This window comes from Cibotium barometz, chromosome 44, assembly GCF_041138505.1.
Source record: "Cibotium barometz isolate CiBa-2024 chromosome 44, ASM4113850v1, whole genome shotgun sequence".
NCBI lineage: Eukaryota > Viridiplantae > Streptophyta > Polypodiopsida > Cyatheales > Cibotiaceae > Cibotium > Cibotium barometz.
This window is the reverse complement of record NC_141089.1, coordinates 19485588-19552564: the sequence shown is the minus strand read 5'-3', so window position 1 is coordinate 19552564 and position 66977 is coordinate 19485588. Positions and strand designations below refer to the sequence as shown.

The following is a 66977-nucleotide window of genomic DNA, read 5'->3' as shown; positions in this document are numbered from 1 at the left end:
TCATCCAGAGACTGATGGTCAGACTGAGAGGGTGCAAGAGCCAGGAAAGATAAAATCCATAGCCATAGAAGCACTAAAGATCTAGTAACGATTTGAGGAAATTGAACCTAGCAAAGGGAAAGAAACCAAAGAAAGCAAACAAATATTGGTCTAGAGAAAGAAACTATAAGTGCCACCTTGTCCCATTGATGAAAAGGCAGAGATAGTCTAGAAGGAACTTGAAGAACCAGAGCTACCAAAGATAGGTACCATCAATGACAAGGGTAAAGGTAAAGTGGAGGTGGGGAACCTACCATAATTCCCATCATAGATCCAACAAATAGTTTCATCCAGTGGTTGTGGAAGAGCAGATGCACAACTTAAAGAGGGAACTATAGAATCTCCAATAATAGCAAGATAGAAAGGGGATGCTATGAACTTGAAGATGAAGAGACACACTAGCTAAGAAAAAGTCAAGAAAAGGGTAGCAGATGAAAGACTCAAGTTGTTCACACCTAAGGAAGTTTCTCCAAAAAGGGACAAGAGTCATGTTGCCAAAGGTATTGCAAGGTGAGAGGAATCAATCTATGACCTCATGGGCATGATACAATGAAAAAGTTGATGTGAAAAACACTCGTGGCCATGAGTATCTTAAGGTTTTCCTGCCCAAAAAAGTTATTCCAATAAGTAAGAAATCCATACCCAACAAGTCAGAAATGTCGCATCATACACAAAATCACTTCAAAGGATTGAAAATTAAAAGTTTTTTTGAGATGAAAAACCAGTAGATACGATTGTGAGTATCTCGAGTTTTTCACGCCGAAAAAAGATGGTCCAAAGGCAGTGTTTCACATTGATCAAGGAATTCAAAAGCTCAGATTAAAGATTCTCAAAACATTTTTAGACGTGAAAAACCAATAGATATTCACGATCATTTATATCTCAAGTTTTTCACACCCAAAAAAGTGTAGAGCGTAAAAAGGTCATTTGAGGTAACAACACAGGTTCTAGAGGGTGTGGGGAGAGCCTACATCTTGTCTAAAGGTGGAAAAAATTGCAAAATCTTCACCACGAAAATTTTAAATTTTTATGTCATGGAAAACAAAGGTTTTTCATAGCCATGAAAAACGTTTTTCACAGGTGAAAAGGTATGGCCACTTATATGTTGACATGTTTCACCCAACCCTATTTATGAGAGTCTCCCATACTTGTCACTCATTTACGAGTATTAAAATGTGCATGTCCCTTCTTTAAAGATCTTAGGGAGTAGCTAGCATGTATTGATGAGGCCCGTCTAGATAATTCTTTGGTGTGTCTACTACTCTTACAGCTCTATTGTAGGGTTTTACATCTACACTTCAACTCATGATGAATGGTAACCCCAATGCTCTTACTTTTGATGAGTTGGTTTGTTGTGATTTTGCGAGAAGAGAAATCTCGGCAAAACCAAACTAGCATTTGTTTGGGAGATCAGGCTGTTGTTGCGAGTCAAAAAGGTAAAGGAAAAGCATTTTCTTAGGGAAACTATAAGCTAAAGGTAGACTCGGCCCAGTCTTTTGGAAAGGATGCCAAGAAGGGGGATGATAAGCCGAAGAAAAGAAAATGGAACTATTTTACGCAAGCCAAGCCATTACATCAATGAATGCAAAAGAGTCAGAGACATGGTTGTGACTGATGCACTAGCACCAGTCTTTTGGAAAGGATGCCAAGGGGGATGATAAGCCATTACATCAATGAATGCAAAAGAGTCAGAGGCATGGCTGTGGGCTGATGCATTAGCACCAAGTGTTGAAAAGAAGGAGTCAACAAACTATGCATAGGATGATTGGGCATTCATTGTGCACTACAATTATGATCCTTCTGTCTATGATGTATGCATGTTGGTGAGATCAGCATGTTTGGGACTTCAATATGGTGCTAGCAAGCACATTACTTCTCAGTGTGATTTATTTTCCTAACTTAAATCTAATTCTCATAAGGAGGGATAATCACATGTGCAAACAACTCCTCGTATCTAGTAAAAGAAGTTGGTAAGGTTGTTCTCACTGCTGCTGTTGCAAATGGTACGACAATAACTTTCTCAGAAGTCTTGTTTGTGCTAAGCATAAAAAATAACTTGTTATCAGTCTCTTCCATTGTTAGGGCAGGCCTAATGGTCATATTTGTTGATGTGACAGGTATACAGTTCATGACTAATTTACCAAAGCTTTAGGCCCCTATCAAACATGTATGTGAGGGGTGCATTTTATGCAAGATGCAACGGGCATCAATCCTAAAAGATGGATCAGTTAGGGCTATCCAAAAATTATATCTTATGCTCAGTGATGTATATGGTTCCATGAGGGCACCATCGATTGGGAGATATCTCTACTTTGTCACTTTTATTGATGTGACTACTCCAGGCACACTTGGTTATATCCGTTGAAGGCAAAGCCAAAGGTTTTTACATGCTTTAGACGCTTTGTTTCTATGGCTGAAAATATGTCTGCATGTAAAGTTGGCACACTTCATATACAGATCGAGGGGGGGAGTATATGTCAAAGGAGTCTCATGTATATATGGCTGAAAGAGGCATACACCTTAGCAAAATGGTGTTGTTGAGAGGAAGAACATATCTGTCATGGAGATGGCACGTTGCATGGTTTAAGGCCAAGATTTGTCTCATGTTTTTTGGTTAGAGGCAGTTATGTGCCACTTACGTGCTAAACAAATCACCCACCATCAAGGCCTTGCAAACAATTACTCTTATGAAGCTTAGAATGAAAGGAAGCCCTTAGTGACTTATTTGTGTGTTTTTGGTTGTCTTACATATGCTCTTGTGCTTAAGCAAAAACTCAATAAGTTGGATGATAAGGTGGTAAAATATATTTTTTGTGGGATACAGCTCAGAAAGCAAAGGGTATAGACTCTACCATTTGGCCACAGAAAGCAAAGGGTACAGACTTTACCATTTGGCCACAGAAAACAACGGGTACAAACTTTACCATTTGGCCACAAGTGGCTTTTGGTGAGTAGAAATGTTGTCTTTGTTGAGAACTTAGTTCAACCCATGCTTTTATAAAAAAAAATAACAAAATGTATGCTCACAAGGTATCTTTGATACACTACTATCTTTCTACAATGCCAGACAACCATATATGGAGTAAATGAATGTTCACAAAGGTGCTACAAATCAGCCCATAAAAATTACCTCAAATTCCAGCCCACAAATCAGCATCTTGATGAGGCAATTGTGGATGATGTAGTGGATGAGGAAAGGGTAGCCATATAGGTGAGAGTATCCCAAAATGGCTGGCGCAACATTGTAAGATAGCAAATTAGCTACTCATTTACCTAATAGGTTCTCATCATGCATCTTATTCTTTTGTGGATCATGATCTCATTTGCTAGTATATGCAAAGAAGAGGAATGTGTTTCCTTTGACGAAGTATGGGAAAATCATTGGTTGCAGGCCATGTAGAATAAGTATGACTCAACCCTAAAAAATGACACTGGTATTTAGTAGATTTGCCTTATAATAAAAAGGCTGTTGGTATGAAGTGGGTTTATAAGGCAAAGCATAAAGCTGATGGTAGCATTGACCACAAGGCAAGGCTTGTTGCTGCAAAGGGTTATGCTTAAGAGAAGGGCATAGATTATGATGAGACCTTTTCACCCACGTCTTGTATGACTACGATCAGGTGTATATTATCAACACATCATGGTTGGAATGTATATCAATTGGATATCAAGAGTTCCTTCTTAAATGGTGACTTACATGAGGAGGTTTATGTATCGTAGCCTCATGGTTTTGTTGAGAAGGGGCAGGAATCTAAAGTACAAATGTTAAGAAAAGCTTTATATATAGCCTTAAGAAGACTCCTATAGCATGGTATGAGAAGATAAATGTATAATTGGTTGCAAATGGTTTTTGCAATAGTCCAACTGAGCCTCTATGTAAAGAGGAGTAAAGATTATTTTTTGGACATCGTTTTATATGTTGATGACATGTTGCTCACAGTCTCTAATAAGGAGAATATTTTAGCTTTCAAGGCTAAATTACATATATCATTTGAGATGAAAGATTCGGGCTCATTGCATTATTATTTGAGTATATAATTTATACAGCGTGATGATGGTATTGTGATGTTACATTTAAAGGGCATACAAAGGCTTCTTACATAATTTAGTCTTGAAGACTATAAGCATGTTGCTACATCAGTTGAGACAGTTATAGGCTTAGTCTCTAAGATGTACGTGAACCATTTAATGCATCACTTTATCAATAGGATATTGGGTGCCTCATCTATTTATGTAATACGAGGCCAGATATTCAATTTGGGGTCTCTCAGTTGAGTAGGTTTATACACAATCCCAAAAGTAAGCATTAACAAGCTACCAAGCGAGTATTCAGATACTTACAGGGAACTCAATCTCTTGGCTTATTCTATGCTAAGGGGTGATTTGGATGGATGTTATGACACATGAGAGTCCACTAGTGGCTTTTTGCTTTTACCTTAGTGATTCATGTATCTCATGGCTCAACAAGATAGTGGCCACTTCAAGCTGTAAAGTTGAGTATAGGGAGCAGCTTTTATGACGGCGGAGTGTGTATGGCTTAGTAGACACCTTTTGGAAGATCTTGGTATTGACAGCAGTCCCCCACCTTTTGGAAGATCTTGGTATTGACAACAGTCCCCCACCTCCATCAGAGTGTATTAACGATTGTGCTCGCACAAAGCGCAAGAGAGATTAGCTTGGCTTTTGTCTCTACACATGATAATATGGAAGAATGTCTCATTTAGGGATGATCAGCTATATGATCCTCGTAGCCATTTATATGGTAGTGATGTGGACGTAGGCTAATAATGGGCCAAGGCACTTTTTTTCCTCTTTAGGAAGTTTTGACCCCCAAGCATATGCACTCTTATGAGTCCTTATAAGTGTAAGTGACCTTATCATGTCACTGTTGGTATCCCCATGATCACACGTGAAGCTATGGAGGATGAAATATCATCATCATGTCACTGTTGGTATCCCCATGATCACACATGAAGCTATGGAGGATGAAATATCATCATCATGTTGGAGAGAGAGAGAGAGAGAGAGAGAGAGAGAGAGAGAGAGAGATTGCATAACTTGAATGGTACTCATATTGTGAGAATGAAGGACCCAAGTACATGCTTTTATAGGCACCAAGGCCTTTGTCTTTTGACCCTTGACCTAAGTAAGGGGTGTTCAGACCTAGAGGGTGTTGACACCACAAAAGACACTAGACTACTAATTCCGAAATATCCAACAAAAACCCCTTCAGAGTGATGGTGGAGTTTCATGCATTACCTTCAATAGTCCCATACACCAACTCAAGAAAAGACAAGGTGTGTTCCTTGCTTTAGACTCAGAGGCCAGTAAGCGTGGCTCAGAGGCCAGTGAGCAACTATAGAGAGATTAAGATCCCCCTCGATGTCGGTGTAGATCCTTTTTTGACGTCATTTCCAAGATTCTGACACTTGATTATGAAGTGTGGAAAATGTACTGGCAAAGAACAAATATGTCATGAGGATGATGCTTGCAGTACTCATAGTTAAACTCATTTTTGGCATGATGGTCAAGGCAGAGAACTTGGAACAGCCCGATTTGACTGCAGATGAGAATCCCCAAATGTTTGTTGATGTACAAGTTCCAATATGATGTAGGAGGTTGAGATTTTTGAAAACCCCCAAATTCTTGATGATTTTGAAGCTTCAATTTGATGATCATTACCATATTTGAAAAAAAACCCCAAAACTTTGATGGTCACTGCTGAAAACGTCTAAACGTTGATCTACAAATACTGATGGTCTTGTTGTATGCCTCTATGCTACCATGTAGCAATTATGCTAGAAGATGGTGGCCACTGAGGTGGCATGGCTGACGGAGAGGCCAAAGAGGAGGTTGCAGTGGCATTTTCTAAGGCGGCAGATGGCGCCCAGTTTAGAAAACGCAAAGTCAATGTAGGAGGAGCTATTGGTGTGGCTGATCAGTAGAGAGGCGGCTATATGGGCTGCATTATGATGAAGAAAAAAAAATGCACGTGGGTATGAAAAAAATACACGGTTGTGAGGTTAGCAAGAAAATGGAGAGCTTCAAGTTTTCATGGTCATGATGGGAATCATGTAGATATGGGTACAGTGATGAAGAAGATCAAGATGGAGATGGTGGCTCTGATACCCATGTTGGCATTAGAGAATCACACATGAAGCTATGGAGGATGAAATATCATCATCATGGTGGAGTGTGTGAAGGAGAGAGAGAGAGAGAGAGTGAGAGAGAGATTGCACAACTTCAATGGTACTCATATTGTGAGAATGAAGAACCCAAGTACATGCTTTTATAGGCACCAAGGCCTTTGTCTTTTGACCCTAAACCTAAAAAAGGGGTGTTCACACCACAAAAGATGCTAGACTAGTAGACTCCAGACACTCCGAAATATCCAACAGTCACTTCACTTGTATTTTACTCCTTGAAGGCTTGTGCTTCCATCCATCTCTCCTTTCTTGCTACATCTGTGTGTGTTGCTACATTCATCTCCACTCCAACATGTAGTAGGCACAATTATCAATAGGGAGGTGCTGATACCTAAGGGGAAAGTCTCCTTCTAATATCACTCCTTTCTTGCTACATCTGTGTGTGTTGCTACATCCAACATGTAGTAGGCACAATTATCAATAGGGAGGTGCTGATACCTAAGGGGAAAGTCTCCTTCTAATATCACTCCCCAATCTTGTTTGACCATGCTCTGGGTGCTTGCTTTAAGACATACAAAGCTTTACATAACCTGTACATAAAATCTGGATGTGCATCACTGGCTACATCATGTAAACTTTTTCTTGTAAATCACCATGCAAGAATGCATTCTTTACATCCATCTGATGTAAAGACAAAACCTTTGCTGTAGCCATATCAATGATAACTCTCACAGTTGTTGCCATTCTCACTCATAGACCAGGCAAGATGTCTCCACATAGTCAATGCAATATGTATACGCATAACCTTGGCATACCAATATTGCCTTATACATGTTCATAGATCCATCCGAGTTATGCTTGACCTTGTACACCCACTTATATCCAATTGTCTTCTTATTCTTAGGCAAAGACACTAATTCCCATGTCGTATTTGTATCTAATCTGCCATCTCCTCATCCATTGTATCTTTCCATTTTTTATTTCTAAGTGCTTACTCAAAACAAGTGGGGTCTATCTCTTGTATTGCTTCAACCATATAGGCATAGTGATGGGTTGTATATTTATCATATCTTAAGTTTTCAACAAGGTATCTAACTTGAGTAGACCTATGTCCTCATCCATGGTATCTTCCCTCCTGCCTACTCAAAACAAGTGGGCTCTATCTCCTGTATTGTTTTAACCATATAGGCATAGTGATTGGTTGTATATCCATCATATCTCAACTTTTCAACAAGTGGGCTCTATCTCCTGTATTGTTTTGACCATATAGGCATAGTGATTGGTTGTATATCCATCATATCTCAACTTTTCAACAAGGTATCTAGCTTGAGTAGACCTATGTACACTTAGATCATTGTTGAGTGTCCTCAAAATAGCCTTGGTTCTCCATGCACTAGAAGTAACCACTAATGGAATGCCAAGCTCCTCATTAAGACTCTGGTTGGAGCCACTAGAGTCACCATCCACATAAGAGTGACCTCCTGTCGATCATGCACAAAAGGTTGATCTACCTTTTCCTTTCCTTTGCATGATATATGTGTACTAGCACTTGTAGTACCACGAGATGGTGCATCTACATTCCTTGCATCTATCCTCAACTTGCCAACTTGTTTGACCATGGACTAGCACTAAATCTCCAGGTCCTCTAGTAAGCACCTATGAGTACATGTGGGACATTATCATTACTTCTTACGTCTACATCTTCAGAGCTTCCTTCACTAGGCCTACTAGCTACTCATCTCATCAAAGATAACATCTTAGCTTACTCACATCTCACAAGATTGATAGGGTTATAGCATCAAAAACATCTTAGCTTACTCACACAAGTGGTAGGGTTATAACATCTATAAACCAATGAAGATGTATTTCACTACATCTTCATTATGTGTTACATCTACATCTTTAGTTACCTTCAGTAGTGCATACCAACCTACTCATCTCATCAAAGACAATACCTCTCCTTGCTTGCATCTCATGAGTGGTGCATACCAACCTACTCATCTCATCAAAGACGATACCTCTGCTTACTCGCATCTCATGAGTGGTAAGGTGATATCATTTGCTCTAAAGCATAACTAATGAAGATGCATTTCTCTACCTTTGGATCCAACTTGGTTCTCACTTCATCAAGAACGTGCACATATGCAATACATCCAAACACTTATAAACTTATGTTCAGGTGTCATGCCATGAAAAACTGCAGTGGGAGTCTTGGTCATAATGTGAACAATAATTGTTACTTCTTGAGCTAAAAAATAATCCAACATTTGGACATCAAGGGGCACGAGAAACTTCTACAATGTGTTGATTTTTCTTTGTGCAACACTATTTTGCAAAGATTTGCTATTTTGCTCACGTTGGCTAACATTACTCCGACTTTGCGTAACACTTTTTGAGCCATACTTTTTGTACCATGCAAAGCGCTTCATGTAAATGATTATAGGAAATTTTCAAGCTTAATCTCTTAGTTTACGACTTGTGTCATACCAAAAGATAGTTAAAATCAAGCTTATGACTTGTATAATGCTGGAAGATAGTCAAAACTGAGCTTATGGCTTGTGCAATGCAGGTAGTATATACTTAGACTAGGAAATTAGCCTAGACTAACTTTTGGGCCTCATGACATTACTTGAGAAATTGTACATTGTAAATATATGTAAGGTCCCCAACCAAAAAAGGGGAATCCTTAAGATTGTCTACTAAGTCTTTGAAAGAATTTCCTAGTCATTGACACCTTGATTGTGTAGAGATACGAGGATATGAATACTAGGTAAGACCTAGCTCGGTCTCGTAGGGGGGGCATGGTCTCCTAAATGGTTCTTAAAATTGAATCACCCATAAATGTTGGAATTAGGGTTGCAGGAAAGCACACAAAGCTTGGAGAAGAAGAAGCAAGAATGCACACAACACAAAGTGTATTAGATTGTGTCAATGTACAAAAGATAAGTTAGCCCTAGAGTGATGGGCGTATATACAAGCCGAGGGAAAAAACCTCCTAAAGAGGGAAAAAGTGCCCCGGCGGTCCTAAGTGTGTTCACACACATCACTGCCTATATATATGGCAACAAATCCCCCCTAGGAGTGATGGTGTGAACGAGAGCTGACACTCATGTATAGGGGAGTGCCATGCCCGAAGTAGATCAATCCACAAAGGGGAGCAAGCCCAAAGCTTTGCGGAAAGCTTCGAACTTCTCACGAGGAAGCGCCTTTGTGAAAAGATCGGCGAGGTTGTCTTGTGTTGGCACATAGGCCAAGCTGATCTCTCCTGCTGAGAGTCTCTCCCTGACATAGTGATAATGCACCTCAATGTGCTTTGTGCGAGCATGAAAAACTGGGTTTCTCGCAACTGCCAATGCGCTCTGACTGTCAGTGAAGATAGAGGTGGCAGACTCCTGTCCAACACCCAAGTCAGCCCCATAAGCCGTTTGAGCCACACACACTCAACCGTAGCTGTGAAAGTTGCCCTGTACTCAGCTTCACAACTAGAAGTGGCCACAGTAGGTTGCTTCTTGCTCAACCAAGATATGCATGAGCTACCGAGCATGAAACAAAAACCACTTGTGGACACTCTTGTGTCATAGCAACCAGCCCAATCTGAGTCCGAAAAAGCATGTAAATCTGGCAGCAACGATCCCCCCTTGGGATAAAACAATCCAAGATGTATGGTGCCACTCAAGTAGCGAAAGATGCGTTTAACTGCCTTCCAATGCTGAGACCCTGGGCTATGCATAAACCTGCTCACCTGTGAGACTGCAAACTGAATGTCCGGCCTCGTAATGCATACATAAATGAGGCAACCAACAACTGTCTGATAGAGTGTGACATCAAAGTGATCTCCAGCATCATGAAGACTCAACTTCAAACCTGTCTCCATTGGAGTAGCAATAGGCTTGTAGTCTTCAAGGCCAAATCTCCGCAACAATGTCTCAATATACTTTGTCTGACACAAAGCAATACCTCCATCACACTGCTTAAATTGTATCCCCAAATAATGATGCAAATGGCCCAAATTTGACATCTCAAAAGAGGCATTCAAATCAGCCTTAAAATCAGCAATATGACTCTCATTTGGTCCTGTGAGCAGCATGTCATCGACATAGAGAGCAATGATTAGATGTACACCATCCACACGTTTAACATACAAAGTGCTTTCTGTTGGACTATTCTGAAATCCATGTGCAGTCAAATATGCATGTATCTTTTCATACCAAGCTCGTGGAGCTTGCTTTAAACCATATAAAGCCTTTTTCAACCTGCACACTTTGTTTTCCTGCCCTTTTTGAACAAAACCACGAGGCTGCGATACATACATCTCCTCATGCAAATCTCCATTCAAGAACGCAGTCTTTATGTCCAGCTAATGTACATTCCAACCATTATGAGCTACCAATGCACAAATGCTACGAATGGTAGCCATACGACAAGTGGGAGCAAAGGTCTCATCAAAATCAATGCCCTTTTCTTGAGCATAACCCTTTGCAACAAGTCTAGCCTTATAGCGATCAACACTGCCATCTGGCTTTCATTTCAACTTAAAAACCCACTTACATCCAATGGCCTTTTTACCAATAGGCAAATCACACAAAGACCATGTACCATTCTTCATTATAGCATCATATTCACTTTGCATTGCAGCCAACCAATTTTCTGATTTTTGTGCCTCATCAAATGAAAGAGGCTCTTCCTCTTCACACATACTAGATACAGCCAAAGCATAACAATCTGATGCATAAGAGGCATGCTAAAAACGTGAACGAGTACGACTAGATATAGGTGCATCAATTTTACTATCACGCAAGGTTTGCACCTGCCATTTAGGCATACCTCTAGCCTGCTCATTTTCAGCCCTATCCTCATGAATTATATCCTGTAAATCTGCATCAGAAATAGGCTGATCTATGATGTCGTTTGAAATCTGCATAGGCTGAATATTTACCTCATTAGGACTTACATTTGAATTCCCACCTCTAAATAGAGGCAACAATGTATCAAATACATCCCGTGAGCTCACACCTGTCTCTTTGGTACATGATAACAAAGGCTGCACAGCATCTTCCACAAAAACAACATCTCGACTAATCAAGATACGCCTTGACTATGGATGATACAATCTGTAACCCTTGCTCTCAGCACTGTAACCAACAAAAATGCATTTGACAGCCTTATCATCCAATTTTCTGCATTGTTACATAGGCACTAAAGCATAGGCCAAGCAACCAAAGACACGCAAGTGACCAATAGAAGGTTTCTTGCCATGCCAAGCTTCATATGGAGTAATAGACTGCAAGGCCCTCTAGTGGGACACCTGTTGAGTACATATGCAGCACACATGACAGCCTCAAGCCAAAACGCATGTGGCAAAGCTTGGCTCTTGACCATACATCGTGCCATCTCCATAAGTGACCTGTTTTTCCTCTCAGCAACACCATTTTGCTGAGGGGTATACGGCACTGTACATTGGTGTTTTATCCCACGACTAGCGAGAAATGCATCAAACTCTTTAGACATGTACTCCCCCCCTCGATCAAAACGGAGGGTGCCCACATTACAATTGGATACATTTTCAACCATAAGCAAAAACTGTTTGAAGCACAAAAACACTTCAAACTTTGTCTTCAGTGGATATACCCATGCATGCCTTGAGTAATCATCAATGAAAGTCACGAAGTACAAGTGTTTACCAAATGACGGCGGAGTTTGCATAGGCCCACATACATCACTATGTACAAGTTGCAATTTGCGATTGGCCCGCACAGAACCATCCTTTGGAAATGCAGAACGCTGCATTTTGCCCAAAATACAACCTTCACAAACATGTTTCAATGGTGCCTCAAGAGGGGGCAATGAAGCAACCATATCAAATTTCTGCAAACGCAGCAAACTAGCAAAGTTCAGATTGCCAAAACGAGCATGCCATAGTTTTGCATCTGAAACTGCCTTTTCATCAGAAACTGCATTTGCTGAATCTTCCACACACTTGTCATAAGAATTGAGCCTATTCAACCCACGAAACAAGGTGCCAGATGCAATAATCGTATCACCAGAAGTCAAATCATGAACAGTACATCTGTCATCCACAAATTTGACTACAAATCCAAGTCTAGCAAGCGCAGAGACAGACAATAGATTCTTCTTTATGCCTGGCACATACAAAGCATCTGAAAGTGTGAAAGCGCTGGCATTTGCAGCAGTAAGCATAATTTTACCAATGCCCTTCACTGGGTAAGAAGCATTATTGGCACATGTGACAGTATTTCCATTAGAGACAGCCTCAAGACAAGTGAACATATCACGATGCGAGGTAATGTGCTTTGTAGCACCACTGTCAAAATACCATACATTAGAGTCAACAGAAACTGCCAAACATGCATCATGTACAGATGGGTCATACTGGCAATACACGCTAAACGCCCATTCTGTATCCTGCACATTTGCAGAATCTGCATTTGTAGAAGCATCCGCTATTGTGGCTGCATTTGACTCTTTCTTCTTTGCCTCTTTAGCCTTTAGCTTAGGGCAATTCTTAATGACATGATCATTTGCCTTACAATAGTTGCACCTGGTCTTTTTCTTGCCTTTATCAAGAGCCTTCTCAGACTTATTGTTGCTACCTGTGGAAGGAGAAGAAGTTGTAGACCTACTAATAGGAGAAGAAACAGTGGAAGGGGCTGCCTTACCACTTCTTCTCTGCTGCTGGTTGGGCAGCAATAAATGCTTGATCAACTGCACGCTGCCTGGCCCTGTTTTGCCTGGACTGCACTTCTTGCAAGAGCTTGTTGACTAAAGTATCATACTTGACAGCATCAGGTCTGTCCTCATTAAGAAGTCTCCACGTGGAAGCAAAAGTCTGATATGTCTCAGGTAAAGCATCAAGAACAGTCTGCACAAGAGAATGATCAGGAATAATCTCACCTGCAGAAATCAACTGTTCTTTGAGATCTTTAATCTCAGCAAGAAAAACATTCATGTCATCATCTTCTTGCATAATCTTCAATTCTAGCTCTTTACGCAGGTAAGCGATTTTTGCCTCGTTACGACCTGCATACAAACCAGCTAGAATATCCAAAGCCTGTTTTGCTGTTTTAGCTGAACAAATATGTGGGGTGATGTTACGTTTGACAGAAAGTGCAATCAAGGCATGAGCCTGAGCATCTTTACCATCCCAACGAGCTTGTTCAACAGTGGGTAAAACAGCAGCAACAGTAGAGCTGCTAGAACCTGCAACATCCTCAACAGATCCTACATCCACAGAACCTGGACGTACATCCATACCCTGCACAATGTTCCACACTCCTTTTGCAACCAAAACATGCTGCATCATGTATGCCCAAAGTGGGTAGTTGCTGTCTCCATCCAATTTGTCATCAGCAGATAACATGCGAAATACATCATTGCTGTTATCAGCCATGGCCACTGACTGAAACTGATGCAAAAGCTACTTGTAATGAAGCAAAGACTGAACAGAAGACAACTTGTGCTATGTAGCACGGTCCAATAGAACACGTATGCCTATTTTGCAGAAAACTGCACTGTCGAAATTTCTGCAGAAAATGACGAAAACACCTGTGCAGAACTTGAAATGCAAAAACGGAGCCCGAAACGACCTCAGATGCAAATTCTGAGAACGCAAAGCCCTATAGGCTTATTTGCGGAGTATAGGGACCTGCAAGCGCTCGTGAAAACTCACCTCAATCGGAGAACGTGAGTCGAAGGGTGCTGGCGGCGTAGCCTTGGGAGCCGATGCCTGCTCTGATACCAATTGTTGGAATTAGGGTTGCAGGAAAGCACACAAAGCTTGGAGAAGAAGAAGCAAGAATGCACACAACACAAAGTGTATTAGATTGTGTCAATGTACAAAAGATAAGTTAGCCCTAGAGTGATGGGCATATATACAAGCCGGGGAAAAAACCTCCTAAAGAGGGAAAAAGTGCCCCGGCGGTCCTAAGTGTGTTCACACACATCACTGCCTATATATATGGCAACAATAAAGTGATCGACCTATCTTGGGAAACCTCTATCCTTGATTCCTAGAAGAGCAACACCTTTTTCCCCATCTATACGAGGCACGGCCCGCTGAACTAGTCCTCTAGAATAGAATTGCCCAAGGACTAGGGACTTACTTACCTAGTGTAGTGTGATTGATTAGTTTTGTTAGAAAGCTACCTGACTAATCGGATCCACTCGTCGAGGATGGCACCGTTAGGGCACCCACCCTCCCACTTTCCGCCTAACTCACCCGTCATTTTTTGTTTTCTAATTAATTCTACCACACTGTGTGACATATATAGACAAGTTCATTAATTAGGGATCTTACACGTTGTTCATTAGAAAGCCACTTAACTTAAAACGATACAACAATACTAAAAAAAACAATGGACTTAATAAAAAATAATTTACAAAGGTTTGAATCCAACTATACCCAAATCCAGGCTCTCTTATTCCACGTTTTATTTCGTTGATAATCTAGAATTCGGCCGTCCACTCTCCATAGACTAGGCAATCCCTACGGGACCATACACCTCGTTGTTGGTAGCCGGCAAAGACTCAAGCCAACATGTCACCCTCTTTAGCTCCATCGCTTGATCCTCCTGCTCCTTGTTTGCAGGGATGTCTATGTGCTAGGGTGGGCTTATTCACCACGCTAGCCCGTAATCACGAACTTAATGATCTAGATAGCTCACAATTTGGAGTTCGTAAAACTCACCCGCCATGGAAACCACCTCTTAGGGTCTAGAGTGTGTTTGCTTAAGTCTCTTTATATGGGGGTGGGGCAAAAAGTAGAGTGTCCTTAAACTAAGAACAAGGCTGGCTCTTGGAACCAAGACTAGAGGGGGGAGAAGGAGGGTTCTCCCCTTAAGTCTATTCACACTCGGGGGGAGAGGGAGGGTTCTCCCCTTAAGTCTATTCACACTCGGGGGGGAGAGGTGTAGGAGGATAGGAGGACACCCCCTCCACAACACAAGGGGGCTAGCTTCTGTGAGAGCTTAATTGTGTAGAGGGCTATTGGGAGCTTGGTTGCAAAGGGCTACTCGGAGAGGGCATTGGGGCTGGGGAGTTTATACAGGGTCTAGTATGGGTATGGGTACGAGTAAGGAGAAAAGAAAAGGGGGGTGAAAAGGACAGTGTACGTGAAAGTATGCCGGTCTGTGGTTGCATGAGGAGCCTGACCTAAGGTTGCATGTGTGGGCAAGCTAATGTACGACTACATGAGCCTGTGGAAAGGGTGGTGCCTGTAAGTGGGCTAAAGGTGGGGTACGCATGGGCCTTCCAAGGTAGTAGTGGCCACATAGGTGTCCATGTGGCGGCCATGAAGACCTTACGTTAGGGCGATCAATCTTTGGTCCATCTAGGGCCATTTGTATGGGCACCCTGGTATGTATACGGTCCCGGGTAAGGTCCTTTGATGGACGCTTCCCAAGAAGGCATATTTTGGGATGGGGACTCCTTTTTTTGGGAGTAGACCTTGATATGCGTATCGACGCGTTTGACGAGACTGTTGATTTATTTTTTTGGTGAAATTTTTCGGGGTGTTTTCGAGTGCAATCCGTTTGTCAATCCGACACCCGGACATGTATTTATTAAGGTTTGAAGTTTACTGTGATTTAACTAAAAGTTTATGTATAAGCTTATTCCAGTGTCCATTTTGAGTGCTGTAAAGTCCTATACTAGAGTAAAATCACACGCAGATTTCAAATTTGGACCTAGAGTTTTAAGATTCCAAGTAGAAATAGCTCAATTATTAAAATGATGATTTTTATTATAAAAAGGACCATAATTTCATCTATTAAATGGACATATATTATTATTGAAGATGGGAATGTTACAATATGAGTCTTGTATAAGACATCTTGAGACTAATAAGAAAGCACATAATCCAATTCTCACAATTGAGTTTGAGTCTTTTTTACTCTTGTGATTGATGCGTACTTGTGTGCTCTCGTCTCTTTGATACATGCTTACTTGAGGATTGTGTGTGTGAGTGGTAATGGTGTGATGATGCTAGCTCTCCTCTCTCTCTCTCTCTCTCTCTCTCTCTCTCTCTCTCTCTCTCCCCCCTTTTCCCCCATGCTCTCACTCACCAAGGCATTGACGTAGAGGTTAAGCTTTCCATAGCTATCTCCCTCTTTTCTCCCCACCCATTTGCAAGGCTTCCTTGTGGTGACCCAACGAGGAAGTTAAGGTTGAAGACCCTAGCTCTTCACAAGAAAGAGGGTTTCTCTACTAAGAGTGGAGCCTCTCCACAAGAGAGAGTTTCTCTACCAAGAGTGGCTAGAGGTGCAAGCTAACAAGACCCTTGCATTTTTCATCTTCTTCTCTCCCTCTTGTAAGGCTCAACAAGTGTTCTCAAATTAGTGAACATCTTTGGCATTGCTGATGTCGAGACAGGGAAGCACCCTAGCTTAACACTCCTTTGCTATATTTTACAAAATTGGACTATTAATACATGCCGGTTGGAATGCAAATCCATCGATTGGTATTGCTTAGCTCATATTTTGTTATTTAATTTATTACCTTGGTGTAATGAAGCATGGAGCAACCCTTCAAGCTCAAGTTGCATGTGTGTAAGTAAGTATTCTCTTTAATTTCCTTTTATTCAAGGTCTTTCTTCTTCCATTTTCTATGTTTTTGAGTTTTGGTTCATTCTAGGTATTAATCTCACCATTAAACCTTGTAAAAACACCATTAAGCTGAATTGAGCATGTCATTAAGTAGATTAAGAGTCCATTAGTCATCTTATCAATCAAACACCCCAAAAATGCATCATTAAGTACGGATAAGAGGGGTTATACCCAAATTTTTTTGGCCAAAGCTGTGAAAATAGCTCATTGATTTACTTGTGCATGCTTGACAAAGTCCACAAATGCACGTTCCTATGTCTGATAAAGGAAATATGGAAAATATCCTCATTAAGGAAAGGTCAAAAAATATTCATTCCATAAATGGCCATAATGGTAAAAAATACTAAAATCTGAACCATCATATGGCCCAAAATCCCACTAGTGTAGTTGGAAGAGCTGTAAGACTGGCATACGTACGTACTCAACAAAAGATAGCCATGCATGTTCCATGACTTGTTGTGAACGCACATTCGAAGTCAAACAGGGACCTAGACACACATGTTCCCATCTCATGTGGCCATGCATGTTCACACATCACCATGCATGTTCCTTGACTTGTGAATGCACATTTGCAAGTCACACAGGGACTTGGATATGCATATTGCCATCTCACTTATGCATGCACATTGCAAGTTATGTATGCACGTTCCTAGCTATGCATGCACGTTTTGAGTTTTGCACACACATTCCTAGTTGCGCACACACGTTTCCTAGCTGCGCACACACATTTCCATGTTAATCTAAAGCTATGCATGCATGTTCCAAATTATGCACGTACATTCCTAACCATACATGCACGTTTCCATGTTAATCTAAAACTGCAAATGCACATTCCGAGCTACACATGCACGTTCCAAGTTGTGCATGCACATTCCTAGCTATGCACGCATGTTCCCATGTTAATCTAAAGCTACGCATCCACATTTGTGGATGTGCACATACCCACATTACATGCACGTTCAGAGTTGCGTATGCACATGCACCAACGTATGTAAATTCCTAAGAATGGCCTATGCATGTACATTTTGACCTATGTACATATGTTCTCACTCAAAAACTATATAAGTTGGGTCCCTCCTCTCATTTTTCACTATTCACTCTCCTACCACCTAAACTCTTACCAATTTTTGCCAATAATCACCCACACCTTCACAGTCCCCTTCAGTACTTTGTCAATTCCTCTCACCAGCAACCGCCATCATGGCAACAGGCAGAAGCACATTTGACACTGTTCTACTCATACCCACCAAGAAGAATAGGGCCACCAATGTCCATAAGCTTTCTCCCCACTTAGAGTGCTCAAAGAAGTTGGAGGGCATATGATACACAATTGAATCCAATCAGAGAAAAAGGTGGATCACAATCTCTCCACCTTCTCCCCACTTGGAGTGGAGCTACTGCTGCTCAAAGAAGTTGGTGGGCATATGATACACAACTGATGCCAATCAGAGAAAAAGGTGGAGCACAAGCTCTCCACCTTCTCCCCACTTGGAGTGGAGCTGCTCAAAGAAGTTGGTGGGCATATTGGAGAGATTAGGTCTCAACGAACTGGTTGCTATTCCCACATGGGGGCCAAACCTCAGCACTTGCTTCAGGTTCATATCCTCATACAACACCTATCTCTACACATGCATTGTCCGAGATGCCACAAGTGTCGACTTGACCATGACCCCCTCACTCTAGATGATGTCCAATAAGCCTTGCACTTCCCAAGAGCAATAGAGCCATATCAGAAGCTTAGTGGTGCACAAGAAACGATCAGGGGCAACATTGCAAAACAGAAGACCACCCTCCAAAGCTGATCAAATCATGCATGTTTGGTGGTGGTGGTATGCTCCCTGGAACCTTTGAATCAGCCCCATTTACATCCCTATCGATCGACTGTGGGCATGGTATCTCTTTGATAAAGAGCTGAATAACTTTATATTTGATAAAGTTACAATTCAACTTCCCATGGATACCTCCACCTCAACCACCCACTCACCCTCTCAACGAGATATGGATGCTTCACACCACGCAAAAAACTCATCCTAGATTACAACCATGGATCTCTTTGATAAAGGGCTAGAGAAGAACCCAAGTTACAATTCAACTTTCTATAGATATGGATGCTTCACACCATGCAAAAAACTCATCCTAGATTACAACCATGGATCTCTTTGATAAAGGGCTAGAGAAGAACCCAAGTTACAATTCAACTTTCTATAGATACCTCCACCTTAGCCACCCACCCTTCTCAATGAAGCATGGATGCTTCGCACCATGCAAAAATTCATTCAAGATTACAACCAAGTGCTTGACTTCGACATGATAATTACCATTCACTTCTTTCATCTCGTCCATCACCCTTCTAGTGGAATTTCGAGATTGAAATAGTTCTAATGAAGGAGTGCCTTGCCTTTGACATCAAAGGCCTAACACTTCGACAAGTACTCAATTACTACCATAGCAGCAAGTACAATGGATATAAGGCTAGCGGTTGTCCTCATCTTTGAAGATATGTTCAAGATAGTCTTCTAGAGCTCCCACAAAGTCTTCCATCGCACCACGTAGTACTCGAAGTCCCACTTCGACTTCTACTAGAACTATAATAGCTTTTACCACTGACTCCTCCCACTATGCTTCATTGCTAATTCTAAGGACAAAACTATGATTAGGAAGGGGATTATGTCAACCACATTGGTTAACATAACTCTAAATGTGTGGCAACACTTTTTGAGCCAAATTTTTTATACCATGCTAAGCTTCATGTAAATGATTATGGGAAATCTCTAAGTTTATGACTTGTTTAATGTTGGAAGATAGTCAAAACTGAGTTCTCCTCTCCCTGTCTCCCTCTCCTCTCCATACTTATACAAGGAAATTAGCCTAGACTAGCTTTTGGGCCCCAAGACATTAAATTAAGTTTAAGTCTTTCTTGCTCTTGTAGTTAATGCTTGCTTCTGTGGTCTCTTGTCTTTGATGCATGCTTGCTTGAGGATTATGTGTGTGAGTTATATTCGATAATGCTAGCTCTCCTCTCCCTCTCTCCCTCTCTCCCCTCTCTCCCTCTCTCCCCTTCTCCCCCATGCTCTCACTCACTAAGGCATTCAGGTAGAGGGTGAGCTTTAGCTCTCTCCCTCTTATATGTGGGGGATGCCCTACAACATTCAGGGAGTGAAATCTCGCCTATATCCAACACTGGTGTTCATCTTTGAGCACATGTTTGGCTTTGCTACCATACAAATCATGAGTCGCCCGTGTGAGAGGTATAGCTCGATCGCACACGGAGTCCACATGCTGGAGCGTGTGTGGCGAGTGTGTCCAGGGTTTAGGGGTGAGGCACTCGGGTCGGAGAAGGATTGAGTTGTGATGTAGCGTGGCGTCAGGGAGCGGGCTATAGCAAGGTGATGATAATTCTAAGGTCTTCCTTCTTTTATTCATAATCATAATCTTTAGACAAGGCATGTAACCAATGCTAGGAGTTGTAAGAGTGTTACACATGTCATTTCACCTTAATTAAAATGCTCTTTGAATCTTTAGATAAGGTCTTCCATCTTCTATTCATAAATTATTAAAATGTACTTAGTGATTTCTTCATAAATATTTTTTGTAGTATTATTTAAAATAAAAATTATTAATGTGATATTTTAGCTATTTTTATCACTAAACAATAAAACATAAACTCTTGTCAACACTTATTCACAATGCATAACATGTGACATATTTGACTCATGACACAAATCCCACGTGACATGTGGACAAGCTTAAAAATTACACAATATGCATGACTTACAACACACGACAAGATAACAAATACATGGCTTAATATGCACAAAGGGAATTCAAATTTTTATATTCTTTGAGCTAAAGTACACCATCTCTCATTCAAACTTTTATGTGGTTATTTTGAAATAACTTTAAAAACAAGAACACATCACTTACCTTTTAGATGTAACCATGGAATGAATTGAACAAAGAATGTCTTCCACGGACCTCATTTCAAGATTTGCCATACAATGCATTCATTTCTATGTGTGTGTGTGTGTGTGTATACGTACACACACACACACGCTATAATATATATATATATATATATATATATATATATATATATATATATATATATATATATATATATGTATGTATGTATGTATGTATGTATGTATGTATGTATGTATGTATGTATGTACACATAGATGTATAGATGTATGTATGTACACACACACACACACACACACACACACACACTTATATATATGTATATATGTATGCATATACACACACACATATGTATAAGCTTTCTAAGTACGAAAGAAACTTGTCAATGGAATAGAATACATATTTATATATTGAAATGCAACCACATTAATGTCCTTTTAAGTGTAATCTATTGTTTTAATCTTTCTTTGTAGGAATTATTTGACGCTAGGGAGTATTCTATCATCGAGACAAAGCCACTCTCATTATTTTGAGCTTTGAAGGCATAGAAAAGTCACATTATTGAAAAATAAATATACTTACATGAAGCACTAGGCATATGGTGGTGGAAATACACAAAGTGGATGCCCTATACGAGTTATTAAGTGGTTTATAAGAGGTGCTTTTTGAAGACATGGAGTGAGTATCTTTGATTGAAGAGTAAGAAGACTAAAGGGATAAAGAAATGTTAAGGGATCAATGATGAAGATCAATTTGTGACAACTTGACTTAAAGAAAATGAGTAGGGAGGCATTGATTTTGAGGCTTATGCATAATAGTTCTTATTAAATCTAGTGTCTTGATGGCTCAACATTTATTGGTTTAATTCTCCTTATTCTTTTTAATATTTTGGTGATGATAAGATAACATCTACAACTTGAGATATCTTGGCATTGATAGGTAGGCAATGATTGAGTGGCTCAAAGTTTGCTTGCACTTGGAGCATGACAAATACCTTAATGTGGGGCCTTGTTTTCTTTTTGCATAGCCTTGAAGTTGTATTTCTTGGAGGGGGAAACATTGTAGAGATCAAACAACCTTGCATGTCGAGCTCATAAGAGCTTGGTGATCTAGTGAGATAAATCAAGCTTGAATGCCTAGACGATTCCATGTTGAATACCATTACTTAAGGATAAATGACGTGCACATGCATGAAAACTAGGTGCATAAAGTTTAAAAACCTAAATTTGTGCATGATAAAAACCATTCCCAAGGCTTTACGTTTAATTCTAATGTAAGCCTTATAGGATGGTTGATTTGCGTGCTACATTGTGTAGTCCAAATTTTAATTAGGCTGTGTTAGGAATGTGTAAGCCTTATAGGATGGTTGATTTGCGTGCTACATTGTGTAGTCCAAATTTTAATTAGGCTGTGTTAGGAATGCTTTGATGAAACATAATGTATCAACCTCAAGATAGAACATGTTGGGATTGCACATTAGAGAATCAGCATGCCCATTAAAAGTATCGAATTAGGACACGCATAGGTGTTCTGACCTTAGCGAAAGTTTGGATGAATATCTCACATGAGCTCAATCAAAGGACATTGGTTGGTGAGTTTATCCATCTAGACATTGTTGTTTTAACTTCTATTGTCCCAAGTTCTTGAAGGGCAAGCATAGACTTATTTGGAATAAGGGCCATGTGAGATTAATGTTCAAGTATCCAGGTACTTACACTTGGGAGTGTCTTCATTTTTGAGTAAGAGGAGAAACTAATCAAGAAAGGTGAAGTCCCATGCAAGAGGTGCTGGGTTCAAAACCTGCTAGCTGTTGACGGTGGCAGTAAAAGCACACACGCACACGAGCACAAAAGACCGCCCCAAAAAAAAAGAAAGTTGACAAGAAATTAAGCAAAAATTTCGCGGATATTTTTATATGTTGAAAAGCTCACAAGCAAGCTTGATTTTTGCAGGCAGTGTTCACCTGTGTTAGAACCATTTTCAATATTTTTAAATGCAAGTATATAGAAAAATTCTATTTTTGAGGGCCCTCAAAAATTAAGTGAGGAGAGGGCACAAGCCTTGGGATCAAATGGGTGGGTGCGTCTTTATTTTTATGAAGACAAAAGGTCAGTGGGAGCCTAGTCATGATGGATCATGGGTAGGTAACAAGCTTAGGGCCACCATCCAATGTGGAGAACCGTTAAACATGACGGCGACATCGCGGCGGCGTCACAGCACACCGTGTCGTACATATGTTTTCGACCCTCGAGGTTTGCTTGTAACCCTTCTGCAGATCTACATTGGCCAGGCAAAAGAAGAGGAAAAGATCAGCTTCCGTGTTTTGCAGAGAAAGGTTCTTCCTGTCTTTCCCCTTTGGAATTCTGAGTTTCGCCAGCACATTATGTTGATCAAGAGCACATAATAGGCCTCCATTGAGCTCAAAATTAGGATTTTAAGTAATGGGTTTCTGGCTAGCAGCAGAGGTCATTGCATGGTGATCTGTTGCACTCATAATGGATTGAGAAATTAGGGTTTCAAGCTAGCGTTTGGAATAAGGGTTTTCACCCAAAGAACTAGTCGGCGAGATTTCTTCAAAATTAGGGTTTCCAAGATAGGGTTTGCAGCAAGGGTTACTTGTTGGGCGCTGTTTCCTTCACGCGACAGCATTGGCTAAGTCATTGGCCAACATCTCTCCGGTGCTTTTAATCTAAAGTTATGCTGTGTATAGTTTTGCCTCTGGATGAGCTCTACTTCTGGGCAACCATACCCTGCATTTGATTCTGAGCCTCTCAGCTTACACTTTTAGATAAAATTATCTTAAGGTGATGGAGGATTTACATGTTGATCAGCCTGTAATCCCCCCCTATGAGGAGAGCATTTGCCCGCCCCCGCTGCCACATGCCACCACGCATGAATCTTTGAATGATGACACTGGGTGTGCTTCATCTGCCAATCGGGGGGTGGAGATTCTTGCACCAAATGCCGCCCATGAACCATTGAATGGTGATCCTGCATGTGGTTCATCTGCCAAGAAGGTCCAGCACTTGATCATTGATGGGAAAAGCAGTAATTGGCATCAAAGCCCCATCTTTGCTCTACAGGATAGAGAGAGAAAGTCACTGGATAGCCTCCCCATACTCGATTTCGACCTCCTTTGTGCAACCATAGCCATGCAAAGGGAGCCCTTATCGCTTGACATCCAAAGAGATGCATGTGAAGTCGGAGTACAGCGAATGTGGGAAGGTGGAGTACTGGACTGCTTTGATAACAAAGAGATTGCATTTCAGACTTTCTGGTTCGTGATCGTTCTTGCTTTCATTTTTTGTGCACAGTTGGTTTATGATGCTAGTAGAATGCAGTATAACAACAAACTTTGCAAGGTTTAAACCCTAATTTGCATTTTATGGCATCATTGCAGCTGCCCAAGCATCACCTATGGAAAAAATCTCAACAGAGCTGGTTTTGGGAGCTGCATAAGCAAGGTCAATCGTCTCTTTCTCTCTCTTTCTCTCTCTCTCTCTCTCTCTCTCTCGGCTCAACCAGCTGCTGGAAACACAGGTTGAAGAGATAGAGAAGACCCCACCCACGGCAGAGGTGGTGGCCACCCCCCGTTAACCGCCAGAATGACTTGTCTTCACAAGGGTCCAAGTTATCGAGTCCATACTCTAGGAATCAATTGAATTGTCCATTATCCACAAGGTAGCCAAGCAAGTTGACCTTGAGCTCAAGGAAAAGCAACAACAAGAAAAGCTAGCTTTTAATGCCCAACATCGAGACCTTCCGAATCAGTGGTATCTCAAGCAAGATACCTTCATGGAGACATTCACTGAAGTGGGCCAACACCACATCAGTGATCAAATGGAAGGTAAAATCAATCTCTTCGATCCATCAATGCGAAAGCAATAACCATGCAGTGATTCATCTTCAAGAACAAAGAAGAGAGGATTGCAGTCCTTAGGCAACCTCTTGGCACCCTTGGCTTCACCCCTTGGATGATCTTTATCCTTGGAGTTGCTCCATAAAAGCCTTCCTTGGCAGCCCCAACTGGCTACTGACTCCCATGAAATCCTCCCCTTGGTTTTGCTTGACACAAACTAGCTTTTGGGGGTTTTGACACATGCTGAGTTACTCTTCTTGGACATGTGCACTTCTTCTGGGACACCAACAGCACTTAGCATAGCTGAGCCTGATGCTCTGATACCACTGTAACATGCGGAAGCTTACAGACAGGATTATACTTTGATAAGGAATATTCAGCACCTTAGTTCTTGATGATTGCACAATGTAGTAGAGATAAGAGTGTGTGTGTGAGAGAGAAAAGAAGAGTAAACCCAATTGGGTCCCAAATACCCTTTGAAGGCACCCCTAGCAAGAACAGGTGTATTTGCTTTATTGAATGATGTAAAAGACTGACTTCTTGGAGACCTTACTTGGCTGGAAATCCACAGCTTGAAGATGTGTCACGTGCAGCCTGCACTTGGATGCCACGTAGATATATCTGTACAGAAGGTGCAGGGACGTGGTGTGGAAAATTGGTCCCATGTGAGCCTTGTCCGGGACGAGTCAGCCAGGGTTCCACTCCAGCCGTCCGAGGTTAGGTGTGCATTGTCCTGCACATGAAAGCAGTGCTGGTCCGCGCTGTGAGTCTCCCTCTGGAAGTTGTTTTGTATGTTTGGTCTGTGACCAGATGTCAGACGACTGTAGGATTTGTAGGTAGGAATGGGGCCAGCCCATAGGGCTGTGACCAGATGCCAGACGACTTTGTAGAAGTAGAACCTTTGGACCAAAGTGCACCAGGTAGCCCAGCTAGGGCATCAGGCATGAGTGTTAAAGAGATGTTCCAATAGATGATGCGAGCAATTGCAGACCAGAGTACCAAGTTGGAAGAGCAGAAGGCATAGATATTGGCTCTGGAAGAGCGCACCCGTTCTCCAGCTTCGCGTTTTCCGTCTCCTCCTCCCTCTCCTTCCATATCCCAGATTCCAGATCCTCTACACAGGGACCCTCTTGAAGGGCGGAGTTCGATGCTTGAGTTGGAGATGCGTGCATTGGAGATCTGACAACGTGAAGACGAAGCCATGCGACGTGTGGAACATGAACGATACCTTGCGGCTTTCGACGCAAGACTGACACCGGGGCTTCCTCGAATCATTTTCTCGAGAAAATAAATTTCAGTAAGTATAATGGTAAACTCGACTCTATAACTCTTTATTCATGGTTGCATCAATTTGAAGCTTACTTTGATGCAGTTAGAAAGAACGATACTGATAGAGTGATCTTAGCCAGTTGGTACTTGGAAGGTGAGGCCATTCCTCGGTGGACACCAGATTAGGTATGGTAGCTTATGTTTGGGATGAGTTTATCCGCGACCTTAAGCAGCGGTTTCAACCGCCCCATTACCTTGAGCGACTTGAAGACGAGTTTAGGGGAGCTGAAACTCGCGGCGTGTGCCCGGGGGACTAGGGCCTTTGACACACTTGTTGATACCATCAATGCATATTAAAACATTTAAACATGGCCACAGCCTTATCATCACTTTGCATAAAACATAAAGCTGGACAAAACATCCACAAATGCTGAAAATGGAGCTTGCACGTGTGACACCGCATAGAGGCCGGAATGGGCCGACCCCCCTCCTTGGAGTATTTTATTACCCAAGGAGAATAATATCATGTACAAGCTTTGAGGGCCTTACTCTCCCCACGGGAGATGCCGGATTATCCCTATACAAATGCCATAACACAGCCCAACACAAGGCTACCAAGCCGGAACATAGGCTGTAGAAATGCCGAGCCAACAATATAATCCATATACCTCCGTGTGGGTACTGATTCTTCCCCAAAAACCACGGGTCTTCATGCAATAGAGCTGGTACAGCAAGTACAACTCTCCATTCAGTCGGTACAGCAGGTACAATGGCTGGTACAGTAGGTACAGTGGCTGGTATAGCTGGTACGGTGGTTGGTACAGCAGGTACAACAAGTATAAATGCTGGTGCAGCAAGTAAAATGGCTAGTACAGCAGGTACAATGGTTGGTACAGTCGGTACGGTGGTTGGTACATCAGGTACAACAAGTACAAATGCTCATACAGTAGGTACAATGACTAGTATAGCAGGTGCAGTGGTTGGTACAGTCGGTACGGTGGCTGGTACAGCAAGTACAAATGTTGGTGCAACAAGTACAATGGCTAGAAATCATAATAAATGATTAAATACCCTTGCCTTCAGTATTTCTTCGCGATGGGAGCCTCCAAAACAGTCCCCAACAGCCGGTATTCTTCATGGGCAGCCTTCAAGAGAGAGAGAAAGAGAGTAGCCATCATTAGGGCAGCCTTCAATGGTGGTAGAGGCTAGTGTGCAGCAAGAGAGCCTCCATTAATGAAGAGAGAGGGCTCCAATTTATAGATTTGGGCCTCCCATGAGCTAAAATGGCAAGAGAAGGCTACAATGACAAGTGGAGAGCCACATAATAGTTGAAGTGACAAGTGTGAGGCCACTTGTCTCACTTTGATCCACTTTCTAACCACCTCCTTGCCACATGTCCCAATCTAAGAGATGGGTCCTTCCATAAACTGGTAGACATTCTGTCATAGGCACTTTGCCAACTCTTGGTATCTGCTCAATTCCAGATGTAATGACGCGAACAGAATTTCCATCGGAGTCGGGCCAAAAATAGCAACTCTCCTAAATTTTAGGAGTGTGGTCCTTTGTATTCTAGGATAATCCCCCATTCCCAAAGCTTGTACTTTCCAAATATTTAAACATTCTGGAGTCCACCAGACCCCTTTCAAACTGGGAAATGTCCAGGCTGGTGACATCCTCCCCAGCTTCTTAAAAGTTGTCTGCAACTTTAAGCTTCAATCCATATATTCAAGATATAATCATGTCACATCGATTGGGCGAGATGAGACGGTCTCAAAAATCCAATATAACTGAAGAATCCATGTCCCAAAGAAATGGGCGAGACTTAATAAGTCTCCATAATACCAATATCAAAATCATGTCCCAAGATAAATGGGCGAGACAAAAACAGTCCCATAAGTCCAGATATCATAATCATGTCCCAAGTAAATGGGCAAGACAAAACAGTCCCATAAGTCCAGATATCATAATCCATGTCCCAAGTAAATGGGTGAGACAAAATAAGTCTCCTGCTAACAAGACATCGGTCCACATGACCCTTGGCATAGACATAAGTCCCGTCATGTCCACTTTACCACTTGCACTCCGTGTTGGTACTCTGACCACACACCTTGGATGAGAGGTGGGTTCAAGTAACAAGATAAAACAATCACTCGCAGGCATAGATAACCTGGTGTTCCATAAGCATTTCTGCTACACATAGTTTATAGGCATTTAGGCCACCAATAGTTTGTAGGCATTTCGGCCACCAACTCACACTACCCTCTCAAGTGCCCATGTTCCCTTCCATCTACTCTCTATTGTTCCACCCACACATGGTAGAAACAATCTTCAAGAGAGCACGTAGGACAAGAGAACACTACACAGGGTATGTTGTGCTTGTCACTAATGGCCACAGCCTTAACACATATCCATCATCAGCAACCTCGTGTATACATACATCTCCAGGGTCACGTGCTAAGTCTGCCACTATACGCACGACCAAATGACGAATCCCAAGGCATCCACACTCCCGGGATCCAAGAAAAAATGAGCCAACTCCCAGAGCCGGCCTATCACATCTGTCACCTCCAGATTGCTCACATGATGAGAAAACTCAACTGCCTGAGTCTTCAAAGTGCTAAGAGCGAGCTCTAGAGTCCACTCCCGGTCGCAAGGGCCACATAGAGGGAACGAGAAGGCCACCGCTGAATCAAGTGCCTCCTCCCCGCGGGCCGGAGGTATCACTACATGAACTCGGATGGGTGCTGGCTCATGGGGGCCCTCTGCTCCAAAAAGCCGAGTGAAGGCGTAATCAAAAGCCTCCGATCGCTGTCTAACACCGAGGCGACTCAGCCGACTGCGGATAGATGATATCCGTGAAGCCCGAATCGGCATGGTAGGTCTCCTCTGTGGTGCTCGAGTGAGGTCGGTGCTCAGCGCCCTCCGGACTGCGGGCGAACGCCAGGGGACTGCCAGGGTCTCCCGAGAAGGCGAGGCGGGTGGGGGAGGAGGGGGGGGGGTGAGTGGGGTGGAGAGGGAGCCGCTGCCGAAACCGGAGCGGGGACGGGAGGCGGCGAAGGTGGAAGCGAGGCGGTGGGAGGGGACGAGGGTGGGGGGGGGGGTGAAGGAGGGGGTGCTGGCATCTCCTGGTCCTCAGTCTCGTCGCCGCAGGGGTCTCCTCCTGGAGGGGAGCAAAGTTGTTCCTCACGGGAACCCAGTGAGGCTGAGATTGTGGCTGCTGCTGCAGCGGTCTCTGGGCGTGCTGCTGTGGCTGTCTCCCTCGGCGGCGCCCCTGTCCAGGCTGCCACTCCGAGGTCTCTGTGGCTTGAGCAGGTGTCCCGGAGGCAGCCTGCCATGCCGCATTTGTGGGCGGGCCATCAGGGGCCTGTTGCTGTGGTGGGGGTCGAGGTCTCCTGCGAGGGCAGGCCTTGGCCAGATGACCGACCTACCTGCAAATGAAGCACTGGTTCGGGAGCCCCGAGAACTCCACTCTCTGATCAATCCATCCCCCCCCTATCCTAGGTAGCTGAATGACCTTAGGAAGGGAGGAGATGTCAGACACCAAAACTCTGACGGAGGGTAGCCCAGCTGCTCTGGCCACCACTGAAGCTGCTGTGGGGCCAGTCTCTAGTACCGAGCCCACCAATGCTCCTAGCCGAGAGAGGAGCGGAAGATACTCCCGACGGAGTCCAGGGAAGCAAACTGTAACATGAAAAAGGCGCTCTCCCTGCTCAGCCGCCGCTGCTGGGTCAAAGCCATGCTGCCAAGGTCTGAAGAAAGCCCGAGCACCCCTGATGTCAAGGGGACTCATGGCAAGGACCTTGGCCACGCTCTGGGCGGTCTCGAACTCGATCTGATAATGTCCACGGCACAGTAGCTGTACGTCCAGGATCTTGCCCACATCTGTAAGAAGGCGGGCCTGGAGAAGATCCCGGATCTCCCCTCTGCTGGGGCGAGTGCCGACTATACGGCAGATGGTGGAATGAGCCTGAAGGCGTTCCACCTCTGCGGTGAGGCTCGCTTCCTCTTCCGGCGAAAGAGAAAGCCATGATGGGGGTGTCCTCAGGGGCGGACGAGGGGGCTGCGGATGAGTCCCTCTGAGGCGAGGCGGGAGGAGTCTCCATCAGAGTCTGAAGCTAAGGCGTAGGTGAGGCGAAAGCGAAAATCCTGCAAGAAACGAGCTGCACACAGAGAGGCGGAAGACGAAGGCCGGAGAAAAAGGGGAAAAAAAAAAACCCCCCTGGGGGCGGAAGTCAGCAAGAAAGGGGAGGGGGGGGTGAAGTGGCGAAGGAGAAGCCCGGCGGGGGGGGGGGCAGCTACGCGAAAGAGGGACGGGGAGGAGAAATGCTGGCGGAGGGGGGGGTCGGGGCGCTGCAGAGGTGAGGTGGGCGCGAAGAGGGGGGGGGCGAGAAGGCGAGAAGGCGAGGAGGGGGGCGCAGCAGCGACGAGGGAGGGGGGCGCAGCAACGTAAGCAGGCGGAGGGGGCAAAAAGGAGGGGCGGCGGGCAGGGCGGCGTGGGAGGGGGGCGCAGAAGCGACAGCAGGCGGGGGGGCAAGAGAAGGCGTGAGAGGACAAGGCGGGGGGCGCAGGTGTGCAGGACGCGCAAGCAGGGATGGGCGGGAGCTTCAACAAGCGCATAGCACGTTTTTAACGACTTGCCAACAGAAGTTCAAGAAACAAGTACAAATGCTTGTACAGTAGGTACAATGACTAGTACAGCAGGTGCAGTGGTTGGTACAGCCGGTACGGTGGCTGGTACAACAAGTACAAATGCTGGTGCAACAAGTACAATGGCTAGAAATCATAATAAATGATTAAATACCCTTGCCTTCAGTATTTCTTCGCGATGGGAGCCTCCAAAACCTCCAAAACAGTCCCCAACAGCCGGTATTCTTCATGGGCAGCCTTCAAGAGAGAGAGAAAGAGAGTAGCCATCATTAGGGCAGCCTTCAATGGTGGTAGAGGCTAGTGTGCAGCAAGAGAGCCTCCATTAATGAAGAGAGGGGGCTCCAATTTATAGATTTGGGCCTCCCATGAGCTAAAATGGCAAGAGAAGGCTACAATCACAAGTGGAGAGCCACACAATAGCTGAAGTGACAAGTGTGAGGCCACTTGTCTCACTTTGATCCACTTTCTAACAAGTGTCAGGCCACTTGTCTCCTTGCCACATGTCCCAATCTAAGAGATGGGTCCTTCCATAAACTTTATCTCTAAAAATATCCCAACTGGTAGACATTCTGTCATAGGCACTTTGCCAACTCTTGGTATCTGCTCAATTCCAGATGTAATGACGCGAACAAAATTTCCATTGGAGTCGGGCCAAAAATAGCAACTCTCCTAAATTTTAGGAGTGTGGTCCTTTGTATTCTAGGATAATCCCCCATTCCCAAAGCTTGTACTTTCCAAATATTTAAACATTCTGGAGTCCACCAGACCCCTTTCAGACTGGGAAATGTCCAGGCTGGTGACAGGAGCGCGTCAGAACGTGCAACCAGTTCTTTAGTTTGCCAATAGAATTTCGAACTTATGTTTGCAGTTAGGCTTATCTGATACGGACAAGAAAGGGCAATTCCTGTATGGCTTGGACACGCAAATCTAGTGGGAGGTGCGTATGTTTAGGCCAGCCACCTTCGAAGACGCACTCTCGCTTGCGCAGAGTGCTGAAATGAAGCACAATGGTGGCAAGTCCAAGACTTCCCAGCCGGCTATTCCTAGGGTTACCACCTTAGAGGGAAAAGGCCAGAACTAGACGGGGTCTTCCCCAGGACAGAGCACGGGAGCCTCTGGCTCCAAGAACTCGACCAATGCGCCCAAGCTTACTCCAGACCAGAAAGCGGATGTAGGTAACACAGGTGGCAAATTGAGTGCTGAGGAGATTGCTCCGTACAACAAGGAGGGTAGGTGTTTCTTTTGTCATACAAAAGGTAACACTTCTCGGAGTGTCCTAAGAAGACTACCGCTCCAAAGACCGCCGCCTCAACCTCCACAACTTCCGTGGTGAGCCCAGCTCGCACATAGACCCCAGTGGTTGTCCCTAGTTCTTCGAATCCCAATGCTTCAGTTGGAGCAATCATTAGTCGGGAGCTCGAAGATAAGTAGAAGGGCGCCCATGACCAAGAGTATGAGCGCAACGAATTGCTCAAGACCTTTGGTTACATAGGTGGCCAGAGAGACGTCGTCTTGTTTGACAGCGGCAGCACGAAGGACGTGGTCATGGAACAGGCCGCTTGCCGTGTCCGTTTCATCTTGACTTCGGAGAACAAGTAAGTTTGAGGATTTTAGCACAGGCATGACAACGAGCGTTAAGTATGAAGCTCTAGGTGCTAAATTAGTTATTCAGGGCATAGAGTTTGTGCGTGACTTTATGGTTGCCCCTCTTGTAGGAGTAGACATAATATTAGGCATTCAGTGGTTTCACAAATTCGTTCATGATGTCAAGTGTGACAAGCACACTTTCCAGATTAGTCGGAATGTGTCAAACGCCCCAGTGACCATTAAGTGTGAGCTAGGAATTCCGAACTTTCCGCTCATAAGCCACTTGCAAGTTAAACGAGCAATCAGGAAAGACGCACATTGTGCGATGATATACATCTAGACTGTCCAGACGGTGGCCAGTGCTTCCGAGAAGTATTTGGCTCTCCATGAAAAGTTCCAGAAGCTTTTTCTTTGGGATAATCTCCCTCCCTAGCTCCCCTCGTCTAGACTGGAGGACCACAAGATCAATCTCCTCCCAGGCTTGGAACTCCCGAGCAAGTTTCCATATCGCCTTTCAAGGGCAATGGAATCAGAATTGGACCTCCAACTCTAAGAATTGTATCCGCCCCAACGTGTTGCCATTTGCAGCACCGATTTTGTTTGTCAAGAAAAAAGATGGGTCTTCTCGTTTGTGTGTCGATTATCGTGCACTCAATAAGCTGACTATCTGATGGGGAGAAAACAGAATTAGGAGTTAGGTCATGTGTGGGAGACATACACAGAGAAGAACAAGGGAGAGAGAGAGAGAGAGAGTTGTGGGGATAAGTCAACTCATGAGGCATGAGTGTGTGACTCCCCTATCACACATGTATATTGCACTAGTACACATAGTGCACTTAGTACATTAAAAGTACTAAGTGTACTATGTACTATAACTTATGGGCTTGTACACACTATAAGGGTGGGCATTATGCCTTTACCCCAACAACCTCCCACTTAAAGGCAAAGTGCCCTTAAGTAAAGGAAAAGAAAAATCAGCATGTACATGATAATATACAAGGCCATATCAAGGCTGAAACTGGCCTCATCCAATGCCCATCAAGTGTCTGCAATGAGCAAACCGCTCCGGAGGCAAACTCTTCGTCAACAGATCAGCCGGGTTGTCATCCGTGTGAATCTTAACAAGCTGAATTTGCTTGTTCTCTATCACCTCTCTGATGAAGTGATACTTCACATCCACATGCTTCGTCTTTGCATGAAAGACAGGGTTCTTTGCCAACTGGATGGCACTCTGACTGTCACAATGCAACAATGGAACATCCCCTGTATATCCCAAATCAACCACTAACCGAGATAGCCATAATGCCTCCTTGCAAGCCTCTGTGGCTGCAATATACTCGGCCTCTGTAGTAGATAAGGTAGTGCACTTCTGCATCCTGGATATCCATGACACAGCACCTCCTGTGAATGTAAACACATAACCGGTAGTAGACTTCCGGTTATCTGGATGACCGGCATAATCCGAATCCGTGTAACCATGCACTAATGCATCCTGTTTGCCAAAGCAAATGCACAAATCCTGTGTGCCCTTCAGGTATCTCATGACACCTTTCACTGCTTCCCAATGCTTCTTGCCAGGGTTGGCCATGTATCTAGAAACCACTCCCACTGCAAATGCAATGTCCGGCCTAGTAGCAACCATGGCATACATGAGACTGCCACAAGCTGAAGCATACGGAATCTTGGCCATATCAGCCCTGTCTCTATCTGACTGTGGGCTGTCCATAGCACTGAGTTTCACATATGGAGGCAAAGGAGTACTAGCTTTCTTCCCCCCGTCCATATTGAACCTCTGCAAGACTTTGCCAATGTATTCCTTCTGAGACAAATACAACACATGCTGATTTCTGTCCCGAAGTATCCGCATACCCAAGATGTGATTTGCATCACCCAAATCCTTCATATCAAAGGTTTGATGCAGCCTCTACTTCAAGGCATCCATCTCTTTACGAGATTTCCCGGCAATCAACATATCATCAACATACAAGATGAGGATCAATAGACTGCCATCCAAAGCTTTCTTGGTGTACAAGCAGTGATCTATGTCACTTCTCCTGAATTTCTGAGATTTCATGAATGTATCAAATTTATGATACCATTCTCTTGGTGCCTGTTTGAGCCCATAAAGACTCTTTTTCAGCTTGCATACAAGCTTCTCCTTTCCACTCACTGCATAACCCTCTGGCTGCTGCATATATATCTCCTCATGGAGATCACCGTGAAGAAAAGCAGTCTTCACATCCATCTGAATCAAGTCCAAATCATCATGCGCAACCAAAGCTAACACAGCTCTAAGTGTGGTCATTTTGACCACTGGAGAGAAGATCTCATCAAAGTCCACACCATATTCCTGCTTGAAGCCCTTAGCCACTAACCTGGCTTTGTATCTTGGCTTTGCATCTGATGCAACTTTGAGCCTGTAAACCCACTTGCATGGCAAAACCTTCTTGCCTGCAGGCAAATGCACCAACTTCCAAGTTCCATTTTTATGCAGAGAATCCATCTCTGACTTCATGGCACGCTCCCATAGAGCCTTGTCTGCCCTCTGTAAAGCCTCTTTATAACATGAGGGCTCCCCACAGTCAGTGAGCATCAAGTAGTCAACCCCTGGAACAAACCTGTCAGGGGCTCTGGAGGGTCTAGTGGACCTCCGTACCCAATGACCATCATTTGCAGGTTGCTGTCCAGCCTGCATATCACCCATTGGTGGCTCCTGTTCCATGCCATAAGGCTGAAATATCATGCCCGGTATATCCTCTAACTGTGGTATATCCATAGGGATATCTTCTGCCATCTCTGGCTGTCCATTTGGACCATTTTCAGCACCATTTAAGGGCTGGTTTTCCTGCTGTAATGGCTGATTTACAGCCCTTTGTTGTTGTCCATGATGTCCATCATCATCAAAGATGACTCTGCCAGGCTCCTGTTGCCTTGCAGGCTCCTTATACATGCATGTTTCATCAAAAATGACATCATTGCTGCGTATGATCTTTCTATTCATGGGATCCCAAAGTCTATACCCCATTTCACCTCTGTCACCATATCCGAGGAATATGCATTTGTGAGACTTAGGATCAAGTTTGGTGCGCATTTCCCTGCGTATGTGCACGTACGCAACGCAACCAAACACTCTCAAGTGCTTGTATGACGGAGGCTTCCCTGTCCATACTTCTTCTGGCACTTTCCCACCAAGCCTCGTGTTAGGTGACCTGTTTATAAGGTGAACGGCTGTCATAACAGCTTCAGCCCAAAAACCATGAGGTAATGCAGCATGTGACAACATAGAACGGACCTTCTCCTGTATGGTCCTGTTCATCCTCTCTGCTGTCCTGTTTTGTGGAGGATCATAAGGAGTAGAGAGCTCCCTCTTGATGCCCTTAGCATCACAAAAGTCCTGAAACTGTTTGGACATGTACTCTCCACCATTGTCGGAACGCAAAGCCTTCAGTGTTCTGCCAGTTTGATTCTCAACATGAGCAACAAACTTCTGAAACACTGAGAATGTATCACTCTTCAAACGAAGAGGATAAACCCACACCTTGCGTGTGGCATCATCAATAAAAGACACAAAATATTTTGCTTCTCCCAAAGAAAGCTGAGGCATCTGTATGCACAAGCTCTAACTGAGCATCTTTCTGTCCAAGAGCTTTCTTGTGGGGGCACTGTAGTTGCCTACCATATATACAATGCTCACAAAACTGAAAACTTGAAAACTTTAGAGAAGGCAAGTAACCCAAACGAGACAATTGCTCCATTCCTTTGACACTCATGTGTCCCAACCGGCTATGCCACATAGAAATTTCCGGCAGCTCGGTTGCATTTACATTAGCATGGTGACAAACACCTGCATGCATGAAATAAAGAGTGTCCACCTTAGAGCCTTTGGCAACAACCAGTGAGCCCTTACTAATTTTCCACTTTCCACTACCAAATGTGGTAACATAATCAGCATCATCAAGCTGTCCAGTAGAAAGCAGATTCTTCTTGATCTCAGGCACATGCCTGACATCATGGAGCATAAGCTGTGAGCCATCTGAAAACACAAGCCTCACATCACCTCTGCCAAGAATCTTGCATGCATGGTTATCACCCAAATAAACCACTCCTTCATTGCCAGCAGTATACCTGACAAACAAGTCTCTGCAACCTGTGACATGAAAGGAGGCACCTGAATCAATGATCCATGAGTGCATACCATGACCACCTGTAAGAAGTGAATGGGCATCAAGTGAAGACGTAAAGAGGACCTCATCCTCGCTGCCACCTGCATGTGACACATTGATTTCTTCAATCTTGACTCCACTTTTGCCCTTTGGCTTTACATCTTTGGCTTCATCCTTCTCTTTGTCTTTGCCTTTTCCCTTTTCTTTTTGATCATTTTTCCATTTGTAGCATTGCTTTTTAATGTGTCCTTTCTTGCCACAATAATGGCATTCCAAATCCTTTTTGGAGCGAGACTTGCTCCTTCCCCTTTCTTGGCTTTTTCCCCTTTGCTGGGATCTCCCACGTGCATTCATTGCATTGGACTTTCCAACAGAGTTGTTTTTCCTGTTCATCTCTTCTTGAAGAAGAGCACCCTCAACATCTGCATATGACAGCATAGCATGCGAATTGCTAGTGGTTGTCCTGAATGTGTCCCAACTCTCTGGCAAAGTGCATAACAAAAAGGTGGCTTTGAACTCATCGTCCATTGCCAACTTTTGATTGATGACCTGGCTGACAATACCATTAAACTCATTTAGATGGGCTGTCATAGAAGCCCCTTCCTTCATCTGAAGGCCTATGAGTTTCTTCAACCAATACACTTTGCTTGAGGCACTTTGTTGGGCATACAAGTCCTGCAATCTCTGCCACATTCCCCAAGCTGTCTTCTCTTCACGAATGCTGAAAAGTAATGAGTCTGACACAGACAACATGATAGTAGATCTTGCCAGCTCATCCATATCTTCCCACTCTTCAGCAGTAAGAGAAGCGGGCATTACACCCCTTTCTTTGATAGGCTTGTGCTGCTTTTTCTGGAGCAACACATTGTAGCACTGGGTTTGCCAAATATCATAATTATGCGAGCCTTCAAGCTTCTTGATGTGAAGCAATGAAGAGCTCTCACCTGTGGTTGCCATAGCAAAATGCAACCTGTCAATGCCTGACTCCCTGCAAAATGTGCAAACACTGCACCAAAAGCAAACAAAGTGCTCACAGTTTTTCTCCCAAGCTTTATCTCCCACTGCGGAAGCAAGAATGCAACTTTTCTCCCACTTTATGTGATGAAAACACCAAAATCTGGTTGCTGCAGATTTTGGACAGCACCTCAAATGTGCTCTTTTGCCCTTCCAAAGTACTGTACAACAGTACCAAGTGCTTACAAATGATGTACCAAACCTGTACCGGCAATTTCAGCAGCTGAAATTGAATCTTTTGGTCACTCAAAACAGTGTACAGCCATGCCAAAACATGCACAAAGCTGTGCCAAATCTGTACCAGCAGGTACAGTAGCAATAAATGCTCTCCTGGCTGTCCAAATGAGTGAAAATCAGACTTTTACAGTCCAGTACACTGCATACAACAGTCCCGAACAGAAATTGGGCAAAAGCCCCTTGACTGCAAGCTGATTTCTGAGGATTCAAGGCATAAATGTCTTGCCTGCTGCTTTGCCAAGCTCAACAACTTACAAACTTGAAAAGCCCCTTGGTTTAAGATCAATTTCTGATCATACATGGTACATTGACGCACATGAAGGCATCCAGAGTGTTCACGATGCTTCCCCCTGGCCACATATACATCAAATACATGAAAGCCCCTTGATTTACATGCACATTGAGTGCTTGTAAGGCATCAGCACATTATCCACAGCATCAAATGCGATTGCCTGCATGCAAATCAACCAAATCGGCACAAAAGCCCCTTGATTTGCACTGCAATTTGCTGCAATTTTGCCCAAATGTGCGATTTTTCACATCATACAGCATGTATGAGTGCTTAATTGCACAATTACATCAAAAGCCCCAAATTTCGACATCCAATTTCCTGCAAATTGATCCTGATTTGACCAATTTCCTGCAAATTTATCCTGATTGTGACCAATGTCACCCAATTTTGCCAATTTTGCTCAAAATTGAGCAATTGGGCACCTGTACCTGCTCAATTGTTGATTGTACTTGCTCAATTGCAAATCCCAAAAAAAAAATTGAGGCAAATACCTTGTAATTTCTGATTTTTGTTGCAGGAAAGGAGGGCGTCGATTTTGCTGTTGATGCTGCTGCTCGTCAAGCTTCTGTGCAGGTGGACACAAGGGAGTCTTGCCAAGCCTTGTGCAGAAGGTTGTGGCTTCTTTGACAACCAAGTCAGAGGCTTGTTCTGTTGCATTTGCAGAGGCGCCTCTGATTTGGTAACTGTTCTAGTTTCATCATCTGCCGGTTGTGCAGCACTACGATTCAGCAACGGCACGTGAGCCTGTGCGGAGGAGGATGTATGCTACGCTGCCTTCGTTTCGGCTCCAGTTGTGTGGCGCCGGTGACGAGTTGGATTTCAAGACGGCTGTAGCCCGCGTGAATTCGCAAACGCCTTCGCCCATCCGCCTGCGTGTACCAGCCGACGACTAACGCCCAGTTGCCTTCGCTTACTTCAGTATTAGCGCTGGGCGTCTATTTGTTGGCTACGCGAATTGACGGGCGCCGGGGCCTAGTAGCCTTCGCTTCGCGTGGTTTCGCTAGGTGATGACTACCTCTTCTGATGTGACTGTCATCAGAGGTTGCCACAGCAGCCCCTGCCTTGTCTTGGGCGTCAGTCAACCTGCTTCGGCTCCTGCTGCTGCACTACTGCCGGGATGCCTCCTCTGAACTGCGCTACTACCTGGCTGACTCCTCTGAACTGCGCTAGTGAGTAGCTGCAGCTTGCTTGTCCTCAGCAACACCTGAAGAAAATCCTACTTCTTTCTCCTCGAAGGAACTGAAGGCTCTGATACCAGTTGATGGGGAGAAAACAAAATTAGGGTTAGGTCATGTGTGGGAGACATACACAGAGAAGAACAAGGGAGAGAGAGAGAGAGAGTTGTGGGGATAAGTCAACTCATGAGGCATGAGTGTGTGACTCCCCTATCACACATGTATATTGCACTAGTACACATAGTGCACTTAGTACATTAAAAGTACTAAGTGTACTATGTACTATAACTTATGGGCTTGTACACACTATAAGGGTGGGCATTATGCCTTTACCCCAACACTATCAAGAGTAGATTCCGGATGCCTCGAATAGATTATATTCTAGAGAGGCCGAATGGGGCTAAGGTGTTCTGGAAACTCGATTTAAAGAGTGGGTACCACCAGGTGAGGATTGTGGAGTGGGACATCCCCAAGACAGCCTTCCGTACGGAATGGGCCCACTATGAATTTGTGGTCATGCCCTTTGGCTTGACGAACGTCCTAGTCACATTCAATCGCATGATGATGCGTGTGTTCCGGGAATTGATTGGAAAGTGTGTGTTCATATTTCTGGACAACATAATAGTATTTTCAGCTATGGTTGAGCAGCATGACATTGATGTGGAGAAAGTTCTGAAGTTGCTGGAAAGCAACGAGCTCTACGTCAATGAGAAGAAGTTGGAATTTTATCTGTTCGAGGTTCATTACCTTGGATATATAATTAGTGCAGAAGACATTCGACTTGATCCGGCTAAGGTGGTCGAGATTGTCAATTGGGAAGTACCTCAGACTGCTTATGACATCAAATCCTTTGTGGGTATATACCAGGCATACTCCACTCGCATAGACAAGTTTTCTGATCTCTCAGCGGATCTCACGGATTTGCTAAAGGGTGTCAAGACAAGAAGGCAACGGATTCGAATGACTCCATGAGCGTTGGAGGCATTCAAGAACCTCAAGGTGGCCTTATCAGAAGCGCCTTGTTTAGCACTTGCCTCGTGGGACGAGCAATTTCAGGTGATCACCGATGCGAGTAACATCGCAATTGGAGGTGTATTACAACAGAATGGTCATCCAGTACATAGTAGCGACACGTTTCAAAAACGCGTTTGAAACGTTTTGGAAACGTTTCAAACCTTTCCCAGAAGTTTGAAACGCGTTTCAAACTTTCCCATCTTGGCATGTGAAAAATCAATACCATATATGATATTTATATGCCAGAATATATGGGATCATTGATAGCATTGATAAAATGATAATATGTTGAATATATGCATGCTTGTATGATGTATCAGGATTTAGTAATAAGTATGTACTATCATCTATGCATAATGGGCCCATGGCCCATGGGATAGCAAATGCCAAATATGCCAAGGCAGTCATCCATGTTCAAACTTCAAACTCAAAGTTTCAAACTTCAATCCTAGATAAAAACAATGCAAGAAAGAAATGAGCCATGGTGTATGCTGAATATGTACAAACTACAAAGTTCAAATGCAACGTTTGAAACGGGTCTGCTAAAGTTTGAAACGCGTTTCATAGCAACTATGATCCAGTAGCTTACATGTCTCATAAGTTACTACCCACAGAAAAGAATTACTCAGTCTACGATCGTGAACTCCTCGCAGTTATACAGGTCTTGAAACATTTTCTTTATGGCCGTGACTTTGAGGTTTGCACTGACCATCAGGTATTATGCTGGATTCAGACAATGCCAAGTGCACAATGGAATGACTGACAGCATTGCTGGAGCCGGATATTCCAGCAATTTGGTGGTATGATTGAGTACCTTCCAAGAAAGGCCAATCTAGTGGTTGATGCTTTGAGCAGGAAGGGACAAGTGACTTTGATTTAGACCACTAGACTCGACCTTGTTGGTACAGGACTAGACGACATGAAGCACACGTATGTGAATTTCGAGGAATTCGGTACACAGTGGGAACATGCATTGGATGTCATAGGACCATGCCACTTTTTGATACGCGATGGTTGGCTTTTCTACAAAGGCTGACTGTGTGTCATGAAGTTGTTCAGGGCAGCTCTTCTCCACGACACCCATGACGCCATTATTGGTGGTCATAGGGACATAAATTCGACTTTGGAGAAGTTGGAATGGCAATATTATTGGTCAACGATGAGGCGAGATGTGTTTTCATATGTACAACACTGTGACCTTTGTCAAAAGGTGAAAGCTCCTCGTGGAAAGAAGATAGGGTTGTTACAGCCCTTGCCAATTCCTGAGGGATCTTTCCAAGATATTTCGATGGATTTTGTCACGAATTTGTCTCCCAGTCCGGGTAAGCGCAATACTTAGTGCTTAACTATAGTTGATAGATTTAGCAAATTTGTTATGCTTATTCCATATAGGGCCAATGTGACCGTCGAGGATGTTGCCCAGTTGTTCATTCGGCATTGGTATCCGATTGGCGGGATTCCTAGAACCATAGTGTTAGACCGAGATGCCAAGTTTACCAGTCATTTTTGGAGGGCATTGTTTGATAACTTTGGTACTAAATTGAATTTTTCTAGTGCATTTCACCCATAGATAGACGGCCAGACAGAAATCTACAACTAGTTGGTTTTTTGCACGATGTGTTCCACATCAGTTGGTTAAAACCATATGCAGATCCAATCCCTTCAGAAGTTAAAGACGAGGCGGAACCAGATATCATTGTGATGAAGCTGAAGTCACGGTTCCAAAATAGATCCTTTTGCACGGCTTCAAGCATGGCTCAGGCCGAAGACAAAGACAGTTCCTCACAAAGTTTCACACTGAGGGACCCATGAAGCGGTATGGCTTGACAAAGAGTTTTTGGACGACTATCCGGCGTTATTGACAGATTATTTGGAGGCTATGCAGCTTCCGTCAAGTTAAGCAGAAGGGGATGTCACATGCATCCCGCACTTGGATGCCATTTAGACATATGTGTACAGAAGGTGCAAGACCTGGGGTGGAAAACTGGTCCTATGTGAGCCTAGTTTGGGGCGAGTAAGCCAGGGTTCCACTCCAGTCGTCCGAAGTCTCCCTTTGGAATGATGTCAGTTGCTTTGTATGTTTGGTTTGTGACCAGATGTCAGATGACTGTGTAGAAGTAGGATTTGTAGGTAGGAATGGGGCCAGCCCATAGGGCTTCCCCAAGAACAGTTATATGGGCATGGGGAAGGCTATGGGCCACCTCAAGGGGCCAGGCAGGCCCCAGCCCAAGGAAGGGCTGGGCAGGCTGTTGGCCAGGCTAAGGGGCCTGGCCAGGCAGCCAACAAGGCCTTTGGCCAGCCCAGCCCAGCCAGGCGGCCAGGCCAAAGGGCTGCCCAGCAGCCAGTCGGCCAGTGCCCAGCAGCCTGCCCACAAGTGGCCAGACAGCCCTAGTGTGAACACGCATAAAAAACCAGCATTTAATGCTAAATAAAGAGGTTGTGGAGGGAAATATAGCCAGCCGACTGGATACAGTAGGGGGTATAAATGCCCAAGGCATAAATCGGTTCATTTATCTCATAATTCACAAGGTGCTGCAGCTACTCAAGGGCCAGGACAGCCAAGGGAGAAGCTAATGCAAGGGTGAAGGTTTGAAGGTCAAGGGCAGAGATCTATCTCCGCCAAAATAGGTTCAGTGAGTCTTTTATTTTCAGATTTTGCATCATTGTAATAAAAGCAAATACACCATTCGTGGTGGGGGCCCTACAGAGGGTATTCGGGACCCAATACTGTGTCCTCTTCTCCCTCTCTCTCTCTCTCTCTATTTTTCTGCACCTCTACATTCAGTTTTGTGCATTAATTTCGTCGCGACAAGTGTGTTGATTTTCTGAGCATTGTAGTTACCGATCTTCCCCGAAGCTTCCGCATGTTACAAGATGTCCTTTTCTTGACCTTCAAGTCTACCTTTGCTTTAGTCTCCCCTTGGTTGTCTTGGCCCTTGGAGTCTTTAGCACTTTGTGAATAATGAGATACCCTACAATGACCAATGCTTAGGATTTAGGAAGCTCTAATAGTCTTCTTTCAGCCCCAGCCCTAAATATCGCATAGGAACTCTTGATGCAAGAACAATCAACATAGACAAAGAATAGACAGAGAGGTGGCTGTGTATTGAGTATATTCTTATGGTACAAAAAGGTACATATATTCTCTGGCCTTTGGCCTTCCCAAAAAGGAGATATAAAGCCTAATTCTAGACCTCAAGGGTCCTATCCATGATCAAACTCCAAGTGGGAGTGAGATAATTAACAATGAGCAAATGTTGTGCCTTTTATAGGCTCTTGGAATACCTAATCAACAGTTACATGGACAATAATAAGTATAAATGCTAACGACTTCATCTGCAGGCCCCAATCCACATGGCCAACTGCTGTCTTGGTCAAGTCGGGCTTCTTCTGCAAATATTTGAGCCTGGCTAGTGTCCAGATCTAATGTTTATTTGCTGCCCACCAAGGATTAGCCTTGGATTAGGCATGTCAGTGTTGCATGTGTGGAAGCCTTGCTGTACTGATCCACAGCCCGAAGCCTGTTTAAGAACAAGATGCTGATTTAAACATGATTAAGACAAAGGAGAGAGAAGAAGAGAGATCGGTGTCAGGGTTTTTTGTATTTCATATGGTACAAAAAGGTTACTTCAATGCTTGTACACCTTGGTCAGCCCCAAAGGGGTTGACCTTTGGCCCCTACATTGGATGTCTACTGACGTCTATGCTAAATGAATGAGTGAATGAACTGAATTATGACTTTTGCTTATATATCATGCTGAGGTACAGGTTGGCCTACTGCCTTGCTGTTGGCCAGAATGCTGGACACAATATTCATGAAATTCCTTCCTTTAATGCTGCGCTTACTTCTTTGCATGCCCCACTGCTGTAGGCCACTGCCTAGGCCTTAGCCACCTACTGCCTAGGTGTCTCCTGGCTACCGACTGATGGTTGATGGCTGCTGACAAGCCCCTAGAGCCCCTCTATGCTACTTATGCTAATGGTGATGCTGCTGATGATGTTGATGCTGATGTTGCTACTGCTGATGACACTGATGATGGTCATGATGATAATGCTACTGATGCTCTAAATGCTGACTATATCAGGGATTCCACTGTTCATGCCGAGGATTAGCCATGGCACGGGCGTGCACGTGACAGTCCATGTGCATGCACATGACATATATATGCACACATACATACATGCATTCACACCTACACACATACAGGCATATGTACATACATGCAGACATACAGACATACACGTCACATGCACACGTGTGCATGTGTACGTGTGTTGCATGAATCCTTCTTAGAACTTCAATTTCTGAGAACTTAGCTAGTTACAAGTAAACTTAGAGAATGGGGCATCATGTATTATGGTTTGGGCTCACTTCTATTGCTGCGGTTGGCAGGGTGGGATTCATTTTGTACTGCTTGCCGGTGCTCTCATCAGCTATGTTCTTTTCATGTGTGCTTATGGTCATCGGTTCCTCTATTTCGCTATTGGACTTTTGATTTGTGTAGCAGCATATGCTAGCTACTACCGGATTCAAATTCGGAAGAGGTTCAATATAAAGGTATTCTGCTCTCTTCCTCTGTTCAATGTTGGTTTTTTCAATGTAGTGAAAGCATAGGTTTTGAAGTTCTCGACTTAGTCCTTGCTCAGGTCCCTGAATAACATATGGAATAGTGCTTGTGCTTGTTTTTCTGCAGGGAAGCGATTCTGATGGAGTTATTAGTGCCTTTGATGACAGTCTCAATCATTTTATTTGTGGTTGCTGTACACTCTGCCAGGTATGCTCTCTCTCTCTCTCTCACACACACACACACACACACACACACACACACACACACACACAGACACACACACACACACACACACACATGCACACGCACGCACGCACACAAAACAAACAAGCACGTGCGCATTCACACATTTTACTGCTGGCCTTCATCATGGTTGAGTCTGCCCTTCACTAAGCATAAGTGACAGAAACTCAGAATGCGGATTTACCCATGAAGATTTGTTTACTTAAGTAGACATGACCATGAACCTGCACCCACATGGGTCCGATCCCCGGGGATGCTATAGTTTGTAGTCTATGTTATGCATGATGGAGTTGACAGTTTGAAGCTTGTGAGTAGACGCTCATGGAGTTAAGAATCAAGATTGCACTTCGGTTTTGCTAAGTTTGGGAAATAATCTGAACTTTTCATTGGTATGAATACACATGCATGGAAACACAAGTGCGCGCCCGTGTGTGGGCGTGCTCACACACACACACTGATGCAGGTATGGTTATGGCCTTTTCTGCTCCTGCTGTCGCTCTTATACATGCACACATATCTATGACAGAGAGAGAGAGAGAGACATGCAATCAGGGTTATGGCCTTTTCTGCTCCTGCTATTGCTCTTATAAATCACACACATGCACACATGTTTACAGCCTTTTGTGCTCTTGGTATTGTTTTTATAACTCATGCTTCTCTCTCTCTCTCTCTCTCTCTCTCTCTCTCTCTCTCTCTCCCCCCACACACACACACACAGGCACGTGTGCACTCATTTATTACCTTTCTGCTACTGCTATTGTTCTTATAACACACGCTCGTGCATTGCTATTTAAAAGTTAAGCTGCAGTGAGTTAAATCATCCACACCTCTTTATACTTGTGATTGCAGGAGGCAAGGACCTTGGAGATGAATAATGTGCAGGATGGAAACTGGCACGGCAGAGGTGACACGATATGGGTGGGTAGCTATTCTATGCCATCTGAATTACAGAATGTGGAGCCTGCTGAATTAAAGCAACCTGTTGTCGTTACCATCTCTACTGAGCACAACTCAGAATCAGATGGCCACTCTTGGAATCAACATCAAGAATCCTGTGCTCCCTTGATGGATCAATCACACAACTGATGCCTTGCACAATGACGGGAAGCTTTCGAGGGAAGAAAGTGCTCATAAAATCACAGGGACACTTTTTAGAGGTTTTCCAAGCCCAACATTCTCAGGTGTGATCATTAAAGTGGCTAAAATAATAGACTCGCATCACCTTGGAGAGAGTAGAAATCCTGCAGTCACTGCTGCCTAATGTGCAGTTTACATGCGTAAAGTACAGCACGCAATTGCTTGATGAGGGTGCCTGTTAAGACTTCAAAGTTTCAATGTGAAGTTTGGGAGTGTACTCCTATCATGGTTGTCCAAATATAAGGACCGGGAAAGTTGTGCCATTTGTGAGAATTGCATGACGGGGCTCCACAATAATGACAATGCCCATGTTAATGGTAATGTAACTTTGCAAATTTTATGCAATGTACTTTCACAATGTTTCATTTATAGGGCATATTCTGTACAGTCTAGCATATGCGTGCTTTCTTGTCTTTCAATCCACCTCCAGGTTCACAAACAGCTTGACGTGTACCTCTACAGTCCTAAAGTTATAGTGAAACTTGCCATGTGGGGGTTAGCAAGTAGGAATCCTTTGACATTGGCAGTAAATGGCATAAATTAACTAGCATGTTCCCAATTTTGGCATTGACATCCTGGAGCAGGTGGGATGTGCATCCTGTTGTGCTTTGAGCATTGAGTATTGGAGGAAGATACTGCATGAAGCAATATTAACCTTGAATTTGTTGTGGCTTGCACATGGGTAAATGCTTGAATTCGCATGTGTGTGGTTGGTTGATGCTAGGATGTACTGGCATTTGACTTGTGGGAGACTATGTAGGCTTGTAGCATCAAAACAGGCAAGGTGATAAATCCCAAAGGACAGAAATACTGGTGTACGTAGGGCCATGTCTATGCACAAAGTAGAATTTTTGGCATGTGCAAATGTGTGCATGCATGCACACACCTTGAAGATTTGGATCTCAGAAAAATGTGTGCTTACGTTGTCGTGCCATTGCCTGTCATTTACATGGCTCCACTGTCCCCCTCCTCCCCTCCTCCCCTTCGGTGCTTGGAGATGCTTCCCTCTGCGGCCATGCCAAGCTTTTGGAGTTCAGCACATGGCCATGGTGTTGTTTGTGTGACTGAGGATGTATACCTGGTTGATCATGCCAAGTAGGGTGTGTGTGTATGAGTGCTATTTTGCTCACCATAACTTGAAGGTTTGGATTTCAATGATTAAAAGAATAATAATCTTATGCTATTCGAAGCCCCTACCCCAGCCCAGCCCAGCCCACACAACACAAAGGAAAACACAAAAACGCACATTCACATTGTTTAACATGTATGTTTCTCCTTTCTAAGCACTCATTAAGATCCATTCTTGATACCTTCATGCACAACATCGGCATCACTTGCATAAACATTTCTTTTAACCATTAAAAAATAATAACAAACATGTATCAATTTAATGAACACTGATCACAAAAGTAACAATAAATTCGCTTGCATAAATTCTTATGTGCAAAAAATTCTACTATATTAAAACTTTATTGTTACCTTTAATCTAAGAAGACTTTTACTTTAAAAGTTGTACAATAACAACTGTAAGCAAATAATATGTAAATGTAAATGTAGGCAAACAAGACTTTTACTCATGATCACAATTGTAAGCAAATAATATGTAAATGTAGGATGTAGGCAAACAATACCTATGTATAAATGTATACCCATTGTGATGGTATGCCCATTATTATGTTACATAGGAAGTGAGAGCACTTCAAGGCAGCCACCCTTCACCATTATCTTTTGCCATTGTAGAGGCACACATGTAACATTGTCGTAGAGGCACACCTATAACATGGGCACAGGTGCCTCTACCTATAACATGGGCACATGTGACACACCAAATCAATTCCTTAGTATGCACAAGATAGTGTAGGGGCTGAGGGAGACTGTTTATCAAGGAAGGGCTAGTCGCTAAAAAGATTACAACCATAGTTCATATCATACATTTCATACTGCCATTTGTCAGGGAGAATGATAGGTATGATAAAGTATGATTTAGCTCTAATAAAGTATGATTTAGCTCCTGGTGGAGTTTCATACGTGGCCTTCAATTTGGGGCTATATATGATGTGAGAGTTGGGACTTAAAGTACTAACAATTTGACACTTGAAAGTTGAAACTTGAAGGGTGAAACTTGAAAGTTGAAGACTGAAAACTTGAATGTACACAGTACATAGTACATACTATTGTAGTAATACTAGTATAGTGCACGGTTTTTTCATAGTGTAGTGCCCACTTTCCAACTTGAGGCCCAGGTTCTTTACAACCCAAGCCAAGTACCTACAGGGTGCAGACTAGCCATGGTGTCACTTTCAACAAAAAAGTTTCAAATTTTGTATTTTAAAAAGAAGAGCAAGAATGATAGGGTAGTTTCATATGCCGTTTTACCATATGCTAGCAAATGTTTGCTTCACCAATGATACACGTATGATATGAACTATGATTACATCCTATGCCTTTGAAGTCTCATTACTATGCATATGTTGGGATCCAAGAATAAGAGATTTTTAAGAGAACCCATGTAGGCTGCCCAAATGATTTCTATACTAACACTCATATCATTTATGCCCATATCCATGTGCATCCATGAAATGTATTTCCATACACAGGAAATAATCTTCCATGACCATGAGAATGATGTGAGTTGAGCTATGGGGAAATCAAGAGTAAACTTCTATTAACAACTAGTTGCAATACAAAGACCATTAGATAACTGTGGATAAATTTAAATGAGATTCATAATTGCATTTGAAGATAAGCACAAGAGTTAATATACTTAAGATCATTCACTAAAGAAGATCAAACACAACTTTAAAGAACAATGAAGTTTGTTAAACACGACAATGATATAAAGTTTGCTCTGACCAACTAGTGATAACAATTCTATGGATCAACATGACCCATTGGCCTTACAAATTATTAATGATTTTTCTAAATAGACTTCTCATATAACCATAAAGTATACACATTGAACCTTTCCTTTTTTAGCTTTGGCTAGAAATTTGAAAGTACACTAACATACACTAGATGCCATCGCTTACACAGACAGAGATTTGAGAACCCATCACCTAGGGAATCTCAAACTCCTTCCTTACCCACTACACTAACGTGTTATTGGCACACACTGAACCTTTTCAATTCATGGTCTTCTCATATAGCCAATAAAGTGTTAGAATCATGGATCAAGCTCTCTTAATGACAAGAAATCTACCTAATCATAAACTAATTCTATACTAATGACAACACTAATCTAAGGTAGATAGAAATGAAAAAACTCATCATGAGTGTGTGCTAATTAAGATGCACTCAAGTACAATTAGACACCGAGATGAATTAGCTTGGATACATTAAGAGACTTAAGATAAGTGCAAGTAATATTTTCATTACTTGAAATGACTCCCTTTTATATGAGGAGGCACACCCTTGGGCATGTACATCAATGTGGGATAATTCCCTTTGCTCATGTGGCTTCTTGCTAGACTTTGCTCTTGCTTGGCTTATTCAACTCACTCCCTATCTCTTCCTTGTGCTCTTTGGCACCACATTTCTCAACACTCTCCCTTGGTGCCAAATATTTAGGCTACTTAAGGTGGTTGGATGTTGGTTTTACAATATATTTTCACTCCCCTCATTTCTAACTTGGCTGGGTAACTCAAAGGATCTTTGGCTTAGTTACTCTCTAGCTTAGAAGTTACTCTAGAGATGGTCGGGTTGATTTTCACTCCCCCATGGTGCTACTTTGGCTACTCTTTGGTACTCGAGTGTTCTTAAAACATATCAATTTGCCTACTCATGATGGGTTGATTTTCACTCCCCCATGGTGCTACTTTGGCTACTCTTTGGTTCTCAACTGTTCTCAAAACATATCAATTTTCCTACTCATGATGGGTTGATTTTCACTCCCCCATGGTGCTACTTTGGCTACTCTTTGGTACTCAAGTGTTCTCAAAACATATCAATTTGCCTGCTCATTTGATGGCTTTTACAACATATGATTTAGATTAGGGTAGTGGTTGGTAGCTCCTTTAGTGCTGTTGCCTCGACTCATATATATATATAATTTTTTGCTCTTGGCTTTTGCTCCTTGAATTGTTTTCTTCTTTTCCGTTTTGGCATTATCTTCATTATACCTTTGGTTCTTTTTCTTACTAATGCGAAATTATGTCGTGTAATGGAGGTGGTCTTACCATGAGCTTCTTGAGTCTTTATGGCAATGTCTAGGACACATTACATTCAAACAATCATGCAAAATAAAAATAAAAATGTATAATGGGTAAATGCCCTTTTACAGTGTCATTTCCAAGCTACCTAGGCTTGGGTTTCACATGCAAAGGATCTCAATGAAGTATATGTGAAAGACAACCACATTTCGTTAAAAAAAAAAAACTCTTGAATCCAAGTCATGTGTGCTTGGGTTGAAGCTTAAGAGTTCATGCTCCATGTGAACAGCACTAAAGTCTTTACAGAGCCTTAGAGTTTTTAATTTTTACGAGTGAGGTCAAGGAGGCCGCCACCACACTAATGTCTGCGTTTGTTTTCCGCCTTCGCTTCTCTCTCGTGTTAATATCTTCTGCTCGCTTGCTGGCGGATACCGTGGGTGACTCTACCCGGCATACGCATGCATTGATGGCCTTGTGGTGTTGGTCAGAGACTGCACTTCTCTGAGCAGCAGTGACATGCTGTCGGCTAGTCTACTCGTTTGGAGCTGAGCAACGTATGGTCGCCTACTCGTTCTCTCTTGCTACGTTGCTCACCTACTTGCGGCTACCGCTAGATATCGGTTCGCCTGCTGATTTGGCGCCTGCGTGGCATATCAGCCACAGTCAACAGCCGGCGAACCCTTTTACCAATCGGATTTTTCAACGGTGGAGTGAGCTCGGCGACTCCTGCATCATCAATGCCGCCGCCTATCCAGCTGTCTCCGCGTGCTGGGCCACCCCGCCGTGGGCGGCTTTCTGACGCACTGCGGCTGGAACTCGATGCTAGAGAGCGTCTGCCTGGGCGTGCCCATGCTCTGCTTGCCCATCTTCGGCGATCAGTCCGTGAATGCTGAGCTTATAGAGAACCATTGGCGCGTGGGGATCCGGCTGGCCAAACGCAGCTACATGTACGCCGCTGGTGTGGTGGGCAGAAAGGAGGTGGAGAGGTGTGTGAGAGCTCTGCTGGGAGGCGAGGAGGGTCGGCGCATGCGAGAGCGGGCAGCGCAGCTCAAGCAAGCCGCCCGCCATGCCCTGGATACCATCAAAGAAGGTTCCTTCCATTTGGCGTTAGCCTCTTTCGTCGAAGGCATTGCCTAACAACACCTGGTAGGGCTCTACTTTAAAATTGCTCTAGTCAAATCACAAGTTTTTTTTTGCCATCATATGATGTGAGATTATTTGTCTTCTCTTGAATATATAGTAGCTCTTTTTCATGTATTAACTTGTGTTAGCCTATATTATACCTCATATACCTATATATATACCTAATGGCTCCCAATGTCTCCTCATGTGGAGAAAATTCATCACACCCAAGCCAATGGCTTTATTAGAGATCTCCCTCCATAAGTATTTTTTTAATAAAATGTAAGGATGAAAATTCCTATGGTGTAAACATTTTCTCCTCCTTGACCTGAACATAGTTTCATTAGGACAATTGACAAGTGACCCCTTCTTCCTATTGTTGCACAACATGAACCACCTGCCACCCCCTCCCTCGAGCAACTAGGGGGGGAAATAAAGAGCATGCATTGATGGGATGAGAAGTGACACACATCGTTTAATTTTTTATGCTAAAAAGTTTTGTTAACCATTGAGAAAGTTTTGTAAACCTTAGATTTCAATTAAGAGAGCATATCTCCTTTCACTCTATGCTAACAAACTTGACTTACATCTGTCATTTCCAATCAACACTTCATCCATAAAGAAAACTCTCCACCTCTCATAAATCGAGCCATGTCACAATGAATCCTTGCACAAAACTACACATTTCAAGTGAAGCGAATAGGTTTCCTAGCTAATTCCCTCTCATTGCACTCATAAGTTGTTGGCTATAAAGACATGGGGGTGGGGGCAAGACCTGCCTAGGGTGTGCATAACAGTCTCACCAAAAAACAGAACTACCCACTTGATATAGGTCTAGCCATATTAGCAATTGCACAATGTTCTAAAAAGCATAATTTCTGATTAACTGCTTCATTTACTTGCCACCTTAGCCCAGACATGTTTAGTCCCCCACCAAAGATTTTAGCCCCTTGCTCAAATTCTCTTCAAATAGTAAATCGACTTTGCATTTTCGTACTTTACTAATTTTATGCATGAAAATGCATGCTTAAGGTATTGGTTTTGTCTAGCCCCATGCCATTGCTTCTTGTTAATTCCCTAGTTTTCTATGAGAATCTCAAATTGTGAATCCCCTGTAAATGGTCATAGCCTAGATTCCAACCCATGTAAAATCATTGGCTATATTCTTTCTCTTTGTCTCTCTCTCTCTCTCTCTCAAACTACTTTTTCCTTATAAGCCCTTATGCATAAGAGCTCCATGGCGCATAAGGTGCTATGGCATAAAAGCTTATGTAAAAGTGGACACAAAAAACTTATGTGAGGGGTGGGTAGCCTAATGAGGTCCACGTCTCTTTGAATATGAAAGTTGTAGTCTATTTATGTAACCCCAATATAAAACTCTTATGTTGATGAACTCACATGCTACCTTATACCTTAAAGAACAACTTGTTACTACAAATTGCCAGGAGGGCATGAGCATATTAATGAAGGAATGCAAAAAGCATACATGAATCAACATGAAGCTACAAAATTTGTACTATAGTTGGAAATTTTGTTCACATCATCAACCACAAAGGTACTCATGTTCACATCATCAACACACACATCATCAACACACACAATCTTATTTGCACTACCTTTGTTTCTCTTACACACGGCAACACACGAACAAAATACGACTGAGATGCAAAAAGCCATTGAAGCATTGGAGAGTTCATTACATAAATTCAAAAGGCTACTTTGAAGCTTTTTGATCAAGCCTTTTTTGCATTGACACTTTGGTTTTCTTAGCAGGGGTCTTGAAGGGGTGAGCCAATGGGTGACTCTTTGATGATGTTGATTTCTTCTTGTTGCTCTTCTCAAAGAATGGTTTTGCTCGCTTCAAGGAGTTGCCGAATCCATCTTCCAAGACTTGAAAATTAGCTTGTGTTTCTGTTCGCTCGTCCATTCTTGCCTTCATTGTCTTCACATGGCCCAATGTTCTCCTCAATCCATTGCAAGCCTCCTCAATCAAAGCCTGGTCCTGTCCTACAAAACAAGACAACTCTCGCCACAAGCATTGAAGTGTCTTCACATTTCCCGATTGCTCAAGTACTTCACTACATACATTGTCCCCTCCTAATGCAGCAACATCATCACCATTTGGTTCAAGCACATCAATAGTAGAAACATGTGAGTGAAGATTGACAGTAGACCTAGAAGCATCTCCCCATGCTTCATACATATGTTGGCATTGCTCCATAAGTGAAGCATGTGAAGCACCCCGCAACAACATCACCTTAATTTGGTGCTTACAAATATTTCCAAGCTCTGCCCATGCACATGTACAACATGCCCATTGGCAATCGGAATTGTAGACTGTGTAAAATGAAGCTTTTGTGTGCATGCTCTCCACTATAGCAACACCACCAACCTGGAATGAGACATTAGCATCTGGTATTTGAAGTGCCCGCTCATAAGAATTCTCCACTACTCTTTCAATGGCGTTGTTTCTCATAAAACCATTGTCCTTCAACTGCACATACCAATAATATGGCAAGCATGATGATGTTAACTTGTATAAGAGCCAATCCACCCGCCTCGACCTCATCCTTTTGGAAGAGCCCAAAAACTTATATTTGAGCTGCCCATGATATGACTCTATTGCTCCATTAGTGTCTTGTCCTGAATGTGGAAGCAATCGGGAAGCACGCACCCACATTTCTGCACATAAAACAAATGAAGTTAGAAGAGCAAGAAATGAAGTACGAACAAAAAGGAGAGCAAGTGCGCATTATTTTACCTATAAGAAGAGTATGTATAAAGTTTAAAATTCAACCTTACCTAGTTTAGCCTCCCAATAGGTTTTGAAATACTCAATAAAACTCCCCTCATCTCTAAAGTTGGAGTAGAAGGTTGAGATCATAGCCTTCGCATCCTCTTTGATTATATGGTCTGTAGAATTTGCTGACCCTTGCATGTTCATGATATTTCCCAAAGACCAAAACATAAAAGCTCTTTTAGGCCATTCCTTCACCTTCTTAATAAGGTGTCAGAGCCAACAATGTTTGACATGCCACAAGCATAGAAAAATGGGTTGATTGAACACCACCCTACGAAAAATAGAAAGGACACGTCACATAGAACTCAAACACACGGTTCTCATTAGTTTGCACTCAACACATATGAACATATGGTCCTAACCTGAGCGCATTAATCTCCGTTTCGGCATCATCAACCATAAAGGCTCCGGGCTCCCATGATTTATGAAAGTCAAGCATATTATCTCTAAACTTGCTTAACCAAGTGCAAGTACACTCAAATGTAGCTGAAGATGTAAGCACCCAAGCAATGGGCACACCATTGCGATGACCATCAAAAACAAGGACTGTATACAAATGAAACTGTTCATGTGTTTTAAAGGAAAGTGAGAATGTGAACAAGAAGTAAAAAATGAACATTTATTATAACTTAAGAGAATGTGAACAAGAGTAAAAATGATAATTCATTACACCACATACCTTATATTTGTTTGTGCCAAAGGTAGCATCCATCGCAAGAAGGTTCCCATTTCCGAACTTCTTGCACATCTCCCTTTGCCATGGTGATTGTATTCCAAGGATAAATTCCTTGGAATGTTCCACATCTTGCTCCTGGTAGATAAAGGTGCTTGATTGATTCTCATGACACCATCTCTTGGTGCTTTTCGCATCATCTGTGTGTAGCTGGTACTGATCAATAGCCAGCTTGCTAGATATATTCATGATGTCACGAATAGACAAAAAGTCATCCCTAACCATAGTAATTGTAGGGTCATGACTTTGGCTTGAATGCAATGCTTGGACATGCATTTCCAACACTTGATGTGGAGAGAAACCACGATATAGCATGCTTGAAACCCATAGTTTCTTTTGCATTGAGATCCATGGAGAGAACTTCAAAGAGGGATCAACAAATCTTATACCATGACAAACCTCATCATTTGCATTTGTGTGGTATGGATGTATATAAGAGATTATGGCCACCCCTGGATCTTGTGCAAGCCTCTTGACACTAAAATGACATTTGCATCCACGCTTTCGCTTGCCCTTTGTGATGGGAGGGCGCCTTTTCTTACATGGCTTCTTTGCAGTTGGCTGTGGCAACTCTTTTATTTCACTACGCTCCTCCATCTCACCATCTTCACGATTCGACTCGTCACCACTATTCTCCTCCACCTCAACATCATCTTCGCTACTAGTGTCCTTGCATTCATTGAGCTGGGTAGTTTCGACATCTTTGCCATCCGCAATGTTAGATTGCATTGGTGCTTTAGTGCCAGCAGGACCAAAATCACACCAAAATCTAAACAAAACAAAGAAGTAACGATAAACATTTAATTGTATGTGTGTGTGTGATGATTAATTCATGGATTAGACAAACTAAAACAAATACACACTTACACTATCTTCTCAATCCATGATTCATGTGCAATCTTTGTAAGATTGGAGGCATCTCGGTGATGGTGGCTATATTTTTTGAAAGAAGTCGGAAACTTTGCATTGTCGGCTTCTCCTTTTACAAAATCGGCAACACGGTTCCAAGGGATGTTAGCTTCGCGTACAAATTTGTATTTTGAACAATTGTCATATGAGTGCACCCAACACAATGCTGTCGAATCGAAGACACCGATGGGGGGCATTTGAGAACTCATGGCATTCTCTAAGCTTCAGTTTTGGAGAGACATGATTAACCCTTTAGCAAACCTGAACCTGCTGAACCAAAGGTAGTGCAAAGACATAACAATTAAGTAAGGAAGAGTGGGAGAAAAAGACAAAAGAAATCAAAGTAAAAATAGAAGGTGGAAGCAAGAGCCCAAAAATTAACCAAAATCATTATAAGAGAAGTAATAGAAGTCTAAGAACAAAACAACACCACGAACATGGCAAATAGAAAAAGGTAAACTCACTAGGAATGAACGAACTCCACGAACGCAACGAAATAATCACACCTTAAGGTGTTAAGGGCTTGATAGTAGATGCTAGCCATGGCAAAGATCATCAAGACATGATGTGATAATAATAAGAAGAAATATAATCAAATGATAAATAGAAAAACGAAGTGTGTATATATATATATATATATATATATATATATATATATATATATATATATATATATATATATATATAAAAGAATCTAGGCACTGCAGTACAAAGGGGAAAACAGAATAAACGCAAGCAAATATTCACAAACGCACCAGCTTGAGATCGCCAGATCAGTGCAAGGCGCCTTTCACATCCATGAGATGGTCAACGACGAGGAACTGGCGGGCGGCGGCGGATTGAGGCTGTGCCACGGCTAGGATCCACTCCACGCGGCCTTCGTGGTCGGCTCCTGGGCCGAAGCAGTTGTACTCACCACAGAACACTTTCCTGCGCAATAAACATTAAGGTCCAGAGGAGAGTGAGATTCATCATTATACGACGATGAGGCTCACGAGTCACGTCCTAATTAGATGATTACGATACACGTAATTAGACCTAATTACGCTGCCACTAGTGTAATTTTAGTGTAAGTCTAGCCTATGGCGGTCGTACCCTTGGTTGGCGGGGATGCCAAAGTCGTTCCAGCCTTGCGGGACGATGATGTCGTCGAAGTAGCTGTAGGCGTAGACGACTCTGGAGTACGTGCCCCACGCTCTGTCGAGGTAGATGGTGCCCGAGCCTATCACGACACAGTAGACGAAGGAATAGCCAGTGTTATCAGTAGGCTCCACGCGGTTCTAGGCGGAGATGGAACCGAAGGGCGTCGCGATGGAGGGCTCAGGCTAGATATCGCCTCAGCAGAATCGGACAGAGCTAGAAAGTAGGCGTAGACGACTTTGGAGTACGCGCCCCACGCTCTGCCGAGGTAGATGGTGCCCGAGCCTGTCACGACGCAATAGACGAAGGAATAGCCAGTGTTATCAGTAGGCTCCACGCGGTTCTGGGCGGAGATGGAACCGAAGGGAAGGGCGTCGCAATGGAGGGCTCAGGCTAGATATCGCCTCAGCAGAATCGGACAGAGCTAGAAAGCGCTTCCAGAGCATGAGCGCGCCAGACGTTGAGCGCGCTTCTGAGCAGCACCCACCGCTGGACACCCACAGCTGGATAGGCGGCGGCATTGATGATGCAGGAGTCGCCGAGCTCACTCCACCGTTGAAAAATCCGATTGGTAATGGGGTTCGCCGGCTGTTGACTGCCAGCGTGGCTGATATGCCACGCAGGTGCCAAATCAGCAGGCGACCCGATATCTAGCCTGAGCCCCTACTTGCTCTCTCTCTTGCTGCCGTTTGGAGCTGCTTGATTGACGATGGCGATTTGATTTGGGCTTACGTTAAATTTAGGGGTCACCAAGTCGATACCTTCGGGGCTCCTTCGGGGTCACCAAGTCAATGGTCAGTGTGACGGGCCAATCTGTAGACATGTGTCCATAAGATGTTATGGACATGTGTGCATATCATGAGTGTGTGCGCGATACAGTGGAAAGGTGCTTTGCCTCGCTTGATAGGGACTTGGGTTCAAATCCCAGCAAATGCATGGACACGTGTCTATGCATGGACATGTGTCTCTACCTCTTTTGTACCACGGTCTAGACCAAGACGGTCCAGCTAGGTGACCGCCCGTGCTGGCACCCCGAAATTTAACTTAAACCGTCGATTTGCTCCCCACTTCTTGCCGCCACATGCTACTGCCTCTATTTTGCTACTACGTGCTACTATAGTGTGTAGCACCTAGGGAGCTTGTAGGCAACCTTAAGCTCTATTGTATTGCAATTGCTATATGATGAGATGCTTGTGTGAAATTGCTCCCCGGGGACTATACTGTGATGCCGCCTTAGAAAGCTATGTTGTTTGGAGCTGCTCTTCTTTGGAGATAGTGCCTTTCTATTGTTACTCACCTCAGACCTTCAGTTCAAGAGCTCCTTCAATGTTGCAATCTTTTCTATATGTGCTCCTTTGATGTTTGGAGCTGCTCTACTTTGGAGATAGTGCCTTTCTATTGTCACTCATCTCAGACCTTCAATTCAAGAGCTCCTTCAATGTTGCAATCTTTTCTATAGGCCTCAATTTTGGCTTTTCCCTCAAGCTTGGGAGTTGTTCTCTAAGATAGAATCATGAAGCACCAAACAACAATTCTTTCTCTCTCTCCTCCCAGACTTTGACAAACCCTAATGCAAGAAAGCTTGAAGAGAAAAGATAACCCTAATCTAAGACTAATAACTTACTAATCAAACCTAATTATTTTCTAAAAATTGGAAAGCCTCACCTTAGCTCTGAAACCGTGCTAGTTAGAATCATGGATCAAGCTCTCCTAATGACAAGATATCTATCTAATCATAAACTAATTCTATACTAATGACAACACTAATCTAAGGTAGATAGAAACAAAAAAAACTCATTTCATGAATGTGTGTTAATTAAGATGCACTTAAGTACAATTAAACACCGAGATGAATTAGCTTGGATACATAAAGAGACTTAAGATAAGTGCAAGTGATATTTTCATTACTTGAAATGACTCCATTTTATATGAGGAGGTACACCCTTGGGCTTGTACATCAATGTGGGATAATTCCCTTTGCTCATGTGGCTTCATACTAGACTTTGCTCTTGCTTGGCTTACTCAACTCACTCCTTATCTCTTCCTTGTGCTCTTTGGCACCACATTTCTCAACATAAAGTACACCATCTTCTCATAAAACCATAAAGTACACACACACACACACACACACACACACACACACACACACACACACACACACACACACACACACACACACACACAAAAACACACACACACACATACACATATATAAGGATCAAAATTGAAGCAGTTTAGAATAGACTGAGGAGGAGAATTCATGTTTGATAAATTCTTGGGTTTCTACAAAGAAAGAGGCATAAAATGACAGCTCACACACTTACACTCTACAACAAAATGGTGTTGCACAGTGTAATAATCATATTATTACTGAGATGGTAAGGAGTATGCTTTTAATGGTAGGAATTTACCTAAATCCTTTTGGGTTGAGGTAGTTAACACAACTGTATACATTCTTAAAATAGGAATACAACAAAGGCTGTCAAAGGGATGACTCTATCATATGCCTACTCGAACCTTTAGGTTGCACACTTGAAAGTTTTTGGGTGTGAATATGTTACATCTTCTAGATGCTTAGAGGACCAAACTAGATATCAAAATCTAGAAATACATCTTCTTGGGTTACAACATGGAGTTAAAGGGATATGGGCTATAACCCTCATGCAAAGAAGATCATAGTGAGCCATGATGTGGTATTCCAAGAACATCGTTGGCGGGGATGGAGGAGGAGCTTCCTTCTTCTTTATCATGCAACAAGGAAATCACCAAAGTAACACAACCTCCATATGCAACATGGACTTCCTCGCATTTTGTAGAGGCAGCCTACCCCATTTTCAATATGGACATGGATTTTGAAGATGAAGAACAAGAGCATGATGTGCCACAAATAGGCAAACTGTTGCCTAAGTGGTATAGGATACTTTTAGATGGAGAAAAACCTTCGGCCATTGAGGATGCACCTCAAGATGTTTGCAAATCCAAAAGGTTAGAGGAGAAAAATAGGACACCTTTGTTGAAGCACAAGCATATCGAAACTGGATGGCAACCATGCAAGCAGAATATGACTCCATCCTAAAAAACCACACTTGGGACCACCTTGTAGATCTTCCTCCAAGCATAAGGTAATTGGTACTAAAGTGGGTTTACAAAGCAAAATATAGATTTTATGGTAAGACAAGGCATAGTGGTTGGCCAAAGGTTTTGCATAAGTTAAAGGTTTTGACTTTTAAGAAACTTTTACTCCCATAACCAAGCCAACCATACTTCTCACCGTTCTTGCATTGACAACATAAGGGGGATGCCATGTTCTCCAAATGGATATAAAATTTGCTTTCCTCAATAGGAACCTTAAGGAGGAGGTACATGTGGAATAACGACCCGGGTTCAAGGTTCCCGATTTTGAAAGCAAAGTTTGTAGGTTACAGAAGCACTCCATGCACTAAAATAGGCCCCCCGAGCATGGTACTAGAGGAGTATTAGTCTCTTATGCAACCCTCCTTTAGATGCAAATTTGTATGTCTTTTGTGAGTAAGGAAAGTATGTGGTCATTGTTCTCTTTTATATAAAAAATATGTAGGTGAGATACTCAAGGCGTTTGGCATGACAAAAGGAAAGCTCGAAGGAAAGGCAGTTGGAGGTGTTGTCGAAGATACCTTAGACCTTATGGATGAGACCTTATATAAGAAACTAGTTGGTAGTCTTATCTTCTTGTGTAATACTAGACCACACATCAATTTTGTTCTTGGCATTTTGAGCAAGTTCTCCAACAAGCCTCGAAAAAATCATTAGAAAGCAGGTATGCGGGTGTTGCGATACATCTAAGATACTCAAGAGTACGACATCACCTATGCTATGGGCAAGACCCTCACTGGCTTCTGTGACTCAAATTGGACGGGTGATTCCGATACCAATGCTTAGTAATTGGGTATTGTTTTTCTCTTAGTTCGGGATGCATTTCTTGGATTAATAAGCCAGTATTGCATTCTCATCAAAGTACGAAGCTGCATGCTTTGCATCATGTGAGGCATTATGAGGAGGATTCTACAAGATATGGAAGTGGTGTAAAAAGTAGCCTACAATGCTACAATGTAGCAACGATGCTCGCAGGTAGGAAACACATTAAGATTCATTATCACTTTGTGTATAAGCTTATCATGTTTAGGGAGGTTGAGATAGTCTACTGCCACCACGATAGAGAATTGTGTATATATCTTCACAAAGGCTTTAAATGGAGTAGCATCTTCATTTACTTGGCATCAAAATGGACCACAGAGGTAGTTTAGACATTGAGGGGAGCGTGTTAGATATCAATGCTTCACCCTCATATTATATTATGTCGAGGCATTGGCTAGCTCATGTTTGTACGACCCCCATTATAAGGAGTAGCCATGGTTGAGTAGCCCAAGTTCTCGGCATCCTTGTATTCATAGGTGAAGGTGGCCTATAAGGCAAGATGGTTTAGAGTCAGCTTGGATAATATTTAACATACTACCAAATAGCCTACTTGCTACACTAGACCATTATAAGATAATGGTCTACACATGGAGTAGATAGACTTTACTCTAGACACCGTATTCTATCATTAGGGGGCCCAAGATGAGCTCGGAAGGATGGCCATTGGAGGTTGGATTGCTGCTATATTTCATAGGAGCTCACATGAGCACATAGGTGTGGGGATTTGTTATCTACTATATCACTTCAAGAATACATTATTCTTCTCTCTCTCTCTCTTACTTTGCAATTTGTGTTTTAAAGTTTTGTGTTGTGAAAGATCCTTCTTCTAGTGAGTGTTCTCTTATATACGCTACATGCATTCTCTTATAAGGACTTGCAGTATTCTTCTGTGTGTGTGTGTGTGTGTGTGTGTGTGTGTGTGTGTGTGTGTGTTTTATTATGCAATTTGAGTTTGAAAGTCTTGTGCTGTGAAAGATCCTTCTTCTTGTGAGTGTTCTCTTATATACACCACATGTATTCTCTTATAGGGACTTGCTTAGGGACTTATGCCTCAAGATCTTTGGCTGCTAGCTTTGAGGTTGAAGCTTGATATTTATGCTTCTTTACTTCCTTAGATGTTGGTAACTGCCCTCGACTTGTTCTCTGGCGTCTTGTGATGGCATTAAAGGGGGCCTGTATGAATGAGTCCACCTTGTACACTTAACAAGTTAAGGCTCACCGAAGTGGATGACACTCTAGCTGCTACAGTGATTGTCACCTTGTTGGTGGATAATCCTTGAAAGCATGATTGAATCCCTGCTTATAACATGTGCCTTTGTATGGAATGACATTGGGGTTTGGCACTAGATTCGAGGATGGAGTTGCGTTACTTGGTGCGACGTTGGCTCTATGAGGACACTCATAGGACCTTATAATGGAAAAATTTAAGAGGTGGCCTGCATGACATGTTATTGAGGTATCTCACCCTTTGTTGCACCATAGCTTTAAACAAGGAGGCATAGTTGATGGCTCGGGGTTGCACCATAGCTTTAAACAAGGAGGCATGGTGAATGGCTAGGGGTTGCTCTACATATCCATATGAATTGTATTTCTCATATGACTCATAACTCTCATGTTTTGGACTCTTGGAGTCCACTAACAATGTTATTGAGTACACTTGTATAGTGCAGATCTAGAAGGAATTGGTTGAGGTGGTAATACCCAAGGTGGGTATGGCATTCATTGGTGGCAGTCTATACATATCTCTCGATATATGGTTATGATGATAAATGGGCAATGGATGGATTCTATGCCAATTAAGAAGCATTTGGTATGGGCAATAGGGCTAGAGGATCCTTTGGTTTGAGGTAGTACCATACATTGACTCTTTACCCTTCTCCATGTTTCCTATTCCTTTCTATGAAGAATTGGAACTTGGTTCTATGGTGAAGATGCTTCTAGTGGAAAGTGGAACTCCTGCTTACACTGTGTGCGTTTGCTATTTTGTTTTGAGAAACACATTTCTTTAATGGTACAACAAAGGAGACATGTCCCAATGGTCGAATTGTGGAAAGTGGAACTCCTGTGCTTGGATTGTGTGTGCTTGTTATAAGTTTTGAGAAACACTTTTCCCTAGTGGTACAACAAAGGAGACTTGTGCCAATTACCAAACTGTGATTTTGTTGAGCTACTTGTTGGTCATGGTCATCTTGGGATAATCCCAATTCAGTAGTGATATCAAATGTTTGAAACATGATGGCGTCTGACCTCGTTTGACCACCATTTCATATGGATTTGGGATTTCTTGGCCCATGTGGGGTTGGGCTATGTGGTTTTCAATGGCACCTTTCCTATGACACCGGCCTAGCTTTGAGGCTGCAAGCTCACCTAAGGACATGTTATGTGAATGCTCTTGTGGATCCCTTTGGTTTGAGGTAGTCTCAGACATTGACTCTTTACCTTTTCCCATGTTCCTTGTTTCTAGAACGTGGTTCTATGGTGAAGATGATTTTGTAATGAGCGATAGTGAAAGGTGAGACTCATGTTGCATTGTGTGTGATTATTAGTGTTTTTTGAGGAACACTTGTTCCTAATAATATAGCAGAGGAGAAATGTCTCAATTGCCTGTGATTTTTGGGCTGCTTGTTGTAGTTGTGGCCAACTTGGGATAATCCTAGCTCAATATTGACACTAACAAATGTTTAAAACATTATAGTATCCTTCATGGTTTGACCACTTCTTTTGGGAGGTTCTAGAACCTAGTCTCTCTCCTTCACTAGAGCTTCGCCCGAAAATAGGGCCGTTTAGTGCCCTTTTTATAAAGTTTATGGTGATGTTTATAGAGCCATTTCACGCCGAAAAATCTAGAACTTCGAGGACCATGCTGGATCTTGTTTTAAGGTGTTTACTGTTCCTCCACTCACGTTTACATTTAGTTGGCTCATTTCATTCCTAAGATCTTGGAGGTGGAGGAGTTTTGCCTTCTTAACATGGGAGAACTCTATTGATTGTTGGTCGTTCTACCTGGCGAGGGCTAGGTGGGTTTGAGGAAATGTGGTTTGATGCACTAATAGTCAATTGTATTGTCGTTTCCAATAATCAGTCAATTGGAAATGACAATACAATATTTAGCCTATAACGGGTTCGCATCAAAGATTTCACCCTGGTAAAATGATCTCTAGTGTTACCTTAATAAGGTTCAAGAACTAATTTTAGACATGTCAATTTTCTACTCAAGCTATAAAAATACATTTTTTCATATTTTTTAAATGGTTTAATTTTTTTCTTTTGGTTTTTTTTCCTAGGTTCATGTGTGTTGACTCTCACATGTCTAGGCTTATGTCTTTAGGCTCACGTGCCTAGGTTTCACGTCTCTAGGATCATGTTTTTAGGCTCACATATGTAGGCTCATGCCTTTATTATATGAACTAGGTTTATGTAATTTGTTTTTATGAAATAGGATCATGTTTTTAGGCTCGCATATGTAAGCTCATGCCTTTATTATATGAACTAGGCTCATTACTTTGTTTTTATGACGGGATACGAAAGTCAATGTACTAGGCCTATGACATGGTTGATGTATAATTATTAGGAAGTAATTGTACTTTAATGTCCCAATAATTACAAAAGATAAGATTTTTCCTTAGAAATTATAGTTAGTCAATTATTTAGCAATAATTATAAAAGACAAGAATTTTCATGGGACGTTATAGGTGTGTAGATTGTACGATAAGAAACTTCTTAAAGAGCATGAAAAGGTATGTCCTTACAAGTCTTTAATGCAATGATAATTGGTTGGTACAATATTAGGTATACCTACCTCTAAACTCACATCTATTGACTCACATTTCTAGACTCATGACATACGTGCCTAGGCTCATGACTCACGTTTCCAGGCTCACGTATGTGTTGACTCACGTCTTTTTTCACTAGACTATGGGCTCACATCTCCTAACATGGAGCTCATTTGGCTTGGTTTTTGGAGTTTCTTGAGGTCTTTTGGACTTAATGGGGAGTGATTAAGAATTCTAATCTTAGTTAATAATTGTTATACAAATAATTAAGTGTTTTTTGATTATTGTTTATTGGTTTTATATACTTCTAAGCTATCGATTCAAGTAATTAACGAGGAATGATTAAGAAACCTAATCTTAACAAGAAATTAAGTGTCTTTTGATATTTTTTTTGGTTTTATATGCTTCTAAGTTACCGATTCAAACAATGCATGAAAAAATATGAAATGCATGAATAAAAATTAACTGTCACTCTAATCTACACCTAATGAAGCTTAATGCTCATATTTTTGAAGTGGATTACACTTCTTATCAAAATTGCTAAGCTATTCCTTGGCTTAATACAATGAAATCTAAGCATTATGGACTCAAAAGTCATGTAATCACCAAGAAACCTGGGTTTTCTCCTTCCAAGGTACAAAAATAGAATGTCTTAACATACATAAACTTCAAATCAAAATCAAAAGCAACAAAACTAACACATCCAAGTCTCTAAAACCATATGTTTTTTGGAGTGTGACCTCCTAATCAACACCGAGCATGATGCCAATAGCTTTGAATGAACAGATGAACAGAGCTAAGTCCTAGGCTAGTCCCCAGTAAAATAGCACCAAATATGTTAAAGTCAAGCGCTTACCTTAACTGAGGTGGTGGTTTGTAAGTAGAGGACAAGGCTTGAGATGCTGATAGGTATGGTGTGCCCTTATCCACCAAGGGTACGATGGTAACCGTTCTATGGGAAGGCTTGAGTGTTACAATTATTCTCTACCACAACTGAATACTACACAATTAGTGGTTGTTGCAATCCATCCCCTAAGGATGATGCTCTCTTTCATTGTACTTGCAAAGGTTGTGGCTAGTTCTAGTGTCAACTAAGGTTGGCCAAATGCAGCTAGGTCATCTTCCTAGGGAAAACTCTAGCTTAAGGCAAGTGGGTCCAATGTTAATTCTATTTCAAATGCGTTGAGCACAAACATGAGTGTGATTTTGGTATTGTCCAATTGTGCAAACCCTATCCCAAGCTTTTGTAGAATAGTGTCCATGGTCTTGCCAAAATGTGAATTTAATCATTGGAGTCACTAGGCTCTAGGAGGGGATCATATTCTCAGTCCTCATCTTGACCATCCAACATCTTATACAAGCTCTACAGAATATCAATTGACATGGTTCAAGCGGTTGTGTCAGACTCATTTGCGAGAATGGCTCAATCCATGGGATGAGCCTTTCCCATTTTCAAGTTTATTTTCAAGGCCATCTATCAAGTTTATTTTTAAGGCCTAGTTACCCTTACATATGTATATGTGATTGGTTTCTCAATTGTAAAAACTAGCCTTATGTTTCTCATGTAAGGTCTTTCGAGGATCATGGTGTCTGCTGACCCTCTTCTTTGGAAATCCATCACCACAAAAGCTTAGCTTGAAGGTATTAATTTTTCATCCTGAATGATGCTCAAAGGTTTAGCTATGTTCACGCCGGCAAGCTTGACCCCACGAGGCTCATGCCTATACAAGTGGTGGGCTTCCCCAAGCCTACTAGCAATCCTTGCTGATTATGCTAAAACTAGCACCACCATCCAAGCTTGCATAGACCTTTTGTGCTTTTATTAACACGTAATATGATGTTCATTTCATTTCTTTCAAAATAGTGTCCCAACTTATTCATGGGAACTTTTAGTTGCCCTTTTATCTTAGGCTTGGAAGGAGAGTGCTCAATGTGGCATTGCTCATTCTTCTTCCTCCTCTTCAGGTGTAGGTGTGTGGGCTCTTAGATTCCGAGTCATTTAGTTTGATAAGTCTCTCCAAAGTTGAGAATTTCCTTGTAAAAGAGAACTCAAAACTTGGGCTTCTGAGTATAAGAAGGTTGTGAGGATCGCTATGTGCCTCGTGCAATATTCACTCTCGCTTAGCTCGTACTCGTTGTTGTTGCAAGTGGGCTTAAACTTATCATGGTGCAGGGAATATACACTGATCCTTCCCTAAAAGTTAGTGCCTATGGTGTCTTCTACACAACATGGGTTTAAGGTACTTATACTTTGGTTTTATTTTGAAAGTTTGTGTAGTCTCAGTGGGTTTCTTTTCGTTGGAAAGTGCTGCTTTAAGTGGGAGATTTCTCGTTGTCTCTGTGAGGGAGGTGGCTTTGGAGCTATCATTTGAACACGTGTTTCCCTAACAATGGGTTGCATTACGGTTTCCATGTTTCCCTAACAATGGGTTGCATTACGGTTTCCATGGCACTAGCAACCAGTCCTT

At 42.8% G+C, this 66977-nt stretch overlaps 2 protein-coding genes across 2 annotated transcripts; both read left to right on the top strand.

The window, feature by feature from the left end:
* The first annotated feature begins 22847 nt into the window (after nt 1–22847).
* Nucleotides 22848–46320, top strand: LOC147613041 (PLAC8 family protein). The gene is made up of 5 exons (XM_086782335.1): nt 22848–24002; nt 24126–24189; nt 44376–44540; nt 44677–44757; nt 45643–46320. The coding sequence occupies exons 1-5, from the start codon at nt 23533–23535 to the stop codon at nt 45877–45879; spliced, it is 1017 nt and encodes a 338-aa protein (XP_086638461.1). The 5' UTR covers nt 22848–23532; the 3' UTR covers nt 45880–46320.
* A 4577-nt stretch (nt 46321–50897) lies between these two features.
* Nucleotides 50898–51215, top strand: LOC147613040 (UDP glycosyltransferase 9-like). The gene has a single exon (XM_086782743.1). The coding sequence runs from the start codon at nt 50898–50900 to the stop codon at nt 51213–51215; it is 318 nt and encodes a 105-aa protein (XP_086638869.1).
* Nucleotides 51216–66977: the final 15762 nt, after the last annotated feature.

What these genes read in the sequence shown, in the direction of transcription:
- LOC147613041 (XM_086782335.1), top strand. Translation starts at nt 23,533, where the DNA reads ATGGAGGATTTACATGTTGATCAGCCTGTAATCCCCCCCTATGAGGAG. An exon ending in TTGGGAGCTGCATAAGCAAG is followed by an intron (nt 24,190 to 44,375) that starts GTCAATCGTCTC and finishes TGCGGTTGGCAG; the next exon opens with GGTGGGATTCATTTTGTACT. An exon ending in GTTGCTGTACACTCTGCCAG is followed by an intron (nt 44,758 to 45,642) that starts GTATGCTCTCTC and finishes TTGTGATTGCAG; the next exon opens with GAGGCAAGGACCTTGGAGAT.
- LOC147613040 (XM_086782743.1), top strand. Translation starts at nt 50,898, where the DNA reads ATGCTAGAGAGCGTCTGCCTGGGCGTGCCCATGCTCTGCTTGCCCATC.